Consider the following 72,089-nt stretch of genomic DNA (forward strand, 5'->3'; position numbering starts at 1 on the left):
GCACAGCTTCTTCCAATCTACCTCCAAAACTTTGTGCCAATATTTTCACATCACTATTAATTAGGGATCTCATGTCATGCTCTATCCAGAGTGGAAATAACTTGAAATTAAGGCCTCCCTCACGGTACAGGGAAAAAGTACCCTCCTGCAGGGATTTGTGGAATAGAGTAAGCAGATTGCCTGCAAGGGGTTCAGAAAATATTTATAAAAATTAACAGGGAAGCCATCTGGGTTGGGAGCCTTACCCACTTTCATGAATTTCAGGGCTTCAACAGTCTCAACTGATGATGTGGGTATCCAAGTTCCCCTGCTGGGCCACAGAGTTGGGGCATTTGTATTTTAGCAAAGAAAGTTTCCAGGGCCTCGTGTGAAGGGACAGAATCAGAATTGCATAGATTGTTGTAAAAATATTAAAGATGTGTTTATTTATATCATCGGGTGCAGAACATATTAAATTATGTTTACCTCAGGTTCCATTGATTACCACGGCTGTTCTTTGCTGTAGACAATATGCTAGCAGTCTACCTGCCTTCTTCTCCAATTGCCAGAAGTCTTGTCTTAACCAAAAAGGTTAAGACAAAAACTTATTGAGCTCATACCTGTTTCTAGTCAGAGTGTGTAGGAATTATGAGGAAGGATTCCTGGTCCAGTTCCTTGACTTTTCTTTCAAGGAACACCATGTTTTCCTTCTGTTCCCTTTTCTTTAGATTCAGTAAAGCTAATAATTCTGCTTCTAAGACAGGCCCTTAAAGTTTCCCCAAAAAAAGCTTGCTTGAGGGATTTGAGGGCTCATTGATATCCAGGAAGATGCTCATTTGCTTCTTCATACACATCTTGAAATGGAGGTCTAAAAGCAGTGAGGTATTAGAAGTAAATTGTAGGGCAATGGGAGCATGGTCAAAGATCACCATGCACCAGTTGAAGAGTTGCATACTGATTGGACTAGCTCCCCTGAGATTAGAAAAAAGTTAATCCATGAATATGTATTAAGGGCAGGGGAGAAAAATATGTAATGTCTTTCTATTGGGTTCACGAGCCACCACACATCACACACTTCTATATCCATTCTCCTGGATTCCAGTGCTCTTCTGGACCTGGTTTGCTTACAATTACTATGGGACGATCGACCTATTGGCTCTAGAACCTCATTAAAGTCACCTGCATTTATGATGGGGATGCATCTCTGTGCAGCATAGCAAAGAATATATGCAAAGTCTCAAACTCATCCATATAGCTGGCATTCCTGAAATTAACTACAAATCAAATTTTTACTTCTTATTTATTTATCTTAACTAACACCTTGCACCAGAAATATTTGCTTTCTTGAATCAGGACCTTAGTGACTAACATGGAGAAATGGTGTCTCCCACACATATAGCCTTGTTTTTTTAATCTCCCATCTACCCACCCATCTGTCTCTCTCTCCATCCATTTGTTTCCAGTGCACCCATCACCAAGGTATTTTAAGCAAGATGATCAGCTTAGGACTCACTGTACCTCTGGTCATCAAGGATAAAGCATCAAATATAATTCCAGCATACTAATTTCATATAAATTGTGCACTGTATAACCCACAAGAGGAAACTTAGGTGACTCTTCTTCCATCTTTCCCTTCCCCATATTATTGACAGAAAATGTTGTCTCTTCACAGACATTGTCTAAAATCCTCCTACTGTAACATTTACCATCATTCCAACATTTACCAGCGTACCAAGTTGATAGGGGTTTTTTTTAAATGGCTGAGGCAAATTTTCCCACATTGTACATGTTATGTTTCTAAGTGACACTTGACAATGCATATTACATGTTGCTGCTCCTTCTCTGAGCTGGCGACATTTTGTTTGCTACATTCCAGATGTCAATGTAGATGGATGTCATCCTGTAAGGATGTGCATTTGAACTAGAAGAGACCAAATGATTGGTAATATCTTATGCAGTGTTGTTGTAGCCATGTCAGTCCTAGGGTATTAGAGCAACAAGGAGGGCGAGGTAATATCTTTTATTAGACTAACTTCTGTTGGTGAGAGAGACAAGCTTTCAAATTTACACAGAAGTCTTCTCACCCACTTTGTCTCTCTGCTAATATCTTATTAATATCAAAACTTTGACAAGTTATTAGTTAAATAATAAGGTTAAATTTTTTGTCACAGTTATTTTTAGTAAAAGTCACAGACAGGTCACAGGCAATAAACAAAAATGCATGGAAGCCTGCGACCTATGTGTGACTTCTACTAAAAATAATGGGCAGGGTTGACGGGGGGAATGACTAAAGTCCAAGTGGGGGAAAAGAGAGCCTGAGCCTACAGAGCTCCAGGTCCCCATGGTAGCTAGGAGCTCTGGGGCCTCCACCACTTGTGGCAGGTGACATATCCAGGGTGCCTCCTCTGCCCATGGCGGCTGATGGCTCCGGGGTGCCCGTGGTGGCTCAGATGTCTGGGGTCGGCAGCTCAGAGCTCTGGGTCCCCTGCCACCTGCAGTGGTTGATGGCTCCTGAGTGAAAGTCATGGAATCCGTGACTTTCATGACCTGAGTGACATAATTTGATCCTTAGTTATTAGTTATAAAACAAGCTGGCACCTCCTTGACAGATTTTCTGAGGGCCTTCCAGAATTTTTTTAGCAGATTTGAATAACGGAGCCCATAAACTTTACATTAAAAAGGCATGTGTTTTCTGTCATAAACAAAGAGGGCAATTTCTGTCCCCAAGGAAGAGTTTTAAAATTCCCTCTTTGCTGTGTGACAAAATAGATCAGTAACTGTTCATAAAATGTAGGTGGATTCTGCAACTGGAAAATAAGTTGAAATAGTATGATCTTGCCATTTATAAATATGCTCTTGAGGGTATGCCTATGCTGCAGGCTAGCCACATGTTGTGCCATTATTGTTGCCCAATCCCCCTACTATCAACACTCAAAAACCTTATACACGTATAGCTATGGGTTGAACCCATGCTGGCATGCTTGGCTAGGGGTATGGGGCAAAGCATGTGTTGAGACTCCCTTGGGCTGCCCCTCCAACACACTTTGCAGTGTGAAGACAGCAAAAGCACGTGTATCTGGGTTTATGTTTAGATAGTCCTCCGATGCCATTCTCATAATTCCCTGTGCCTGAAAGCTACAGCTGTTCCATCTACTCACAGCTCTCCCTCCCACCATGGACTCAGTTTTACCTGATGGTTTATATACACACGCTCGGCATTTAACCCTTTATTTTCTAGTGGCCTTTTCTCATTTCTGTATAGCTTAGCTAAGCTCTGCCAAACCGCAAAGTGCCCTCCAGCCAGCATCCTGCAGCTGACTGGAGGAGCACTCCGGGGTGCTGGTTAACTTCTAGTGTGAGCACACCATGGAACAAGAATTTTGGGAGAAGCACCCAAAACATTCCTCTGCAGGCAGTACAGATGATCTGATATCTAGACTGGAGGAAGGGGGTGAAAGCGCTTGGGGAAGGCCACCAAAGGAGTTCCAGGAACAGAGAATGGAGCTGGAAGATGAGGATCAGCCAAGGCAGCCTGATGAGTTAGTGAGCATTGTAGATTGAGGTTTCCAAGAATCTGTCTGGGGAAGGGCCCATGGAGCAGCCCAGAGAGGGCATCCAAGGGCACACAAACTGGATCCACAGCCTGCTAAGTGCCACCTGCCATCTTTATTATTACCATGTGGGGAAACAGTAACATGAGAAGCAGGGTTTTTTTGGAGCTAGGGGGGATATTACTGAGACATTTTCTTGGGGAATCTCAAAAGTGTAGGTCACTGTGTAAATCCCCCCTCCCCCGGCTCAGTGCAAGAAAGATTTACTGGAGCTAAACTGGGTTGCAGCTCCCTGTCACGCCAATCTCTTAGCTACCCCAGACAAACTTCTCATGACTCTGCCAGCCTTTTACTTTGCCTTGCAGGTAACACTTGGTGCAACCAAGTTCCCAAGCTCTCTGGAAGAGTTCCCTTGGTGTATCAAGACCTTGTCACTGGACAGTCACAGAAATTACCAAGTTTGCTATATCCAAAGCGACCGTGTACACACACCAGTTTGTCTGGTTCAACTAGAGTACCCACGTTGCTTAATATTACAGCACTGAGATCAACTTATGATAAAACAAAGCTAGATAGAGAGTTAAGTGATACTGTGTAAAGATAGTGGAAACGGTATATGTTATACTTTTGTTTATTTGTAACCATATCCAAGAGACTATAACTTTAGCAAGCGACAATCCTTTGGCTAACATAGTTTTCTCACTTTCAAAGATTTTCTGTACAGCTTGCTGACTTTCAATCCAACCAGGAGTTGGATTTTCATGATTTCCCACATGCCCTATTTGTATTGTATTCTTCCCTTTTTTAAAGATGAGCACTATATTTGCCTTTTTCCAATCGTCCTGGACCTCCACTGATTGCCACAAGTTTTCAAAGCTAATGGTCAATGGCTCTGCAATCACATCAGCCAATTCCCTCAATACCCTCAGCTGAACTACATCTGGATCCATGGACTTGTGCATGTCCAGCTTTTCTAAATAGTCCTTAACCTGTTCTTTCACCACTGAGGGCTGCTCACCTCCTCCCCATAACTATGTGGCCCAGGAGAATAGTGTGGGAGCTAACCTTGTCAAGACCAAGGCAAAAAAAGCATTGAGTACTTCAGCTTTTTCCACATCATCTGTCACTAGGTTGCCTCCCCCATTCATTAAGGGTCTCACACTTTCCCTGACCTTTTTCTTGTTGCTAACATACCTGTAGAAACCTTTCTTGTTACCCTTCACATCCCTTGCTAGCTGCAACTAAAGTTGTGTTTTGGCCTTCCTGATTACATCCCTGCATGCTTGAGCAATATTTTTATACTTCTCCCTAGTAATCTGTCAAAGTTTCCACTTCTTGTAAGCTTCCTTTTTGTGTTTAAGCTCACCAAAGATTTCACTGTTAAGCCAAGCTGGTCGCCTGCCATATTTGCTATTCTTGCTGCACAATATTGGGCCCTGGTCTGACTATCCTAACTGCCACACCAAAAAAAACAGATCCCTCGCCTTTTTAATCTGAAATTATTACCAAGGTTTGTCTTTGATCTGGGCCTGTCGCTAGAAGGAACTTCTGCATACCCCAGTGCTTGAATATAATGAAAGTTTCAAACTGTAGCCTTATATCAATGAAGAAAAGTATATTTTTAAAAGGGAGGGGGAAGAATCCTCCCACCTTTTCCCCTGGGAGGCATGGAATAGGCTCCTTCATTCTCTTGGCAAGCACTTCCACCTCAGCTGCACCAACACTCCTTTCTCCCCCTCCATGTCCTCTTGGGGCTAGGATCCCCAATCAGCATGGGGAAAGGAGATGGGTCAGAGATTAGATGTTCAGGGACATAGGATGCAAATGGACAACCACCTACAGTACCCAAAAATGAAGGAGGAGTGAGACAAGGAGTGGGAGGTGTTTATGGTCTCAGATTTCCTCAAACATGACCAGAGAAATAGGAAGTAGGACAGGTCGCTGTTGGAGCAGCTGTTCACCTTGATTGCCACCCGGGGGCCAGCGCCAGCTCCACTAGCATCTAATATGCCACCACCAGTGCCTGAAGACTCTCCTTCTTGGTACCACATCCTGTAGCCACTTTTGGTCAGGGGAAAGGAGAACAGGAGGCATGCTGCTGACATCCTGTTCCACCACCAGTCAGACTGACTGTTGAGCTTGGACTTAAGTTAATTGCACTGTTGTTCACTGTCTTTTCACTCTTTTGTGCACACTTCCAGTTTACTTCACTTTGTACTTTTGTAAATAATGATATGTGGCCATGCCTGCAATGGGTTTATTAATACTTATTTTTCTGTTCATACTTTCAGTTTTGTTAATAAATTGGTTTTGTTGCATGGTACGTTGGTGTGTGAGCACCTGGAAAAGAAGGAAGAGTCAGGAAGTTGTGTCCATGGATATGGAAAAAGTATCTTATCATGTAATGCCAATAACAAACACTAATGAATCGGGTAATATGTATACAACAGTAAACACTCTTATAGCCCCCTATTGTAGCACCACATCTCCTTATTTATATCAGCCTGCGATGCTAGGACGGAGGTTCACAAGCCATCTCTTATTTCTTGTGCCTGCCTGGACACAGCCTCAGTGATAGGAGGCTCACTGTCTGGTTGTCTGCACTGGACCTGTAAACCAGCAGTATCCGGAGACCACTTCATGTGAAAAATTTTGCCTACAGCCCACAGGTGTTGCGCAGAACAATGCATGCCACGAGCATATGGATGGCATTAGCCGCTCTGGCCAAGGGTGGCAGATGAAGCTTCCCCTGGGGGAGCAACCCCTCTGCCCCACCTCTTGTGGCCAAGGCCCCGCCTCTGCTCTCTGCTCTCTGCTCTTGGCCCCTCCCCCACCATGGCCCTGGCAGGGGCGAGGGACTGAGAGCTCGGTTAGCGCCACGGGAGGAGGGGCTGAGAGTTCAGCTCCCTGCTGGGAGCATGGCAGTGCTCTCTTGGCCCTGGCTGGAGCCTGGAACCTCTTCTGCCTGCAACCGCACACCCATTCTGCCCATGGCCCTGGCCCCTTTCCACCCTGCCCTCACCCCCACTCCACCTCTTCCCCTCCCCCCGAGGCCCTGCCCCCCATCACTTCCCCCCCCCCAACGGGGCCAAAATCTGCCACCTCCACACACACACCCCACTGGCAGCGGCATGAAGTTTGGAGAGGCTTAGCCACCGCTGGCCTCCTTTACATGCTGCCTATGACTCAGGCATCCAGATTGTTTTGTAGGCATCTTGCCTTCAGCCTACAAATGTACTCTCCAGCACCATACCACAACTGCTGTGTGTAACTGAGCCTTCCTCTATCAGGTGCTCTGTGGTCAGTGTACTGTTCCATTAGCCATAGAGGGAGAGGGAGAGCAGGGTCCCCCAAAATAACAGTGGGTACAGACATCTCATCAATAACAATGTCTTTTGGAGAGAATAGGGTCTCTGCTTCTCCAAAGAGGGAAACCTTAGATCTTCTCAGCACCCTGGGCTCATGCACTTTGCCTGTACCTCCCATGCAGGGGCACCATTGTCAAGGGGAGGTGCCGTGCAGCAGTTTGGAGACACAAGCTGCTCCCAGCGGAGTGCTGCGTGTGTGTTGGGGGATGCCCAGATTTCTCTCTGTTTCTTCCCGGCGGAGGAACATGGCTGGGGAAGGCGAGCGGTGACACACAGATACTGCTCGCCAACCCCCGCATGGTCCTCTGTGCCCCCTCAGGGGTTGGAGAGGGAAGGGAGCAAGGAGCAACACCAAGTGCTCTGTACATCCTGGTCATTTTCCTCACCTGGGATGCTGCTCCCCTGCCCTCCCCTGATGTTGCTCCTCTCTCCCCCTTCCCTACGGGTGCATGGCGGGGGGAGAGGGAGTTGAGCAGCAATGCTAGCTGCTCCATGCATCCAGGTCAGGTTCCCCAGGTGGGCACAGGATGGGGTTAGGGATGCAGGAGGGGGTGCAAGGATTAGGGGCACAGAAGGGGGTGCAGGGGCTGGGGGAAGGAGGGTTGCAGTGTAGGCGCTAGGGATGCAGGAGGGAGGTGCAGGGGTTAGTGGAGCAGGGAGCACAATGCAGGGATTAGGATGCAGAAGAGGACAAAAGGGGTACAGTGCAGGGATTAGGGGCATAGGAGGGGCTGCAAGGATTAGGGTGCAGGAGGGGGTTGCAGGGGCAAAGGGGGCACAGTGCAGTGGTTAGAGGTGCAGGAGGGTCAGGGTTTGGGTGAAGGGGACACAGTGCATGGGTCGGGGTGCTGGAGGGAGGTGCAGGGGTTAGGGGCACAGGAGGGGTCGGGTTGGGGCAAAGGGGGCACAATGAAGGGGTTGGGGGTGCTGGAGGCACAATGCATGGGTTAGGGGTACAGGAGGGGTTGGGGAGCTCATGGGTGCCAGGGGCAATGGAGGGGCACTCACAGGGGCCAGGATTAATGGAGGGGGGTGCCACATCCATGGGGGTTACAGATGTGAAAAACCAAGTTCACCTAGGGCGCCATTTTCCCTGAAGCTGGCCCTGTCCCATGCTGGCATTCATAAACCTGCTGCCTAAGGCCTGGAGCAGTACCCTTTACAACAACACATTCACTTTGGGCAAAGAGTGCCATTGATGACCCCAGCACAGTTTGGGACTCTCGTTCCCTGAAAGCCAGCTATTATGTCAGGCCCATTGGTAAGGAATGGTATTAATCGCCTCACAAACCACCACGGCTGCAGCACTGGTTAGCTGTGGAGCGGTAGCCGTCTGGAGTATCCAGGCTCTAGATGGTAATTGTCTATCCTGCTGCATAAAAACTTTGGCCAAAAGTGGAACTAGCAGATACACACTGTCATGTAGACATACCCTAAAAGCCTTCTCATAAATTCTGTGTACCTGAACTAAAATGCTAAGGTGGCCCTGGCTTCCATTCCAAATTCAAAGGATTCAATTGTTTCAAGGTTTTGCAGCTTGGGGCAGTATTTGTTTCTATTTCTATCAGCAGCTTCATTCAGATAGATGCCCTACCCCCAGGGTACAATCTGGACTGTTGAACCGCTGTGTGCCCAGGGTGCCTTTTACACTACTTTGCTGGTGAAAAGCAGCCTCTCCAGGCTCTGCTTACACACCCATTAGCATGTAAAGGCACACCCAGCAAAGTTACATGAATGCTCTTTCAGCCACTCATGAACTATACACAGGATGACACCTGCATATTCTTGGCCTCAGCCTTGCACCCCAGAAATGTGCATCTTGCACTGTCCAGCACACTTCTACATAGAGCAATAGTTCATCATTAATAGTTCATCATTTTATCAAAGAAAATGAATATGCCCCAGCCTTTGTTATCCTGAAAGGGGATTCCCTAAACACTTCAATAAAAACACACTAGTTTAGATAAAAGAAGAAAACAAGTTTATTAACTATAGAATCATAGAATCATAGAATATCAGGGTTGGACGGGACCTCAGGAAGTCATCTAGTCCAACCCCCTGCTCAAAGCAGGACCAATCCCCAACTAAATCATCCCAGCCAGGGCTTTGTCAAGCCTGACCTTAAAAACCTCTAAGGAAGGAGCTTCCACCACCTCCCTAGGTAACCCATTCCAGTGCTTCACCACCCTCCTAGTGAAAAGGTTTTTCCTAATATCCCACCTAAACCTCCTCCACTGCAACTTGAGGCCATTACTCCTTGTTCTGTCATCTGCTACCACTAGATCTATCCTCTTTGGAACCCCCTTTCAGGTAGTTGAAAGCAACTATCAAATCCCCCCTCATTCTTCTCTGCTGCAAACTAAATAATCCCAGTTCCCTCAGCCTCTCCTCATAAGTCATTTTTGTTGCCCTCCGCTGGACTCTTTCCAATTTTTTCACATCCTTCTTGTAGTGTGGGGCCCAAAACTGGACATAGTACTCCAGATGAGGCCTCACCAATGCCGAATAGAGGGGAATGATCACGTCCCTCAATCTGCTGGCAATGCTCCTACTTATACAGCCCAAAATGCCGTTAGCTTCTTGGCAACAAAAGCTGTATAAGTAGGAGCATTGCCAGGGCAACAAGGGCAACTGTTGACTAATATCCAGCTTCTCGTCCACTGTAACTCCTAGGTCCTTTTCTGCAGAACTGCTGCCTAGCCATTCGGTCCCTAGTCTGTAGCAGTGCATGGGATTAAAAGGTAGATTTTAAGTGGTTATAAATGTTCAAGGCATAAAAGTCAGAATTGGTTACCAAAGAAATAAAGGACAAAACCACAATCTAATTCCTAAACTTTACCAAGCTAAATAGATTACAAAGTAAAGAAGTGTCTCTCACCCAAAAATTTTCAGCAGTCCATGCTAACTGGAAAGACCTCCCCCCCTACACACAGTTCAATAATGGTTCTTTGTCTTCCAAGTGATCTTGCAGCCATCAGTAGAGATGGGGAGGAGATGTAATGGGGAAGCCATTGTCTCTTATTTTATAACCGCCTCTTCTCCTTGAGGAATACCCCCCACTGGGGTGCAGACAATCAGTCTGTGGCATACCTGTGATTCAAAGCATCTTTCAAGTGAATTGTAAATTTCTTGTTCACACCTTCTATGTAAGTGAGGTTTGAGGCATCTTTGGGGATGACATGCAAATCTTTTGTTTATAGTATAGTTTTCGAACACCTGTGATCAGTGCTTTGTTGACACTGAGGCTCTATGTTTCAGTAGCAAACATAAAGCAAACTCTCATAACTACATATACAATGTTGATACACACATTTTAATGGAACAATGATGTTCAGCAGATTATGACATTTTAAATGATACCTCACAAGGCATATTTTGTACAAAATATATAATTAACATACAAAAGTGGTTAATGTGGGTTACAGGGTGTCATATGGGGTTCAGGGTATCACAATATATATTCAAAGAACATGTAAAAACCCCAGGACTCCAGTATGTCTGCTGTGATTTTTCCCAATGTTCTTCTTGTCAATGCCACTGCTTAAATTCTTTAAAAAGATACACCTCTCACCCACCTTTCTTGGACTTGATTATGAAGTTACCACAACCCCTGTGGAGGATCTAGTTGGGTTTCTCAAGGAGCAGACCAAAGACCAACCCATGACTCAGTGAACATTCAGTCCCTGGCTCTCCCCTTGCTGCAGGGCAAAGTAATCTGCACCATACCATTGCCCAGTGTAGATTATTTCCCTCTCTGAACTGACTCAACTATATTAGCTGATTGAGAGCTGTAGAGTCAAGCTGCACCCACCCCTGCGTATCCATACACCTGCACAGAAGCAAGAATAGCCCCACGGAGGCAGCTCTCCTGCTCATGCTGAAACTCATGATGCACTAGTCCACACAGGAAAAATAAATGGGTACCTGATGCCTCCTTTGCACAGTCACATAGGACAAGCCACAGTCTTGCCCTTGGGCCTGATCCTGTGACCATTACTTGGTCAAATCTCTCACTAAGGTCAGGATCAGCCCTATGTCCCCAATCCTGCAAAAACACACACATGTGCTTAACTTTGTTTGCTGAGAGCAGGTCCAGTGAAGTTAATGTGACTTCTCACAGCGCATAACGTTAAGCACATGAATGTTCTGCGTATTTCCAGGATGAGGGCCTTTTCCTGTAACCTAGCTGAAAATATATAACTAAGAGTAAATAACCTTTTGCCAAATGTGTTGTGGAACCTTCATTTCCTTATGTTGTATCTAGATTTGTAACAGATGACAAACAGCTTCCACATCACTTTGATCATTACAAAAATAAATGCATTGGTCCAAAACCTATTATAGGGCAATAAAAGAGTATTTAACATGTACTCCCTACCAAAATCTTATCATGCAGGAAAGTGGAATGGATCATTCACTGCATGTTCTTATTTTGCTATAAAATGTAATATTCATGGAGAGAAACTGCTTAAGAGAGCAAGTCTGAACATAAATTGACTAATTTAGCACCACTTTTTTCATATGCAATAAGGAACTCTTAATCTCCTGATCTAATAAGAAAGAAAATATTCTGTTTTCCTGGAAGAGGAACAATATAATTTAAGTGAAGAGAATACAAGTTAACTGTTTAAGAAAAAAATGGAAGAAAAGGGATTTACAAAACTGTGTAATTGTTGTTATAAATTAAATAGTTCAGTTTTTAAATATTTAGCTAATATACTCACAATTGTATGAAAAGTTCATGTAACTAATGAAATTTTAATTTCTCTAGGTGTTCTAGTCTAAATATTTATGAGAAGACATAGCTGTGTCCAAAATGCTGATTGGTTGCAGTCATTGTATTTTCAGTGTGATATCAGTGCTGATAGGTTGCTGATATACTATAGTTCTGACTACCTAAAGTTTGAATTTTGGGCACAAACTAGGGTAACTCACTGGTCAGTGCCTGTTTCATGTCCTCCGCCCATCCTGTCTTCAGAAGAGAGGAGGGTGTTAAAGCCAACAGCTAGAAAGCCTGCCTCCTTAGCTCAAGCTTGTTACGGTTTGATTCAATTTAATAAAAAAGATCTCAAATAGCTAGGATTAATCAACTTTATTAATCAAAGATTCTTAGTCAAAGATTAAGAGAGCCTAATATGGTATGTTTCCAATAAATCTGGAAGGCAGCAGTGCCGTGGTCAGACTGCCTCAAAATTTGAGCTTGACTTTAGTTCTATATATACTAGGCTTATTTACAACAGATGAGGGTTTCAGCATTTCTTTCCATTACTTTAAACCTAATATATCATTCTTCTTTATCTCCTTTTTACATGTTTTCGGAAACTTTTTGCTAGGCTTGGACAGACTATGCAGTAAACAGGACAGAGATTGTAACTAGTTTATTACCTTGTTTTGACCATAGCATTCCAAAATTCAGCAAAACTTTATAAACATCCTTCACCAGGTATAGCTTGGTACAGAGGGCATGTTAGCTAAGCATTAACAAAATTGTTTGTCTTGTCTTTTCCTCAGTACCTAACTCTGAAATTACACTAATGTACATCATCCCTTCGTTAAACAGCTTAACATAAGCAAAACACATTTTGGGAAAAGCAGAATATAAATAAAATTAATAGTTATATAAAAACACACATGATGTTATATATAATAGTCAAATAATATTGATTAACACTATAAGCCTTACAGACTTTCTCTTATCTGGCTCCATACATATTTTGTAAGACAGAGGGTCTGCAGTACAGCTAAGCATAGCAGGATATCAAGAGGCTGGCAGGCTGAGTGAATTTCTCAAGCCTTATATTCTCTTGCTGTGTACTGCAAGGATTGTGCAAAGGTTACTGCGCCCAACTATAATACAGTTTTAGAGTTATATAATTCAGTATTCTAAATATAACATACTATACTTATTCACTATTGGCTACTCTCTTATTTTGGTTACATAACATCTCCTTGTTTAATCACATATATAGCTACAGCAACAAACAGTCCATGATTTGATTAATACATTTTGCTTGTGAGTTGAATACATCTATTTTCTATTAGTTAGCAATAAACAAGGTACCTTCCCATTAAATAATTCTGTTAGTGAGACCTGTTTTCCCAAAATATTTTGTTTACAAGAGTCAGTTACACAAACCTTGACAAAGTCCATTCCTCATCTGATATCCATCTGCAGCCCTTAGCAAGGCATGTGATTAAAAATTTGCAAGCTGGGTTTTTCCATTTTGCCAGTGCCTTGGCTTAGTTCAGTCAGCAAACTGTAGAAAGTCAGAGGGGTTTTTTTTTGTTTTTTTTTTTTGCTAAGGAGATTCACCAATACAAGCCCTGGTGTCAGCTAACAAGGTGGCTTCCTGAAAGAGGATAATTACTGAGCGACCACTGAGTACCTTCATCTTTCACTACAGTCAGGTGGACACATGTCATCGCACATGAGATTGCCTTAGCACCAGATGACAGCTATCACCACAGGCTCACTGGTATTTTATGGGCCCTGCATCTTCTTGTTTTTTAAGACAGGCCCCTTGTTTATAACTTTGTAATAGCAATCTGCACTATAAATACAGCCTAGAACCATGCCAAGTTGTTTGATTTAATGGATTTTGCTCTGCTCTATGAAATAAGGCCACCTGCCACCTTTAAATATTGGGTGAAAAAAACAATTTCATAATCTGTGCTCATGACAGTAGACAATGAGAGAGACAATGAGTGAGACCTGAAGAAGAGCCCTGTGTAGCTCAAAAGCTTGTATCTACCACCAAGAGAATAAAAGAATAAAATGGTCCAATAAAAGATATTACCTCACCTACCTTCTCTCTCTCATATCCTGGGACCAACAGGTAATTGCAGGTGGCTACAACAACACTGCAAACAACAACGGAAGATATCAAATTTTGCAGTTTCAAATGGAAACTTCACAACATGAAAAACAAGGAAGCCAGACTAAACAGTGACGTCTACTTCCTGAGCAAATGCAAGAACAAGACCTAAAGCAGAGCTCTGTGTAGCTTGAAAGCTTCTGAGTTCCATCAACAGAAGCTGCTCCAATAAAAGATATCTCACCTACCTGGTCTCTCTCATACCCTCGGACCAACATGGCTAAAACAACACTGTAGAGAATGAGCAAGATTATAATATCATTAGCCTGTAAATGAGTTTAGCTGATGACTTATCTGCCAATTACTATTTTATATTGATATATTTAAGTTTAAATCCTGTTCCTTACCCTCCTGTGAGTGTGTAGGTCCCCAAATGTTGCAGACTAGCGAGGTTCTACTGCATAAAGGTGAGAACTGGGACAGGCACGTTTTGGAAATCCTCTGGAGAAACTGCACCTCCTATGCATCCAAAGCATAGCTCCGTGGAGGCTCCATCTGTGGTAGAGAGAAAGAGTCTTTTGGGGACAGGCCAAAGGCTGTGGCAGGGGCATGGTCAGTGGATCCATGACCACAAGGATAATCACTCCTCTAAAAAGGTGAGGAGCTCAGTTAGCTAAGGAGCTTAACAGAGCCCAAAGGCCGTTGTAGAGCCTCTGAATGTGGTTCTGCTGATGCTCTATAGCCTATCAAGGAGGATCCCATCTGCCAGTTCCCCACTGGCGCCACTGCACAAGCTCTATTTATTTAGGCTGTGCACTGGGACAAAGGATTTGGTCAAAAGCTGGAGTCGATGGTGAGGAGCTGTGATAAGAAATTAACTTGCACTCCAGCTCTTGTTTCTAAGGGAGAATTTTAAATGAATCATTTTAATGTGTTTTTCAGGCTTAATAGCTAATGTATTGTACTGTATTTGAATTTTATTAATGTTATTTAAATAACCACTGGAAGAGAATGCTTATAGCTTGCTATAAATATTGTTTTAAGAAATGCCTCTTTCTTAAACAAAAAGACATAAATCGTTGTGACACCTTCTGAGTCAATTCAGTAAGTAACAGTGCTTCCATCACAGCCTAGATGTTCGTTATTTGTAGAATGCAGCTTTTCCTTTCTTTGAGGTCCCCATTTCCACATCCTAAATCATAATCATCAAACACACATCAACAGCTTATTCTTTATATATACCCTTCATTCCTTTAATACTGAGAAAAAGAACATTGCTTCAAAGCTGAGCCAGAAAACAGAACTGCACATGTTCCAAATGTGAAGTGAGGGAAATAGATTCTTGTTCAGGAACTTGTCCAAGATGAATTGAACGTGGTACAGCTGCAACATAATAAAAAGAAATGCTGGAATCCATGGCCAGCCTTTCCTCTGTATCACAGCCTATGCCAGAGTTCTTAACTCTTCACATGCTCCTTGGGAGAGTCGGTAAACTTCCCATTCAGCCTGTGCACCTCAGAAACCAATAGAAGGAGGTTAACAGCTCCAAAAACACTGGACTAGATCCTCAGCTCCGTAGATCTGATGTAGCTCCACTGAATTCAAGCGTAGATCAATGAAGTCAGTGAAGGAACACCAAGTTATATCAACATAGGATATGTTGCTCTGTTTTTGGAGGATCTTCCATAGCACAAAAGTCAGACCCTCCCAGAAACAAACTTCAAGGATAGCAACAGACAGCAGTTTTGTGAGAGTTTCAGAATAATACAAAGTGACTGATTGACATCCCTGGTGACTGATTGATATCCCTGGGTATGGCACATGTTAAAACACAGGCAAAACATAAGGATAAGCTTCCTCACCTTGAGGACCCTTGGGTTTTATTTCCCACTTGGTACAACTTACCCTGAATCTGTTTACTATGCAGGGAATGCTGCAAAGCCCACCTACTTTCCTAGGCATTTGAGGAGGGTAAGAATGGAGAAAGAAAGAGAAAGGGCTTTGAGGTGGAATGGGGTGTTGGCTTCCTTGTTCTGTGCCTTTGGTTATACCAATTTAGCTAAGGCATCAGATGCTTTGGCTGGCTTCTCTGGAATGTGCAGTTATTATGGGAAAGCTAAGCCAAATACAGTTTTGTCTTTGTTCCCAAAGGTGATGAGGTGTGTGGTGCATCATTCTGATGCTGTCTCAGAGTGAGTTCCCCAGCTCTGTCCACCACACTTATGAGTCTCAGGGACAGACTAGAATGAAAAAAAATGCCTGCAGTTATGCAAAGGGTTATAAAGAGAGTGCAACTCTAGAATTAATTTCTTCTGTGGATAGGCCATTTCCTTAATTACATCCTGAAAATGTTTGCTAATCTCTATAAAATTTTTATCTACACTTGCAGTTTCTTGTTTTTCAGTTGTAATTAAGGGTACGATTTAGTCATGGATTCTGTGACTTCCAGTGACCTCCGTGACTTCAGCCTGCAGTGGTTGGGAGCTGCAGGGTCCCCCGCCGCCCACAGGGGCAAGGAGCTGTGAGGTACCCCCACCGCTTCTGGCAACTCCCAGAGCTACCCCCGAGCTTCCGGCCGATGCAGGCGGCAGGGGGAACCCCGGGAGTTCTCTGCCACTGTGGGTGGCGGGGGAACCCCCGAGCTTGGGGGCCCCTGGAGATGCCAGCAGCAGGGAACCTCACAGCTCCTGGCCCCCATGGGCAGCTGGGGGACACCCCCCCTGGGAGTTGCAGGCAGCAGGGGTATCGTGCAGCCCCCAGCTGCTGCAGGTGGCTCCTAGCACCTGCACAGCTGCCCCACTTCAGGCGGTGCAGAGATCCACACATCCCCATTTTGTCACAAATATTTTTAGTAAAAGTCACAGATGGGTCACGGCTTCTGTGAATTTTTCTTTTTTGCCCGTGACCTGTCCGTTACTTTTACTGAAAATATCCATGACAAAATCTTAGCCTTAATTATGACATTTTTGTGGCAATTCTTTAAATTTATGACACTAAGATGAAAGAGTTCTGTGGTAAGAAGTTCTTCTAATATTAGGCAGTTTCAGGCTGAAAATAACTAACATACCCATGGAAAAAAGTCTGCTCTCAGGAATGACTACAGTGATTTACAGCTATTATTATTATAGCAGCATCTAGATGCCCCAAACAGGGTTGGGGTCTCATTGCGTTAGGTTCTGCACCAACAAAGTAAGAGACAGTCATTACCCAGAAAAGCTTGCAGTCTAATTGGCACATGACCATGGGCAGGCTAAAAGGGAGCCTATTTCAATGAATGTTATAAAACAGTTGTATATAGCTCAGGAGATATGGAAACATTTTGAGCATAGGTTTGAGAAGTAGATAAGGTACCTCACTGAAAAGGCACCTCAAAGGTTATGGAACAGAAATCATGGGGCATAGGACTGGAAGAGGCCTCCTGGGTCATTGAGTCCAATCTGCTGATACTGCATGCAATCCCATCACATAATCCAGTTCTTAAATTTATCAAGCTTCATTTTAAAACCAGTTAGGTTGTTTGGCTTCACTACTCCTATTAGGAGGCTGTTCTACAACCTCATTCCACTAGCGGTTAGAAATCTTCTTCTAATTTCCAGCCCAAATGTATTCATGGCCCCTTCATATCCACTTGTTCTTGTATCAACATTGTGCTTTAGCTTAAATAGTTCTTCTCTCTCCCTGGTGTTTAACCCCTGGATGTATTTATAGAGAACAAGCAGATCCCCTCTCAGCCTTCAATTTGTTAGGCTACAAGCCATGCTCTCTCTTTCAATCTCCTTTTGTAAGATAAACTCTCCATTCCCTTGATCCTTCTAGCAGCTTTTCTCTGCACCGGTTCCAGTTTGAATTAATCTTTCTTTAACATAGCTGACTAGAATTGTACACAGTATTCTAGATGAGGTCTTACCAGAGCCCTGTATAATGGCATTCATAGTTCCTTATCTCTACTGGAAACACCTTACCTGATACATCCTAGGATCACATTTGCTTTTTTTACAGCCACATCATATTGGTGGCTCATAGTCATTCTGTGATCAACTAGTATACCCAGATCTTTTTCCTCCTTTTCCTCTTATTTCCAACTAGTGAGCTCCAAGTTTATAGCAAAAATTCTTGTTATTAATCTGTAGGTGCATGACTATTAAATTTCATCCCATTTCTACTACTCCAGTCCTCCAATTTTTCTTATATAATATTCCAGTTCTCCGGTGTATTGACAATGCCTTCCAACTTTGTATCATCAGCAAATATCATTAGCACATTCCCACTTTTTGTGCCAAAGTCATTAATGAGAATATTAAATAAATCCCAAGACAGATCCTTGAGGAACTAGTAACCTCCCTCCAGACTGATAGCTCTCTGTTCAGTACAACCCACGGCCATCTCCACTTTAGCCAGGTCCTTATCCCCCTTACGGTTCTTGTACTAATTCCCATTTGCTCCATCTTAACTAATAATTTTCCATGTGGTACCAATTCAAATACTTTACTGATGTTCAGATGGATTTGATCTACTGAATTTTCCTTGTCTAAGAAATAAGTTATCAGGCAAAGATATGTTTGTCTGGCATGATCTACCTTTGGTAAACCCATGTTGCATTTTCCATTTACCTCTATGTCATATTATTCTTTACTTCAACATTTGTTCTAAAGCCTTGCATACTCTTGAGGCCACACTAACGTGGCTGTGGTTGTGCAGTTCATTTCCCCCCTTCCCTTCCTTAAATATAGGTGTGCTCTTAGCTATCCTTCAGTCAGACTCTCTCAGCCCACCTCTGCTGATTTAATAGGTTTACTTAAAATCCTTGCTACTTGCCTTGCATTTTCAAATGCCAATTCTTTCAGTCTTCTGGGATGGAGATTATCCTGCCCCCCTGACTGGAGCGTATTACACTCTCGGAATATTGTTTCTCCCTCAGATGTGGTAATTTCCATTTCTATACACTCATTCCCATGAGCCATGCTGCCTTTGCTCCCATGTTCTGCATCATCATCCTTATTGAAACAGGCCAAGTATTCATTTAGTTTCAGGGACCATATCTAGATTAGCCATATAAACAAAAAGAGAACAAGAAGAGAAGAAGTGGGACCACTACGGAGCCAGGATGGGCTAGAGATTAAGGATAACAAACCTTTACCTATTGTTTTAATTTCCCTTGCAAGATATAACTCAGCCTGACTTTTGGCAGTTCTCACTTTATTCCTTCACTCTTTGACCTCCAAGAGGCAGCTTTCCATGATGATCAATCCCTGCATCCATTCCTTGTAGGCTCTCTGCTTTCTCCTAATATCCTTTCTGAGGTGGTTATTCATCCATTTAGGTCTAGAACCTTTCTCTACAATTTTCTCCCCTTGTTTGAGATGCAAATTCCAGATAGTTTTTGAAGTTTAAAGAAATCCCAAGCTTCTTCCATATTTAAGTCCCAGAGTTCTTCAGTTAGGCTGGTCAAAACATAGGCAAGCTTTGATCTTGACAACTCCTACGGAATAGGTGAATGAGGTTGAGGAGTACCACATTCTCCTCAGCTTTGGATAAATTTCCTTTGAGATCTCTAACCCTGCCTCATCCCTCAAGGTGGGGTTTTGGTGGAGAAACCAAGCTGCCATTGAAGAGGAAGTGTGCAGATAAATGCAGTCACAAGGCTGCATACACACTTCTCTGCTTCCAACCTTCCCAATCATGCAGGCATTCTCATTGTCTTGGACTTTCTACTGATTAGAGTGTGGGCTTCCAGTCTATCCTATAGGAGGAGACTGGACTCACCACCAAGTGAGATGAGAGTGTGCGTTGACTCTGTGAATGGAACCACAGAGAGTTCCCTAAACAATGAAACAGGAAAACTCACATACGTTACGTATCAGAGGGGTAGCCGTGTTAGTCTGAATCTGTAAAAGCAGCAAAGAGTCCTGTGGCACCTTATAGACTAACAGATGTATTGGAGCATGAGTTTTCATGGGTAAATACCCACTTCTTCGGATGCATGCGAAGAAGTGGGTATTCACCCACGAAAGCTCATGCTCCTTTACGTCTGTTAGTCTATAAGGTGCCACAGGACTCTTTGCTCACATACATTAGGATAATAACATGCAGCTGGACACCAGCAAAGGCTATAGCAGCCTATTTGACCTTTGGGTCATAAATATTATAACTGTTGTCCTGCATGTGCCTATTGCAATAAGCATATCAGGCATCAGCTTTATTATTATTTGTATTACTGAAGCACCCTGGGATTCCCAATTAAGCCTCATGTCCCCATTATACTGGGCAAGGTACAAAAAAGTGACTAAGAGAACAGCCTCTTCTCCAGAGAGTTTCTGATCTAGGGCCCAGATCCTACAATAAGATGTGTACAGGTGGATCGTTATGCCTGCATGAAGTCAGTGGGGTTTCATGTGAGTGCAAGGCTCAGGGCCTAGGTGAAAGAGTTTACCATGTAGGAACCTGATTCATGAAATCACTTAATTGCATGCTTACAATCCCTACTCTGGACAGCACTTAACTTTAAACACATTCTTGTGTGCTGTCTTGGATAGGGAAGCTTTCCTGAATGTGGTCAGATGATTTGTTTCTTTAGCATATAGATACAAAAAAAAAAAAAAAAAAAAACAGTCAAACACATTTCCAGTCAAACACATTACTCAATTCTATGCCAAAGCTTGACTTAGTATGTTACACTGGAAGCTGACAGGAGTAAACTGACACCAACTTTCAGCAATATTGTGCAAAGGCTCCGTTACAACATTCAGCAACTTCTATAAAACATGAAACTTCATTTATTTCAAATGTTTTCCATAAGAATTCTTTTAACAAACTAAATATCTCCCTGAGTAGCCACTTGATTTTTTTATTTGACCCTCTTTACTCATATAAACAATTTGTCCTCAAAGCTGCCTTTGTTTTGATTTTCTAAATTATATTTTAAAATCAAATGTAAAATAAAAACTTGTGTGCGGATGACAACAAATCAATAACAAATAGCTTCCATTAAGCAAAAAAAAAGTATGGTGCAAATTTCATATGCCACAGAATTAACCCCTTTTTTACTGCACCCTTTCGTTAGGAAAAATGGTCAAACCATCCAAAAGGTAAAGTCTTGTGGGGATTACAGGAACATGTTAAGGCCGAGAGCAGCAACAGAGGGTTAATGTCTGTAAAGGTGCAAATGATCTTTTTATCCTAGATAATTACCTCTTAAAACGTTTGATTGTGACTATTCAATAGCTCTGCTTGCCAAAAATTTGAACTCCTGGCAAACAGATATCCTCCAGGAACGCCGTGTGTGTGTGTGTGTGTGTGTGTGTGTGTGTGTGTGTGTTTTAATTAAAAAATATACATCTTAGTCAATTTAAAATGATGTAAACAAATGTTATCAAATTTCTCATGCCCTTGTCCTTATTGTGGCCTATCCACATGCCACGCCTGAAGCTAGACTCTTTAACGGGTTTCTTGTAGATTTTTTTAATGGTTTATTCCCTCTCGTGTTCAAAAACTTTTGACTGCAACTTTTATGCAGAGATGCTGCTCATAAAGATCTGAACTCTTGGCAAACAGAGTTCTTCCAAGAATGCATACTCACTGCCATTTGTCCATTAGGCTCGCGAGAAGGACTGAGCAAATATCGTGCCACTAAATCGATGGGCCAATAGAATCTTTCATACTGTTCCAACTGCAAGAGCTAATTGAGCTGTTGAAAGCATAAGGTAACACTAGAATTGAAATAACTACATTATATGACCTCATGCCGAATGTGGGTGTTTGATTTATTTAGTTTTGGGGGGAGGGCTGGAATGTGTTTAAGCCAAGGCTTGATTATCAAGGACAAAGGTGGGGGAAGGGTTGGGGGTAGCATGGATAGAGCCCCAAAGGAGTATGTTTAAATAGAGATGAGTCAAGATCAAATATTTCACATGCCTTTTCTTTTCCCTAGGGAATCAAGAAGGCTGAAAGCGGAAGTGGGGGAGGATGGAAAGATCACGCCCTCAAAAAAGTAGATTTCAGTCTTATTTCTCCTGAGTAGTATGGAGAAAGAGGGTGAAGTCTCCATTGACTTTATTCAGGCTCTCCCTTGGCTTGTAAGGTTGGCAACTTCTTCTATTTTTAAAAATCAGACTGCTTTTCAGGCAAGTTTTCTCAACGTTTTCTTGTTTTATGTGTTTTGGAGAAAGATCCTGGCTAGAGACGTCCAGAAGAAAGTGTTTGCAGTCTTTGGAGGTTAATAATTCCTGGAAAAAACTTCTGGCAAACTCCACCTCACCAAAATTTCACAGAAAATGTTTGTTTGAATTTGACCAGTTTAAATGAGTTTCTTGTGTTGGTGTCTTTACCTAGTGGAAGTATGAATTGTGTGTTAGTTTTTACACATAAAGTCAGGCAACATTGCCAACACATACAGCACTCTTCTTTTTGAAATATTTTATTTATTTACTCTGGAGTTTGAAGACAGCTTAGAGACATGTCTCTTGCCAGTGTATTTTGCAATGGTATTTGCAGAGTTGTCCTCTCATTTCAGACTGGGTTTGTATTTATTTCCTAGACTCACACAGAGATGTAATTTTCAGTAATACCTCTCTTAAACATATTTTATATTGCTGCCGTTCTTCGGCATGGTAACCAACCTGGCTAGCAATCTTCAATGGAAGAGGCCTTGCAAGACTTCAATGTATGGCAAGCCTAAACACCTACAAATTTAAACAGGAATTTACTGCTATAAAAAAATCTTTGGTTAAAAATATAGAGCAACAATCTACTGCTTCACTTGTGGCAAGCTGGCTTCCAGCAGTGACACATTCATTTTCTGCCATGTTCAGTTTCTGAAAAGGCAATTAACAGTAAGTGAGAGTACCCAACATGATACGTGTATGATGTGTAGAAAGGGTCCGAAGAACATCCAGATCCACATTTGAACCTGATCATTAGTTACTTAGCTTGTTAACTCTTTGGGGTCGGGACTGTGATTTTATTCTGTTTGTGTACAGCACCTAGCACAATGAAGTTCTGGTCCATGACTGGGGCTCCTAGGTGCAGCTGCAATACAAATAAATAAGGAATAATAATAGATTCAGGATTTGGTACTGAAGTAAGGTCCCACCATCAAATTCAGCCCAGATTTCAACTTCTTCTATATTCTGGGGCATCCACTCTGGAGTACTGATGCAGATACGTCTCTAGTGTGAATGTATTTCATATGCAATATAGAATTATAGAAATGTAGGACCGAAAGCAACCTCGATAGGTCATTTGGTCCAGTCCCCATCACTGAGACAGGATTAAGTATTATCTCATCCATCCCTGACAAGTGTTTGTCTAACTTGTTCTTAAAAACCTCCAATGATGGAGATTCCACACCCTTCCTAGGTAATTTGTTCCATTGCTTAACGACTTTACAGTTAGAAAGTTTTTTCCTAATGTCTAAGCAAAATCTTCCTTGGTCCAATATAAGCCCATTATTTCTTGTCCTGTCCTCAGTGATAAAGAGAACAATTTATGACCCTGCTCTATAACAACATTTAACAAACTTGAAGACTGTTATCATCTCCCCCTCAGTCTTCTCTTCTCCAGACTAAACAAAGCCAATTTTTAAACTCTTTCCTCATAAGTCATGTTTTCTAGATCTTTAATCATTTTTGTTGCTGTCCCCTAGACTTTCTCCAATTTGTCCGCATCTTTCCCGAAGTGTGCTGCCCAGAACTGAATACAGTACTCCATCTGATGCCTTATCAGTGAGGAGTTGAATGGTAGAATTACTTCTTGTATCTTGCTTAAAACACAATATATATGTATACAACTTCCAGTAAGCTACAGTTTGACTGACTGGTAAGTTTTAGTTTTGGAAAGACAATAAACCTACAGTGGTAGGGTTTCACTGAAAAAAATGGAATTACATCAGCAATGCTTTCTTTTCCCAAAATGTATTATAAAAGTATGCTAACTGCCATATACCACTCATAAAAAAGACATGGGTTCAAAACAAAAAAAGAAAACCCAAACATACTATCTTGACACATCTACTTCACACTGTATCAGTTAGTTGTTTGGAAAACACAACATCACTCTATAATTTACGCTCACTTAACACTTTAAGAAATGGTTGCAATTATGGCTGTCAATTAATGGCAGCTAACGCACCCGATTAACTCAAAATTAATTGCACTGTTAAACAATAGAATACGAACTGAAAATTATTAAATATTTTTGGATATTTTCTACATTTGCAAATATATTGATTTCAATTACAACACAGAATACAAAGTGTACAGTGCTCACTTTATATTTATTTTTGATTGCAAGTATTTGCATTGTAAAAAAACAAAAGAAATACCCGGTAGTATTTTTCAATTCACCTAATACAAGTGCTGCAGTGCAATCTCATTATCATGAAAGTTTAACTTACAAATGTAGAACTATGTACAAAAAAACCCCCGGCATTCAAAAATAAAACAATGTAAAACTTTAGAGCCTACAAATCCACTCAATCCTACTTCAGCCAATTGCTCAGACAAATAAGTTTGGTTATAATTTGCAGGAGATAATACTGCCTGCTTCTTGTTTACAAAGTCACCTGAAAGTGAGAACAGGTGTTCGCATGGAACTTTTGTAGCCGGCATTGCAAGGTATTTACGTGTCAGATGTGCCAAATATTCGTATGCCCCTTCATTTTTTGGCCACCATTCTAGAGAACATAGTTCCATGCTGATGATGCTCATTAAAAAAATAATAGTTAATTAAATTTGTAACTGAACTCCTTGGGGGAGAATCGTATGTCTCCTGTTCTGTTTTACCTGCATTGTGCCATATATTTCATGTCATAGCAGTCTCGGATGATGACCCAGCACATGTTTGTTTTAAGAACACTTTCACAGAAGATTTGACAAAATGCAAAGAAGGTACCAGTGTGAGCAGGGCCGGCTCCAGGCACCAGCCCACCAAGCATCTGCTTGGGGCGGCGCCTGGAGGGGGGCAGCGCGGTGGGGCGCTCCGGCCCGAAAGCGGGGCCGCAACTGGGCTCACCGCCCTCCCCGCGGCATTCCCGCCGCCAGGGAGAGCGGAGCTGCAGCGGGTTCGTCGCCCACCCCCCAGCGCTCCGACCGGTCGGGGAGAGCGGGGCCCTGGCAGGGCTCGCCGCCCTCCCCCCGGCGCTCCGGCCGGTCGGGGAGAGCTGCGGCGGGCTCGCCGCCCTACCCCCAGCGCTCTGGCCACCGGGGGCTCTCTGCCCTCCCCCTGGCAGTCTGGCCGCCAGGGAGAGCAGAGAGCCCCGGCCGGGCTCTCTGCCCTGCTCCCGGTGCTCTGGCCGCCGGGGAGAGCGGAGAGCCCTGGCCGGGCTCTCCGCCCTCCTCCCGGTGCTCTGGCTGCCAGGGAGAGCGGTGCTCCGACCGGTCAGGGATTGCGGGCCGCAGCTGGACTCGGCGCCCTCCCTGCTGCGCTGGGGGAAGTGGGGGGGGGACGGCGGGTGGCTTTTTTGCCTAGGGCGGCAAAAAAGCCGGAGCCAGCCCTGAGTGTGAGATTTCTAAAAACAGCTACAGCACTCGACCCAAGGTTTAAGAATCTGAAGTGCCATCCAAAATCTGAGAGGGATGAGGTGTGGAGCATGCTTTCAGAAGACTTAAAAGAGCAACACTCAGATACAGAAACTACAGAACCCGAACCACCAAAAAAGAAAATCAACTTCTGCTGGTGGCATCTCACTCAGATGATGAAAATGAACATGCATCAGTCTGCTCTGCTTTGAATCGTTATCGAGCAGAACCCGTCATCAGCATGGACTCATGTCCTCTGGAATGGTGGTTGAAGCATGAAGGGACATAGAATCATAGAAATGGAAGGGACCTTGAGAGGTCATCTAGTCCAGTCTCCTGCACTCAAGGAAGGACTATTTATTATCTAGACCATCCCTGACAGGTGTTTGTCCAACCTGCTCTTAAAAATCCCCAATGATGGAGATTCCACAACCTCCCTAGGCAATTTATTCCAGTGCGTAACCACTATGACATATGAATCTTTAGCGCATCTGGCATGTAAATATCTTGCAGCACCAGCTACAACAGTGCCATGTGAATGCCTGTTCTCACTTTCAGGTGACATTGTAAACAAGAAGTGGGCAGCATTATCTTCTGCAAATATAAACAAACTTATTTGTCTGAGTGATTGGCTGAAGTAGGACTGAATGGACTTGCAGGCTCTAACATTTTACATTGTTTTATTTTTGAATGCAGGTTTTTTTGTACATAATTCTACATTTGTAAGTTCAACTTTCATGATAAAGAGATTGCACTACAGTACTTGAATTAGGTGAATTGAAAAATACTATTTCTTTTGTTTTTTTACAGTGCAAATACTTGTAATCAAAAATAAATATAAAGTGAGCACTGTACCCTTTGTATTCTGTGTTGTAATTGAAATCAATATATTTGCAAATGTAGAAAACATCCACAAATATTTTAATAAATGGCGTTCTATTATTAACAGTGCGATTAATCGCGTGATTAATTTTTTTATTTGATTGACAGCCCTAGTTGTAATCAGTTCCAAGTAAGAGTCAGTGTAACTGAGCCAATTTACACCAGCTGAGGATCTGACCCTACATTGCTCAACCAGGACATTTTTTTGAAAGCGAGTGTGATCTCATAAGACAGTAGCTCAGCACCAGAAGAATGAATCGTACCAACAACAAAAATAAAAAGGAAAAAAATCCAACTTTACAAGGAGAAAATGAGACATTCCTAAAGCATTTCAGGATAACCACTCACCAAGTGAAAAAGAAGCCACTTCAGAGAGTACACCCGACACAAAGGATAATACTACTCAGCAGAACACTAGTTCCATCCCCTTATATTAAAAACAACCCACCAATCAATCAACACAACTTAAACTACACTAAGTATTTTCCCATCATTTACCAAGTTTTTCAAAACTTCAACACATATTACAAGCCAAATAGAAAATCAAATATGTTATGTGAATGTTATATATACACACAAACACACACACACATCTGACAGCATTTCATAGTAACATGCTAACGTTTTCCCTTTTGAGACAAATAAAGCTCACAAGTTTGAACACCGGCCCTATGACTACTTCTATCCTATTTCTATCTATCTATTAATCACAATACTGTCTTATTTTTAACCTTCAGCAGAAAGCTATGGCATATGTGCCTTTTACTTTTTTCCCTTTCATGCTTCTTACTATCTCTACATATCAAAATGTGATTGGTTCAGATATTTATAAAATCTTCTGAATTAACAACAGCATATTCTGGCTAGCACATAATCATATCTACAGTGAGAATGATGACCCTGATACCATGTTCATTTCAGATTAAACCTCTTAGATACATGCAAGACCATTTTGCAGCATGGGGGGAAAAAGTCTAAAAGAGAGAACACTGCAAATTATGAAGTCACAAAGATTTTAGTCTGAAAGCAAAGGTATATTGCAGCATGTTTATATATGGCTTTATGCCATTTCTTAGCAATTGAGTTGTTTTGTGATTTATGATATCTTTAGCCCCCTGAATGCAATTGAAGATATCTCCAGTTGTTTTTACAACAATATTTTTCCTGGTTTAAGTACTGAATGTTAATGTGCTTTAATGTTGTTCTTTTACTTTTAATTGCCGCTAAATCAGCGTACTCAACCAGAGGTAGGTAGACCGCTGTACTCATGGTCAGAATAGTGGACATTAATAATCTGATATTTTTAAACCATAGCACCTTTTAGGATGAAATGCAGAAGCTCTTTAATGGTACCTGGATTAAAACAGAAAGTGAAGAACAACTTTTCCAATTTTACTTCAGGGGAAATCTAGGTAGACAAAATGTAACTACTTGAGATGAAATATGGACAGGAGAACAGGGTGAAAAACTCCGTATTTATGGAGGCTGCCATAGAATCTTTTAGTGACCACTGATGTTCAGTACCTCAGCTTTGTGACTTCTGCAAAAGGCTCACTCTGGTGGTGCAATGCAGCCACAAAGCCAGCTTAATTAGTTACCCAAGTTTTTCCCCAGTATGGGGTTCTGTCCCAAAATTTCCAGTGGCACCATGGAAGATCAAGAAAGACATTTCTGGCATCTCACTGCAGCCCATGGAAATTGAAATGCAATTCATGCCATAGCTCTCTACAGTTCATGAAATACTCTGCAGCAGTTTAAAAGATATATCTTCTGGGTATGAACATAATGTAGCTTGGTCTGTGTTTTACTATTTAACAGTGTATATTTTGTTGTTTACCTCCAATTCCATAATGTAAGCTGGCCTGCCTGGGAGCTAGATTCCAAATCAGACAGCCAGTCTTTACAGGCACTATGCAAGGAAAGAGTTGCCCTAGCAACAGAAATCACATGAGGCTCTGAGATCAGATTCCCCACCCTCCGCACCACCTTAAGAGTCCTTTCTTCCCAGGCTCATAGGGAGAACTGGACATCTAGTGTCTGGTTTGAATTTATGGAAAGAATTGAAGTGAGGACAACGCAGCAAGGCTTGTCCTGCTGCTCACTAGCCAGTGAGCATCCCAAACTTTCTTCTCTCCGAAAGGCTTTGGGAATCATTTGGCACTCATCTAGTTCTGGCTTTATCTTCAGCAGTTTGTGTAGCTAAAGGCATTCATTTCATAGACAATTAGCCTCCTAAAATTCACAAACATTTAAAATTGATGTTGGCTCCACTGTACTTGAGGGATTATCAGATGTGTGGACACTATTTAACTATGCCCTTTGGATGCATCTGTCACATATGCTTCACAGTATTAGCATAGAATATCTTTTCCTGAATTTTCCAATATGTGGCAATTGTTTTCTTTGCAGAACAAAACAAACTTGGGACCAAATCTTTAGCTGGTATACCTTGGCCTAGGTCCATCAATATCAGCGTAGCTATGCTGATCTACACCAACTGAGTAGCTAGGCCATTCAATCCACAATTTGCTGCTCTTCCCTGAGACAAATCATTAGAAGATGACACGAATAAAAAAATACTTTTAATATCCCCAAATATGAGAAAAGCTCCTTCCCGCTGGACTAGAGATGAGCCCTGAAATCCTTACTCAGTTCTTGATTTCAGTTGGAGTTTTGTAGGGTTAATTTTTAGACATTTGCTTTAGCCATAGTCACCATTCTCCAGCAAGGCTTCCAGTGCTGGAGGCCAAGAGGGAACTGTCATACTATAGTGATATTGCAGCTGATATATCACCCAGGGATTCCCTCCCTATGCTGAGGGAATCCTCAGGAGCTGGTTAAGGAAACTTCTCAGGCCCATTGTTCCACCCAAGCGGCTTTCTTTTGTCTTGGTTATATTACCTAACAATACAGTTCATTCATTACAAATATGATCTTGTTTATTTTCCTTTGCAACCATGAGTCAAATTCTGCTCCCTTTTATGTTAATAAGAATTTTTACCTTGACTTTGGTGGGAGCATGCACAGGTTGCTAGGCCCTTTGGACAGCATACATGGGCCCAGTGCAATTAGATTAAATGGCAGAATTTCAATTGACATCAACAGAAGCAAGATCAGGCCCAGTGTAACCAGGAGACAATTTTAGTTGAGCATATTTCTTTAAACACCTCAAGCTTCCCTAGTCAACAGCTCAGGGCTTTATCTATCTGCCAGACACCTCAAGAGATCATAGGCCAAAGCCTCTGCTGGTGTACCTTAGTGCAGTTCTCCTGACTTCAATGGAGCTGTGCTACTTTACAACAGCAGAGAATTTGGCCTCATATTTATAACAAAAAACTAGCTTTCATCTCTACAAGGCAGCTTCAGAGAAGTCTTTACTCACTTCCCAGGCCCCAATCCTGTAAATATTTAAGCAGGTGAGTAGTGCCACTGAAATGCTGAAATATTTGGAATCTCAGGACCATATTTAGGAAATTGCAAATGGATTCTTGAGTCATTTAGGGAAAACAGAAGAGATAAAAGTCTAAGAGGATAAAAATGTTTTATTAAAATATCCACCTTTTTAATCTCTGTATTTTCCTTGGTAGCAAACTAAATGAATCACTAATGACATGTGAGAAACTCCACCAAACAAAGAACATTATTCTTATCTTTATTTGTATTATCACAGCACGGTCATGGACCAGGACCTCATTGTTCCAGGTGCTGTCCAAACACTGGAATAAAAAAAAGATAGTTGCTTTCCCAAACATCTTACACTCTGAGTAAGTTTCAGATTATTATTTTTTCCTTCCTTCCCATAAACTGCATGTATCTGTAATTTCTTCTATTCTATTGCAATGATGTACATGGGGATTTTAGATATGTTATAAAAAAAGGTCTCCATTTCAAGAGTTATTTATAAAAGTTAACATCTACACACAAACACATGCAGTGATTTTGGAATAACTAACATGTCGTAGGAGTGGGTGAAACCAAATCTGAATTAATGTACAACTATAAGTAGCAAAAGAATGTTTTTTGTCTAGAGATGTTTTTTGTCTAGAGATGGGCCTGAGTCAGTTATGAGCAGATTCAAACAGGAACCTAAATCTATACTTCCCCAAAGTTTGTGCATGTTTTGACTGATTCATTATCTCAGTTCAGAATCATGAAATTTGAACTTGGAGCTGTGCCCCAAATAAACTACTTCAAGGTACTCTGGTTTGAGCCCATCTTTTGCTTTTACCAATGTGCAGAAGCACGTTCTGGGTGTTTCAGTTCCATTTGCTATAAAGACCTTCTTTAGTTGGTACAATTTTATTTTTCTCAGAGAATAAATAGTTGGCTAAGGGAGTGGTGCTATAAGGAGGGCTTTGGGATGTATGGCCACTGGGAGGCTTTCGGGGACAGACACCTGTTCTCGCGGGATGGGCTTCACCTGAGTAGGGAAGGAAATAGACTTCTGGGAGGGAGGCTGGCTCATCTAATCAAAAGAGCTTTAAACTAGGAAGTTTGGGGAGACGGTTGGGAGATGCACAGTTAATCTCCACGCCAGATTCCAGTATGGAAAAGGTGAGTAAAAGGAGAGGAGACATAGCCGGGGAGATGAGATTGGACATAGGAAGGACAGGGGGGACGGACACAAGGAGGCCCGCAACATATAGTGCTGCTAATGGGAGACGGGCTAAACGACATACATTAGGGTGTTTATACACCAATGCCAGAAGCCTAGGTAACAAAATGGAGGAATTGGAGCTCTTGGTCCAGGAACTGAAACCGGATATCGTAGGAATAACGGAAACGTGGTGGAATGGCAGTCACGACTGGAACACAGGTATGGAGGGGTATGCGCTGTTTAGGAAAGACCGGAACAAGGGTAAAGGTGGGGGGGTGGCCTTGTATGTTAATAGTGAAATAAACTGTAAAGAAATAATAGTGGATGGATTAGATAACACAGAGTCTGTCTGGGCAATACTCACACTGGGTAATAGGACTACTAGAGCCTCTCCGGGGATAGTGCTTGGAGTGTGCTATAGACCGCTGGGATCGACCCAGGATATGGATAAGGAACTATTTAATGTGTTTAGAGAAGTAATTACTAACAGAAACTGTGTAATTATGGGGGACTTTAACTTCCCGGATATAGATTGGGGAACAAACGCTAGTAGCAATAACAGGGCTCAGATGTTCCTAGAAGTGCTTGCTGATCAATTCCTCCATCAAGTGGTAACTGAACCGACGAGGGGGGAGGCCATTTTAGATTTGATTCTAGCAAGTAGTGAGGACCTTGTTGAGGAAGTGGCAGTAGGGGACAATTTGGGCTCCAGTGATCATGAGCTAATTCGGTTTAAAATACATGGAAGGAGTAACAGAATTAAATCAAAGACTAGGGTTTATAATTTTAAAAAGGCCAATTTTAACAAACTAAGGGGACTGGTAAGGGAAGTGGATTGGGCAAACGTATTAATGGATTTAAAAGCAGAAGAAGCCTGGGATTACTTTAAGTTAAAGATGCATGAGCTGTCGGAGGCCTGTATTCCAAAAAAGGGAAAAAGATTACTAAGCAAGAGATTTAGACCGAGCTGGATGAGCGACCGACTCAAAGGGGCGATTAGGAAAAAACAGAAAGCGTTTAAAGAGTGGAAGAGGGGAGGGATCAGTAAGGAAATGTACCTAAGTGAAGTCAGAGAATGTAGAGATAGAGTGAGAAAGGCCAAAGGCCGTGTAGAGTTGGACCTAGCGAGGGGAATTAAAAGCAATAGTAAGAGGTTTTACAGCCACATAAATAGGAAGAAAGCAAAGAAAGAAGAAGTGGGACCACTGAAGTCTATTGCCGGAGAGGAGATTAAAGACAATCTAGGCATGGCACAATATCTTAATGAATATTTTGCATCGGTGTTTAATGAGGCCAATGAAGGTATTAGGGATACTAGCACCACTATAGAGGGGCACTCGGGATGGGGGATTACCGTATCCGAGGTAGAAACAAAACTTGAACGCCTTAATGGGGCTAAGTCGGGAGGACCGGACGATCTACATCCGAGAATATTGAAGGAATTGGCGCGGGAAATAGCAGGCCCGTTAGAGATAATATTTAATGAATCTGTAAACTCGGGGGTGGTCCCGTTAGACTGGAGAATAGCTAATGTGGTTCCTATTTTCAAGAAAGGGAAAAAAAGTGATCCGGGTAACTACAGGCCTGTTAGTCTAACATCTGTAGTGTGCAAGGTGTTAGAGAAAATTCTGAAAGAGAAACTAGTGGAGGACCTGGAGGGTAGTGGCAATTGCGATAAATTACAACATGGTTTTACGAAGGGCAGATCGTGCCAAACGAATCTGATCTCCTTCTTTGAGAAAGTAACGGATTTATTAGATAAGGGAAATGCGGTGGACCTAATATACCTGGATTTCAGTAAAGCGTTTGATACTGTACCCCATGAGGAATTATTGGTTAAACTGAAAAACATGGGGATCGATATGAAAATCCAGAAGTGGATAAGGAATTGGTTACTGGGGAGAATGCAGCGGGTTGTATTAAAGGGTGAACTGTCAGGTTGGAGGGAGGTTACTAGTGGAGTGCCTCAAGGTTCGGTTTTGGGACCCATTTTATTTAATCTATTTATAACTGACCTCGGAACCGATTGCAGGAGTGGGCTGATAAAATTTGCGGATGATACGAAGGTGGGAGGCGTTGTAAATTCGGAGGAGGACAGGGATATCCTGCAGGGAGACTTGAATGAGCTTGTGAATTGGAGTATCAGAAATAAGATGAAATTTAATAGTGAAAAGTGTAAGGTGATGCATTTGGGGATGACTAATAACAATTTTAGTTACAAGATGGGGACGCATTGGTTAGAAGTTACGGAAGAGGAGAAGGACCTAGGGGTTCTTGTAGACCGCAGGATGACTATGAGTCGACAATGTGACGTGGCGGTGAAAAAAGCCAATGCGGTCTTGGGATGCATTAGGCGAGGTATATCTAGTAGGGATAAGGAGGTCCTGCTTCCGTTGTACAAGGCGCTGGTGAGACCTCATTTGGAGTACTGTGTGCAGTTCTGGTCTCCCATGTTTAAAAAAGATGAACTCAAACTGGAACGGGTGCAGAGAAGGGCCACTAGGATGATCAGAGGAATGGAAAAGCTGTCGTACGAAAGGAGACTAGAGGAGCTTGGGTTGTTTAGTCTGACAAAGCGAAGGCTGAGAGGGGATATGATTGCTATCTTTAAATATATTGGAGGGATTAATACAAGGGAGGGAGAAGAATTATTCCAGCTTAGTACTAACGTGGATACCAGAACGAATGGATACAAACTGGCCGTGGGGAAGTTCAGACTTGAAATTAGACGAAGGTTTCTGACCGTCAGAGGGGTGAAATATTGGAACGGCCTACCGAGGGAAACGGTGGGGGCGACGGACCTGTCTGGTTTTAAGATAAAGTTAGATAAGTTTATGGAGGGAATGGTTTAATGGTAAAACATAGTAGTCAAGGAAAGCCAAGCAATGGTGGATAAATAGTATAATGGCTAACGGGGTTGGGCTGGAGACTCTTGCCTATATGCTCGGGGTCTTACTGATCGCCACATTTGGGTTCGGGAAGGAATTTTCCTCCAGGGCAGATTGGCTGAGCCTCTGGAGGTTTTTCGCCTTCCTCCGCAGCATGGGGCAGGGATCTCTAGCAGGAGGGTCTCTGCCGATTGAAGTCACTAAAAACAGGATTGGGGACTTCAACAGCAGAGTCCAGGGAAGGGGTAGGGACGGTTTTATGGCCTGCAGCATGCAGGGGGTCAGACCAGATGATCATAATGGTCCCTTCTGACCTTAAAGTCTATGAGTCTATGAGTCTATGAAAGAAAAATTCCAGGCAACAAAACCGTCTAGTTGTTTTTTTCCATCACCAAAATAAAAGTTTAAAAAGGGTAAATAAACAAATCATAGAATTACAGAATCATCATCATCATGTTCCAATTACGCCTCTGGTGTTTAGGGCAGTGACGCAGCTCCTCCACTCCTGTCTGTTTCTGGCAAGTCTTTCAATAGTTTCCCAGCTGTGCCCCAGGTTTTTCAGCTCGGCTTCCACAGCTCTTCGCCATGTTGTTTTCGGGCGGCCTCATTTTCGTTTGCCTTCAGGTGTCCATATTATTGCTACTCTGGTGATGGAATCCGTTTCCATCCATAGCACATGACTGATCCATCTCCAACGCCTCCTGGCAATGCTGGTGCTCAGATCCTCTTGGCTGCACTGTGTCAATAGATCTTGATTTGAGACTATTCTGGGCCAAAAGATACGAAGAATTTTTCTGAGGCAGGTTGTATGGAATGAAGACAGTTTAGACATGTCATGCTTTCTCATTCCCCAGCATTCTGCACTATAGTGTTGAAAGTATGCAGCTCTGATAAAGAATTTAGAACAGATAAAGAACAAAAGGCATTTATTTATTTATTAGGAGGGGCAAGGTTGGAAGAGCATTCTCAGCTAACCAGCAACCTAGAAAGCAATAAGAATGCAAAAATCCCTGTATGTTTATAAAACCTGGTTCTAACTGGTTGCAATGAACCATGGGGGAAAAAAATATCTCACCACAATATGGCTACTATCTTTGATTTAATTAGCAAAGAAAGGGAATCCAGGCCACCATTTTAGAAATAGAATTCCCACCACCACCATGGACATTGGAGGTAGAGGATACGGACAGCCCATATGCCCCTCACTAATGAAAGGTCAGCTGTTTTCCTCACATCCGCAACCATGTCTACCATCATGACATTATCGTGGAGATTATTCTTGCCCTTGGGCAGGTGTGCAGTGAGAGAGGATCCACATTCTTCACCATCAGCCTATCTCAGCTTTTCTCCAATGGAAGCCTTGTACCTTTGTTCAGTTGCACTTCTTTTTAGTCATCTTTTTCTTACAACTTAAAATCAAGTGCAATAAAACACAAATTAAAGACAACTAAATGTTATACTACACTCTTTGCCTGGCAGATCATCTAAAAGAAATATTTGAAAGTTTACCAAATAGATCAAGCAATGATATTTTCCAGACTCTGGTTTTATCATGTTGCTTAAGCAATGATATATGGACTTTGACCATTATTGGTGAGATAATAACCAGTGAGAGGACGTAAAGATTGTTGGTTTTGTTGTTGTTGTGGTTGCATTTTTTTTTCTCATTCTGTCCATGTCTGTCAAGATGGTTTTCAGTTGTTGAAAAATTGCTCAGTTTCACTTCCTTCTGTTTCCTAAAAACAGATGGGTCCAATTCTTCTTTCAGACACAAAGGAATTGAAGCCTGTATGTGAGGGCAAAATTAGGCCCATTTGACTTTACCAACTGGTTTATACATTCTTTGATGTTTTAGAATAAACATATATTAACATTTTATTTTTTTCTCATAACAAACATTCAAAAAACATGTTAAGTTACAGACATGCCCAAAAAAAGAGGCTAGGACTTTGTGTGTGACCTTCACAGATACATACCTTATGGGTCCCCTTTGAAATCTTGCCGGTTTTACATTATAAAGTGAAATAACATATGATGGTGCTTAATATTTTAACAGCTGTTACTGATATTTGACAATCATCTACAATACACATACATGTCATTATCTTTTCATAAATTTGAATATTCAGACTGCAGCTATTTTAGTAAATTATTTATACTGAAGAACAAGATGATGGTAGTAAATAAGTTCTATCTTGCTCCAAAGAGAATAAGCCCGCTGGATATGTGTCAAAACATACTTCTCACTTGGGGTCTTCTTTTATTAACTTAAATAACAACTAAACTAGGATAACCAGATGTCCTGATTTTACAGGGAGAGTCCCAATATTCGGGGCCACCCCCGATTTTTCTCACTTGCTATCTGGTCACCCTAAACTAAACATCAACCCTAGTCTACACTTTTTTCAGAGTATGGCTGTTCCTCAGTTTTCCCTGAGGGCCCTTTCTGACCTTTCTCCTAGCTCCCTGGCCCTAAGAGACATTCAAACCCTTTTATATACCTGGTTTGCAGCAAACAGGACTCTGACATCTGGCAAAATCAGGAGTTAATTTTGACTACACACTCTGATGTCAGAGTCCTATTTGCTATGAGTTTCAAGCAAACTCCTTCAGGACAAGCTCCATTTAGAGAACACAGTTTCTAAATAGGACTCTGGAACCTGCCTCCTGTTACAGTACATCACAAAGGAGCCTTTGCTTGTAAGGCAATGGGTGTCATAAATTCTGTACCAAGAGCAAAATGTGCTATTCATTTTCTGCCTGAATCCTAAAATGATTGCATTATGTGATATTTCAACACTGTAAAATGTAAGCTCAAACTCCATCCCTGATTTGGCTTCAGACCAGCTTAAATCTATTCCAGAATGAAACACTGCCTCGTCATCCATTTCTAATAACTATAGAAAGTGACTGTTGAGAATACCACATTACCAGAGCAAGGAGAAGCCATCCATCATAAAACCAACCAGGATCCCTCAGAGCTCTTGTATGTCCAAGGAGTAATTTGCTTTTCTCTCACGTCTCCATTTGTTGGCGGGAGCACCTCTCATGATCTATGCATAAGACCCCAATGAGCTGTCATGAGGTGGAATGAATATGATGTCATTGTATTTCCAAGAATCCACTTAGAGGAGCTTGTCTTGAAGGAGCTATTATTTGGAATCTTAGGGAGCCAAAAATAATTAAACTACAACACTGCTTTACTGTTCAAATGTTTATCGATCCAAGCTCATTTTTATAGGATGTCAATTTTTTACCTTGCCTTGTAATGCCTCTCCCCAGAAGTGTTCATTTCCCCTGACTAAGTAAATCTTGTGCAATATAAAACCTCTTGGAAGAGATACTCAGCTGCAAATTTAGGATGGAAAAAGGCCATAAGGCTAAACCATCACTGGATTACCATCTCTAATGACTGACTAATAATAGACATAAGAAATTATTCTCTTCTGGATTGAACTGTTATGATTGCTGGAATAAATGAGGCTTTACACTAGAGACCAGAATGGCATCTTTGGTTTTTATCATCCAGGAGAAGCCTGGGTGTCTTTAAAAACAAAAGAACAGAACAGCTAAGGTTCGTAATACTCTTAAAAAAAAAAAAAAAAAAAAAAAACACCTCCTGTCTAAATATATTATATGTGCCTGCATTTACTGTCACTTAGATGTCTGAACCTGACTTGTAGTTGCAGGTAAGTATTAAGCTGTCCAAATAACCTAAACTGCTGAGCCAAAATTGAACTTCACATATATAAAACAGGAAGCTGGGTAGAAAGTTTGGATCATAATACTGTACATATTTGAAAAGCAGATATGGTTTATTTGGAGATGTGACAGATTTATCTTTGTTCTGTTATTTTAGGTAGGTTTAAAAGTTACAGTGTGGAAAATGAACTGTAAAAACATTATTTAAAGAATTTAAAATAATAATACTTTGCACTTACATTTTTACATTTTGTTACATCTCTTTAGTACTACATAGAAGAGGTTCTTATTGGGGCCCCATTAAATCACGGCGCAATCAGGAATCATTTTATTGGCCCATAGAGCCGAGTGCTGAATTTGATGGAAGTTTTGCCTGAGTGAGTACTGAGGTACCAATCCTGCATCAGAATCTGCCAGTGCAGACCTCAGCGCTCATTCGGATCAGGCACAGACGTCATAGCTAGCAGATCCCAGGACAGGATCAGGGCTTCAGTAAACTCTTCACATTTGGAATGAATCCTCACAAGTTCCACCCTCACAATCCTTATTAGGTGCTGTAGGTGAGGACTACGCCACAGGGAGGTTATGTTATTTGCATAATGCCACACAGGATGTCATTGATAGAGTGGGGCTAGAACTCTGGAGATCCTGGCTACCAACCCTATGTCAGACCACTAGAATGCACAGCTTCTGAAGTGGTTAGGAAATAAGCCAACAAAAAGCCAAGATGTTTTAGGATAAATTGGCACCATGATTCCCATGAAGTTTTTTACAATTATTTTATTATGTTTTGAGTGGTGTACCAGAATAGCCTCCTATCTTGGAAGGATATAAAGTAGCCACATACATTCACATGTATTTTTACAGCTCTGACTAACAGTCTGAAAAATTGGCAGTTAAAAGAAACTTTTAAAACTTTCACAAAGTAAATTAAAGTTTTTAAAACATAATTTTTAAAATTCCATATTCCACACCAAACAACATGTTATTATGTTAATATGTTTCATATTACACACTCACTCTCTCTCTCTCTCTGCATATTGACACCATATATACGCTCAACAATAAATTTGGCTAAACAAACGGTAGCAGATACCATTGATTCTGCTGTCCAAGCTATTTTTAAAAGTCCCACAAAAGAAGGGAAATGACGCTAAAATTTTTCACATGGTCATCAACTCTTAGGACAAAAACAGTTCACTGATATCTATTCCACGTGTTATTCTATGGCCTTCAGGGAGGCAATATGTCTGTGAAGCATGAAAAAAAACAGGATAAAAAAAATTTGCTTGAAAAAAAAAATCCCAGGAAAATCTATTTCATGCTGACAATATTAAGTCCTGGGTAGAGTTTTGTGGCCTGGGACTCTTGGAGAACTGTGCAAAAGCTTGAAATGGGGACTCTGGCTCCCTAGTGGCAGAGTTAGTATAATGTTATAGGAATGTTGGTGTTTTCTGAACAAAAGATTTCAGTGGCTGATCATTGTTCCCTTTCCCTCCCCATTGTTCTTTATTCTGCAAAAATGTCATTTACTTAATCAGAATTAATAGGCTACATCAAGCATTTGACCCAAAAATGCTACATAACTATATTTGGATATGCTCTCAAGCACAAACTCAGCATGCCCATGCTTAGAAAATATTGACTTTGGAACATTGGACTGTTGGGATCCCAAGCACTGCTGGGGCATTTGGGGCAGGACGGACTGGGATGAGTAGAAGTGTGCTGACAAAAGCCAGCAACTAAACACTGTGCTCCAAAGCACAACACCTGCACAAAGAATAGGGGGAGCATAAGGTCAGAAAAGTGTCCCTGCACGAAATAGCTGGCAAGAACTCAGTGAGGGAAAGATATAAACAATGGGTAGCTAAGGCAGCAGACAGGTATACCCAAAAAGGAGAGTCAAAGAGAGTTGAACAACTCCTAGGAGGATGGACACAACTTTATTTTATTCTCCAGGGTCGAGATTTTCCAAAATAATTTTGACTGCGTCGATTTTTTGGGTGTCCAAACTGATACATCTTAAAGGGGTCTGAGATTCAAAAGTGCTGAACACTTTAAGAGCCTCTTTTAAAATCTGGCCTCTTTAAGATGTCTCAAATTAAGCCCCAAAATGGGGGCATCCAGAATTACTAGTCAGCTTTGATGCTCTTCGCCTAAATGTCACAGGACCAACCACACCAAAGAGATCCAGATCCCAAACTGGATTGCTCCACCTTCAGGCAGGCTCTCTGTCCTGGGAAGGATCTTTTACGCTAAGGCTGAGCTAAAGGAATACCTAATATGTCAGTTGATTGTAGTTACTATTAATAATTTCACATTATTGGCTATCAACCTTTGATATTTCTTATGTGGAAAGAGGAAAAACAAACTTGTAAGCCATAAAGAAAGGGTAAAAGCCAGTGCTTTGGCTCCTCAAGCAAATGGGAAACCTAATTTTGGCAAATTTTGAACCAACTCTGAAATCAGGAGCTAGAACAGAACTTAAACCAATAGAGGCTCAGGTTCCTTTGCCTGAAGTAAAATATGAGTTCTAGGCTGTAGCAGGTTTTTTTAGTTTTGTTTTGTTATAACTGTAATCCCAGAAGCAAGGCAAGAATTAATTTCAGACAAGGATCATTATTGTTTGCATAGCTCTGTCTTCTACTTAGTTAGAAAAACATGTTTGTTGTTTTTTACATTTAATATTCCTTGAGAAATGATGGTTTAAATTAAGGGGAAATGTTTTGCAAAACTGAAAAGTTTTGTGAAACCGTAAACTTTTAATTTTTTTTTATTTTATTTGTATGTCTTTATTTTTTAAAATATTTCTTAAATACTATGAGGTTTTTCCATTTTTTGAAAATAAAAAAGTTCGAGGACCTAAATCAAACATGGTAGGTAGCTATGTTCAGAAGAGTCCAGTTATCATTCTGGGCTAGATCTACAAACAGACATAGGTGTCTGACTGCCATTTTAGGTGCCTAAATGTAGGATTTAGGCACCTACAGAATTAGGCAGCAGCTGATTGGGGGTTTCGAGAATCTCAGTGGTGCCTAAATCCTACATTTAGGCACCACTGAGATTCTCAAAACCCCCAATCAGCTGCTGCCTAATTCTGTAGGCACCTAAATTTCTTAGGCACCTAAGGGTATGTCTACACTGCAATTAGGCACAAGCAGCTGGACTGTGCCAGCTGACTCAGGCCCATGGGGCTTGGGCTGAGGGGCTGTTTGTGGTGTAGATGTTCAAGCATGGGCTACCGTTCGAGCTCTGTGATCCTCCCACCTTGCAGGATACTAGCACCCAGGCCCTTGCACCAAAATTAAACAGTCCCACCAGTCCAAGCCCCACCAGCCTGAGTCAACTGGCACGGGCCAGCCAAGGGTTTTTAATTGCAGTTCATGCATAATCTACAGTTCTGCTGTGCGCATGGACCAAACCACCTAAACTCTGATACTGCCAAGCAGCACTGTTACCCTAGCTCACAACTAAGCCATGCCAGGATTCTTGCCTCGCTTGCAGGTCCTGATCCACTAGGCATTCTCAGAACACACCTACCTGATCAGGCCTTGCACAAAAGACAGCTGGGGGGCAACCAGATCAGGAATCTTGGGGGCTGGGCTGGTGTGTGCAGTGCTGCTGGAACAATTTTTATAGTGGGGGTACTGAAGGTGAAAACAACATATTTGGGTTGTTATTCAAGCCACGGAGTGTGGCAGCACCTCCAGCACCACTAGTTCCAGGACCTATGGGTGAATCTCCCCCTGAATACCCAATAACCCAGTTGTTAGGGCACTCACTTGGAACACTGGAGACTGGTTTTCAAATCCAAACTCTTCCTGACTAGGAGCAGAGACTTGAACCCACTTTGGAAGTGGATTAAATTAATCCATAAGAGGCACTCGTATTCGAGAATAAGAGTATCTATACATGGAGATAAAAAGGAATAGTTAATCCTCACTAACGTCACACCTTCCCTTATTCCAAATTATCATTCATGTGTCAACAAACTGTAAGGAAACTACTAATTGTTTCTTTTTAACATTTAAACAAAACCATTTTCTTATGACCAAAGAAAAAGACAACAATTGTCAAAAAAACAATTGTTGTATGAAGCTGCACTTTACTGGAAATGGTTTGTTCCTGAAGAGAATACTGATAGACTATACAGAGCTCAATTTATATAATTAGATGGGGGTGGTGGTGGAAAAGGAAGATAATGTAGATGTGAGTGCCCTCAGGAAATTTCTTGGAAATACCTTCCGTTAGGTGCAATCAGTTCCATTCCAATGTTTGGTTTTCAAAAGAAATTTTCTGAGCCCCAAGGATAAATCTTCTCTGGCCAGGATGAATCAGCAGAATCCAAAGAGCAAGGTGGCTCTGTCAGAGACAAGAAAACCACCACAGTTTTGTACGGTTCTGGCAGTCTCTGATAGCCCTCTTGAGAACCTGCTGACACCTATAATACCATTGGTTTAGAAGACAAACCACACATCACAAGTAAGGAGCAACAGATACCTGAAACAAGCAGTTAGTGAATAATCCATAATCTGAAAATTATTTGCTAAAACTACTTACAGTTAACACATACTCAAGGGCAATCACTAGCACTTCACAAATAACTTAACTAACCACAAAAGAGACTACATTTGTAACAGATAATGGCCTGGAACTGCATCGATTGATGTCTGCTCTTGTGTGGATCCCTGTGGACTTCATAATCTATGGTGTGAATTTAAGGCCCCTTTACTCATTTCAGTCATAATGCAGGTCTTATATACATAATATTTTAAAGATATAGAACGAAAGCAAATCTTGGAGGAACCCAGGACAGTGAATCTGATGTAGTCAAATTTGAGGATACTTTAGATGAAACATCTGAAAACAACAGTATCCCAGCAATTGTGTAGTCACATATTCTCAAAGGTATTGATTTCAGTGAAAGTTAGACCTTAAATATGTGTAAAGATCTGTGCTTTAGTGCTCGAAGACAAAGCTTCAAGGGGTGAAATCCTGGCTCCACTGAAGTCAATGGGATTTTTGCCATTGACTTCAGTGGGGCCTGGATTTCAGCCTAGGTGTATTTGCTTTTTTAGGAGCATGTTTCATATGGAATAAATTGCACTGATGAATGGTGGTGCTTCTGGAGTGGACTCACTGTTTGTTTGTTGCTCCATCTGAGAAGTTTCTCATGTATTGTAGCTTTGAGAGGGTGCCAAATAGAAAGTGCCTGATATGAACTCAATGGAAAGACTCACATTGACTTCAAGAGGATTTGGAATAGGTCCAGAGCTGGGCGATTAATGAAATAAATGATTGTTCAACCCTTTTATTCAAAAATATGTGTGAAATTCATCAAATAATTTTTGATGAGTAACTTTGTTAGAACTGGGCAAACACTATCACAAGCACCTGTTTGACTTTAAAAGGAAAATTCAAACATTTTTGTGATGAAAATGGAAAAAAATATTCATCACATATTTTACTTGAAAATTTTCACAGAATTCAGCTGATCAATTCACAAATTATTTACTCAGTTTTAATATTGGTGAATTATTCACCCCACCTAACTTAAGTGGGAGAATAATTGTGGAGGTGAGGAATAAGCAAATAATTTACTCACATACCATATCTCAAATAGATCACACTGTTGGTTGAATAAATATTTTGATAAATATCATTTGCCCAGCTCTAGTGCAGAGCCAGTACTTGGGCCCAGTTCTGCTAGGTACTTCAGCACATGCCTGCCTTTAAGGGCATGAGTGGTCCTATTAACATCAATGGATCTATTTATGTGTACTTAAAGTTAGACACATGCTTAAGTAAAAAGAACAGGAGTACTTGTGGCACCTTAGAGACTAACAAATTTATTTGAGCATAAGCTTTCATGGGCAAGAGCCCACTTCATCAGATGCATAGAATGGAACATATAGTATGGAGATATATATATATACACATACAGAGAACATGAAAAGGTGGGAGTTGCTTAAGTAAGTTCCTTGCTGAATCTGGGCTTTAGGGACTGAGCATAAACACAAAGAAGTGCTGTGACTCATGGTTGGAATGATAAACATTTGATACTAAGCTCCTACATAGCACTCTATATTAGCAGCTCTTAAAGCACTTTGCAAAGGAGGGCAGGATCATTATCCCTATTCTAGAGATGGGGAAACAGCGGCACAGTGACTTGCCCAAGGTCACCATGCACATCCTTCATTCTCGTCTATCTCCTCAAGGGGCTATGTCAGTGACTCCTCGAACTTCCCCTCCATTGGAGCCCTAGGATGACCTAAATTAAATATGATGTACTACAGGGAAAACATTCCCTCCACTTGGTCCTCCCCCATTCCTCACTTTTAATTTATTGGCCACCCACCCCTCTTTTTTCTTTTTGTTGTTGTCCAAATTTTCCCATTTCCATCATGTTTTCAGATTAAAAAACACTTATTTGGCAGAGAGTATAAACACTGTACCTCAACAGATGTTTTGACTGTCAGTGCAAGAAACGGCCACACGCTGATGCGGTTCTGCTTGGCACCATTTCTCGTCTGGCGAGACTGACGCTGCATGAATATATTCATTTGACTGCTGATTGTTGTTTTTTTGGTCATGGTTTTTCTTTTCTTCAATCCCCACTCATGACACTGGTAATTTTGTACAACTCACCCTTTTTTTGCTTATGACTCTGTTTTTATGACTCCCCTTGGGCTCATTTTGACGACTCAGTTGACTTGACTTTACCTTACAGCTCCTCTCCCTACACACTAGATTCCAATGTACTGTTTACCAGGAATGCATTCCCAGGATCATTCTAGCATTTACCAACTCTTTCCATGTGTCTCAATATCACTATCTCTCTCCAAAATGTATTGCGATGCAGGCATATGTATCAAAATAGTTTAGGGCCTCAATGAGTAATATGCACAAGCTCAACAGTTTTTCTATTTACTCAGCTGGTCATGCTCTTGTATGAGGGTTTTTTTTTTTTTTTGAGTGGTGCTTGAAACAGGGAACAGGTTATATAATGGTAAAATAAAAACATGCCTTTTGTGAAGGCACACAGGCTTGATCCTGAAGAACCTCCCTTTTCAAATTGCCTCACTTCTCCGCACATCTCAGATTCCATAATCTGAACAGATTCTTCTGGTTTTCAGTTGGCAGGTGGTCCCCCAGGTAATCATGCCAGAGAGAAGCTGTGTGAGGCTAGGGAAACCTAGCACTAGAAGGGAGCAGAGAAACTGCAAGTTAACTGCTGGTGGTCTTCAGTGCTTGCCCATTACAAAAATCACCATTGGTTAACAGTTATCAAATGGTGGTCTCTGAGATTCCACAGCATTTCCCCAGGCTGGCATCAGGAAATTACTGTGGTGCTCTGGATACTGTGATACTTTTTAACTGGCAATCGCCGTACGTGATGGATTGTTGGGGGATTTTCATTTTTATTTACCTCAAAACAGAACATATTTATGTGAGCTGCACAAGGGGGAAAGCGAAGAATCCGGCAAATCTCTGTCTTGGACAAGCAAGTTACATTTGGGCTGATTTTCAGAGCAGTTGAGCACCTGCAGCTCCCATGGAGTGTGAGAGCTCAGCGGCTCTGAAAAACCAGCCCCACCGTTTCTTGAACAGAGACTTTTGCCCTTATCTCCGCCCTCACTGTAAGCCAAAGAGGGGACCAAATCAAAGTGCAATGAGACAAAAAATCCTCTCAAGACAGTAGAAAATCTCGAAGGGAACAAACACCACATACTTCCTAGCACAAGAATGCAACGGGGACCCAGGCCCTCACCCTTACCCATAGACAAGGAGGAAAAGGTGGGGTCTGGGTCGCTCCAGTGGGAGCAAAGTGGGAGAGGGGTCCTGGCAGATCTCTCTCACCCAGAGACAGTCTACTTACCAGAGCCAGCTCCGCACTTCCCAGAATCCTGAGTGCCATAGATAGCTGCTGGCTAAGGCTAGAGATGGCTTAGCATCCTCCCCCCAAAAAATCTATTTTCTGAGCAATCCCACCACCTGTACCCATGCCCAACTTGGCAGGCAAAGCCCCACGTCAGGTGGCACCAGGGCCAGGAAGGAGGGGGGGTGGATTATTATGGGGAGAGGGCCCTGCCTGAATGCTGTATTCCTGGCAGTGGAGCTAGATTCCTCAGTTCCAGCAGGGGGCGCTGGCTACTGAGCATGGTTTCCTGGCAAGGTTCACTGGGAGTCTTGGGGAAAGTGGGGAGATCCTAAGAGGATTAGAGGGGGGGAGAAGGGGAGTCTCAGGAGAGGTAATCTCGGCCCCCTAATTAGTAAAATTCTGGTTGCACCCCTTTCCCCTTGGAATTTAGGGGTGTCAGTCAGTGTTAACTCTGCTCCTACAGGACTCCATGGCTTGCCTGGAGGGGTTCCAGCAGGGGAAGAAAGAGGTAAAGCTGAGAATGTGTTACCTCAATACCAGTAGCTAAACCAGAAGGTAATGCTGCCTAGAGATGCCTTGCCACCTTCCTATGGTTGGGCTGGTTAATGAAAGTATGGCTTTTTGGGAGCAACACTGCCAAGCCACAGGGGATAAAGCAGAGAACATCTCAGAGGGGCAGCCTGTGGGGAGTCAGAGTTCTGTGAGGTTTATAGGCTGTACCTCTGCCTCCTCAGTGGGACCCTAAGCCCATCCTTACTGAGGGGAGCACTTTGGGAATCTCTGGGCTGTGACTTTCATGGAGTTTCTTGGGCCTCTTCTCCACCTCCCTCAGATTTTTGCTGTCTGAGGGCACAATATGGCCTTAGTCGTTATTTACAAGCCTGGGGTGTAAAAGTACAGGCTGACCTGTGTTGCATTGTGAAGTGAGGCTTATCTCCAATGTAACAGGCACAAACATGCTATCCTTCACTGTCAAGCATACATGTCTTTGTTCCAGCTGTTTTTCTCTCAAACAAATATTTATTTTGGAGAAAGCCAGGAAAACCCAATTCTCCACTTGTGGTTTTGTTTCCTTTTGTCTGTTTCCTGTTCTGCTAGGAAAGTGATGCACTGCAGCTTCTTTTTCAACCCCATGGCTGGCTCATTGGGAAGGTGGGTAAAGAGGCCGTTGGAAGTCACCAAAAACAACTGATAATGTTTAATATCCTTCTGTCCTCTAGCTATTGAAATACATTTCCTCTTATTTCTGGTGGTCAGATTCTAGGAGTTGTTGAGCACAGCAAATCAAGGAGAGCACTTCTCAGTATTTAGTTTCGGAAAGGATCCAGAGTCTCTCTCTTGCCCATCCCCCAAAAGGCTGCAGTAACACTGCCCCCAGAGAACGGTGAGGCAACTGTCCCAAGGGCATTAGAAAGAAGCCGCATCAGGGCCATTAACATGAGCAATAATTCTCCCACACTAACAGCCATACCTGATCCCTGAGCAACGCCCAAGTAAACAGAATCTCCATGGAGGACCTATGCCAAGGAGTCAGACTGTTCCTCCACACCCTAATGATAAAATGAAGAGCCCCAGCACAACTGTCTTGTGGTCAATATTACAGTTGTCAGCATGTAGCAGCACTGGCACACAATCTCATCCATTAGCGGCTTTTGACCATTGGTCCCATATAGATGTGGAGCCACAGGCAATATTGTGAATTTCCATGAAGTATGCCACAACAAATTTCCCCTCAGCATCATGCAGGGGCAGCAGAGTCAGCTGCATTCTCACTTCGATAACAATCCCGCCACTGATATTCTAGCTTTTGTAGGAGAGGATGGCAAAGAACAAGTGACTGACAAAACAAATAAACAAATCATTGTCAGTCTGGAAGGAGGAGGATGTGATCAAGGACAACAGATCTCCAGACTCTCACGAATGGCAGCTGGCTATCGACTGATGTCAAACAACATACATGCAAATTTATTATTAATGTAGAAGCTTTTCATGGTGTAGTTAGATGCCCAGCTCCCATGAATTTCAGTGGTTGCTCTAACACTATCCTAGCACCCCCAGCTGCCAATCAGACTCAAGGCATCATTATGCTGGGTATGACATGGACTTATATAAAGACAGAGTTCCTTCCCCAAATTGGCCAATAACTGAACGTCAGGGTGTATCCAATTTAAGTGGGTCAATATCAGGTTTAATTATCATGTAGTTTAATGTAGTGAGATCTATTTGAATGAATTAATCGCACTGATTTATTAAAAATAAAGTTAAGAAATTTTACTTATTACTAACATGTCAGAGACAACAGTATAAAAATCAAATGTACTAACAGTACAGCCTATTAGGAAAGCAAAACAAAGCTAAGCAAATGTTGGAAAACAGGTATGCTTGCACTTACTAAGAAGGTTCTTGTGGTTATGTCTCTGCTGAAGATTTCCAAATACTGTCATTTTAAAAAAAAAATGCCTCTTATGAATGCAAATATTAAATATGTTGATTGTTACATCCAGTGTCAGAGGCTTTTCATTTAACTCATTTTCAAAAAGCATCTTCCAGTAGAAATGTGCTATTTTTGGCAATAAGTTCAAGTCCAGGTAAATGCATATATAAAATAAATATTTTATTGGGGTCAGAAATGAATAATAAAATATTTTCAGATAAGTACATTATTTGCCAAGGCAAATATTAAGTCTCATGGGTTAGGAATATTGTAACAGTTTACATACATAACAAGCAGAAATGAAACAATTAGGACAAACAATAAAACTTCAGTAAGGAGAAAATTTGGTGGTTTGCTAATCCAGCATCTTTTCTCAGTTTAAGTAATGAAGGGTAGCCAAATGTCCAAGTACTTGTATGTGTCATTTTTAAGGCTAGTCATTATTTCCATGGCTAAACTGTTCCAAAGTTTGGTAAGAAATTTGTCCAGTGTCTCAGTACTCAGCTCTAATAGCATCTGTAGAGCTCAAACATTTTACAAAGAAGGATAAGTATCATTAACCCATTTTATATAATCTGTATTTTCTGAATAGGGATTTCAAGATAACAATCTGGAGTGGAGTGAACAAGTACTTTCTCTTTACACTGGTGTAAACAAAAATCAGAATCTGGCCTCCGTCTTTAAACTTAACAGATAGCCTACAATATCCATGTCTCTTAAAAGAGCAAACAATGGCTATATACATCCTAAAAGAACCTGGGATGTTTTATATTACTGTAGCTTGGAAACCAAGTTACATTTTATGATTTTATGTAAGAGGTCAGGATCCCGACAAATATTGAAGCACTTGTTTATAGCTTGGTCTTTATTAACTTAGTGCATTTGATACTTTCTGCTCCAAGTTTGCCAGTCCTTGAATCTGGACTGAAAGCTCTGTAGCGTGCTGCTCTGGAAAAATGCTGTCCAACTTCTAATGACAGCTGAAATGTCTTTATATTTTTAAAACATTAATAATCTGCAAGATTGGAAATATACTGTAAAGAGGTGATTAATTGTTATGTATTATCACCCTGAAGCAAACCCTTGGCAAAGCATTGATTACAATAGTCAAATTAATGCCAGATTTGTGTTTTAGATTTACTTAGCCCTTTATTTGCATTTATTCCAGAATTATGGAATGCACCCCTCAAAGGACTGCCAGGCACATATACAAAAATGTCAAGTCATGTCCAGAACTCATTGACAAGTGTCAACCCAAATAGATTATGTTGTGCTAATAGGCTGTGGCCAGCGTTTCCATCACTGGGTGTCCTAATGTTAGTATCACTTCACTATATTCACATTTAGCCTTCCCAGATCACTTGTTTAGATGTTTTCATTTAAGTAACTAAATTTCGGCACCCAGTTTAAAATGCTTGCCACGCATATTTACTAAATAACAGAGGCCTCTTCCTTAAAAAGAGCCTACTGAATCCAGTGAGAATTTAGCCATTAAATTCCACGGGGTCAGGACTGGGCCCAAAGAATAGATGGGGCAGCAGCTTTTGTTCTGAGGTTGGGTTCTTTTTGTCAGTAAAAAACTGAAAACAAAAGTTAATAAATTCTCCTCTGATCAAGACATTTGCCCAAATTAGAACAACTAATGTTGGGGCCAAAGCAAGCTGAAAAGAAACACAAATATAACTAGAAAAGAAACAAAGACAAAGCAAGATATGGAAAACCAGATGGATTCTGTCTCTCGTCAATTTGTCTCCTTTACTCTTTAACTAAGACAAGTCAGCTCTTCCTCAAGAAGGAAATCAGAAGGAGATACCTCCCGTTATAACCCCTGTGATTAAAGCACTCAACCAGGCTCTGATAAATACAGATTCAAATCCCCTGTGCCTGCTGTGGAGCAGGGATTTGAACCTAGTCTCCTACATCACTGATGAATGCCCCAACCACTGGGCTATTGGGACAAAGCTTTCTCAAGGTACCCTGTTGAAGCTCTTCTGCTTTGTATTAAATACTTAAATAGCCACGGGAGCAGCAACTGGAATCTTGGTGTTCCAGGTGAGTAAGTCCTACTAGCCTATAGAGTTATTCTTGCACTCTCTGTGCCCAATGACTGTTGAAGAATGTTATATAAAGTGAAACAGCTTTAACAGATGAAACTGAGAGAGCCCCACCTCAGAATAGTCCAGTGATTAGGGCACTTGTCTAGGAGGTGGAAGACCTGGATTCAAGTTTTTACTCTGAATAAGACAGAGGAGGGATTTGAACCCAGCTCTTCTGCATGCGTGTTATAACCAGTATAGGAAAGACACACAAGGAGAAAACACAAACACCACAACAACTTTTGTGGAGGTTTGTTATGCTCTGACCACAGATTGGCCCCTATCAGTGAGATAAATGGCGGAACACCTAGTTTGTGGCTCTCACCAGGGCTGAGGTGTGAGGAGGTTCGGATTTACACCTTATACGCCCCTCTGCACAACATCTGCAGCACCACCCCCGCCTACAACTGACCTTCATGTTGCACGCAGTTTTAGAGAGGTAAGGCGCCCTGAGAATGCCAGTGCCCCCCTAGGCATGTGCCTACTGTGCCTAATTGGAAATCCGGCCCTGGGTGTGAGATAGGCACAAAAATATTTGGAGCTACACAGGACTTACGTGGCTGTACGCATGCTCACCAGCAGAACTTTAGGCATCTACAGAATTAGCCAGTAGCTGAGCAGTGGTTTTGTGAATGCCAGTGGTGCCTAAGTGTTGGAATTAGGTGCCTAAAATGGCAGGTAGGTGCCTACATTTCTCGTCTTAATCTAGCCCCTATGCTTCATTTCTGGGTAGTGGCGATTGTTACCCATGAGATTCTGCACCTTTGAAATAAAGGGAACTTTGCCATTAACTTTAAGGGGGGCAGAATCAGGGCCTATTTTTGGTGATTCCATGACTGTTTGACTGACCACTGTAATGCACAAAGCATACACTTGACTTCTGATGCATCATAAATTAGAATAATGGCATAATAAACAGTGTCTTAGAAGAGCCCATCCCTTTTACATATAATGTATTATGTTTTCAAATTGCAAATGCAAGTGCAACTACACAACTTTCTTTGGAATAGACAGAATTAAAGGTGAAAATTAACTTTGCTTTCTTCAGTATTTCAAATGGAAGCCACCTAAAAACTAGCAAAGGCATCCAGGATAAACAAGCGCTGGCTTGCGAAGTTGGGCAGCTTGTGAAAAGCCATGCAGAGTGTTATGCTTCTTTGAGAATGTTTTCAAAAAATCATCTAAGGATAACAAATATTTAGCATCATCAATGTTCCAACTCATTTTTAAAGAAAAAAGGCACAAAACGTTACTCACTCCAGGCTTGTCTCTGAATAAAATCAAAACTGCTGTTTTTGTCACTGTCTGAGAAAAATATAGCCTCTGTAGACAATGCAAAAAGAATTAAAGTTTTTATATTACTGTTTTTCATTTCCACTTTTCCGTCTCCCCTCCAGGTGCCAATAACTAAAAATGTATCCAATGATTGTAAAACACAATGTATTCTAAAACACATGGGGGTGAGTGACAACAAGAAAGCCTTTGTTAGCTTATGCATTTTTCCATACACTAATCATTATCCTATGGTGCAATGTACATAATTTAGATATATAATAATCTAGCTATGAGCATGTGATTGCCCCAATCACTGTCTAATTGGACACATCAGGCTCTTTGCGTTTGTCTACTCACTATTTAAACTGTATGTTATAAACACAGAACACTTGTGCGTAAATAACAATTTTGGAAAAAGAAATGTTAACATAATTGGATCCATTCTCACCATTCCCAGCCCCCTTCCCTACTTCTGTCTCAATAACTCCTTGCAGACCTTAGATTAATTAAAATAGGAAATATCATAGCTTTAGCTCGTTTGCTGCCACACATACAACGTGTGGCAATCAACTATAATTATATACCATATGTATTGGCCCAAATCTTGTCCTCAGTTCTGTTTTTCCCATCATCATTAGGACCATGCAGCATTGCCTTCAGAAACACATGTGCTTTTTGGATAAAGTCTTGCTTTTCTCAAAGTTAGGCCCCAGTCTTGCAAATGGTTCCGCATGGTCGGGGGAGCCTCATGATAGCATATAAGTCAATGGGGCTCCACTTGGCCATAGATATCCATCCACATGGAACAGATTACAGGATTGGAGCATTAGGCCAACATTTTCAAAAGTAACTAGTGATTTTGGGTGCCTCACTTTCTGAGTGGCTGGACTGAGACACCTTAAATGGGGACTGATTTTCGGAAATGCTGAGCACCCATCTGGTGAAACATAAGGCCCCTTCAAGGTCCAGCAGGTTGGCACCCAAATATAATGTTACCTAAACAGAGTAGTTCCTAAAATTACTTGCCAGTTTTGAAAAGTTGGCCTTAGTCTCTATCATTAGAAGGCTCAAGCCACCCGGGCAAAATAATTTAAGGCAGCATGCGTATGTTGTTATAAATACATACAATGATTAAAACACACACATATACACACAGAGTGGTATGGTGTGGCATGGCATAAGGGTTTTATCAGCATGAGTTTCAGATAATCGGATTATTCATAAGTGGTGGGTAAAGCCACAAGTGAGTTAAGGAGGTCATCCCAAACAATTGCTGATATGAGCTCACACCATCATGTAATCCACATATGCCACCTATGTTACAGGGGAAATAATTTGGATAGATTTGATCTAGTTGTAAAATAATGCCCTAGAGTTATTTTTGTACCCTTCCACAGGTATCTTCACTACTGTGTTTGAGATGATGCCTCCAAAAATCATCTTAAATAGCTTTACATCATCAGTATAAGCAGCATAACGTCAGATACATGCACAGTGTGACCCCTGTTAATCTCCCACTGTCACTAATCATGGGAGAGACCAAATATGACAATACACATCGAGACCACAATAGAAGACATAGACATAGGTGTCAACATAAAAGGCCCCTTTTAGGGCCTTAGCCAAAGATGGCACTCAAAATTATCAGTTTCAACGCAGTGGAATTTTCTGCAGAGAAAGCTGACATTTTATATGGCATGAAAGCAGATGTGTGTTTACAAGAGACACAGAGAGAGAGAACAGCACCAAATATCCCAGCAAATTGCTGTTAACGTTGTAAGTAACTTCTATGCAGCATGATACTTGCACATGACAAAAGACTAGTGAAAAACACTGCCAGGAAACACCATGCTGCAATGGAACTTATCATGGTTGAACTCAATCAACTAGAGTTTCGGTTGACAAATCACCAGGTAAAAAGTTTGCCTGGCCAACCAACTTTGCTCTCCCAGAAAAAACATGTCTTGTCAGAGGTGACTTCAACAGTCACACCACCATCTGGGATACCCCAACAATAGGGAAGAAATTGAAAAGCAGGTTGCAACAAATAATTTGCCCCGCTCTACAACTTCAAGGATTAATGTACCTTCCAAAGTGCCTGATGAAACTAGGAGTTCAACCCCAACCTAAACTTTGCCACCTCTGGAAATGCAGGCAATTTCAGAGGGGAGGCCATGGCAGCAATCTCAAACCACAGCATAGACCAGTGCAAGTGATAATAAGGGCTGCAGTACAACTCAAGAAAACAAAGTACTTGACTGAGATTCAACTTCAGAAAGGCTGTCTGGAAAGAATTTGATTCATCCATCTGTAATGTTACTGTGACACACAAGCACTGTGGAGAATTTGTCTTCCTGGTATGGAAGACTGCCCAAAAGCACAACCCCAGGGGATGTCAGACATTAAATGTACCTGGACTTTCAGAACAGACAAGCCAACAATATAAGCAATATTCAGAACAATTTGACTTGATCCCTTTGGTGAAGAAACCATTGGGTTTGGGGAAATGCTTTTGAGAGAAATTGGAAAGAAGCACAATTGTTGAGGGAGCTGATTGAAATAACAAATCTATGCCATAATAACAAAAAAAGCATTGGCCTCCATTCACAAGCTGAACCCTGATGGACAACAACCAAAGTGCATTGCCCCAGTCTCTCTCAACCAAGTCACACACCAACTCATTCTAAATGATAAACCAGCCCAAAAAGCATAGTGCAGAACAAACCAAGTTAGGCAGTCACTCCTTAGAGATAGCAAAGTCCACAATGAGCAGCTCAACCGGAACTGACAATAGCCATGAGAATTCTGAAATGTGGGCATGCAGCTGGACTTGATGCCATATCTAATGAACTATTACTACCTTTCAGAATGTGAGCAAAGAAGTGGCTGCTTGACATCCTTAATTCTTGCATGGAGACAATGCAGATACCCAGGCTGTGCAGACAGGCCGAAGTGGATGCACTACTCAAACCACGTAAAAGGCTAATACTGCAAAGAGTTACCACCCAACATCCTTACTCTGCTCAACTTACTAGCTATATGAGTGGATGATAATGGGTAGAATAGTGCTAATAGTAGAAGGGCTGCTGACTGATGACCAACACCCAGGACATTCAGATTGGGGCAAGTTGTAAACCTAACTCAATACATCAAAGATGACTTCAAAACCTGCAAAATTACAGGGGCTGTGTTTGTTGATCTGTTGGCTGCATATGACATTGTGAACCATCATGCCCTTCTACTGAAATTGGCAAGATGGTCCAGGTCATCTCCCTGCTTCAGAACTGATGTTTCTTCGCTGAGATGGATGGGCAAAAAAGTCAATGGCATAATGAATAGTGCCAAGTTTCAGTGCTATCACACTTGCTGCTTAATGTCTAACGAAATGATCGACCAGAATTTTCCAACATGCACAGATTCATTTATGCAGATGATCTTTGCATTGTCACCTGATCAAAAAGATTTGAGGACACTGAGTGCATTCTACCTGGTTCCCTGAGTGCATCTGGAAAATACTATTGCACATGGTTTTTGAATGCTTATGCTAGCAAGACAGAAGCATGCATCTTCCACCTGAAATGGCATTAAGTCCAATCAAAAATTCCAAATATCTTGGGATAGTACAACCCTTGAGCACTATGAACCTCTGTTGCTCCTTGTGGTCATATTAGACTGAAATCTGACATTCAAAGAGCACCTCAAGAAGTTGAAAAAGAAAGTGAACTTCAGTAATTGTGTACTCCAGAAGCAGGCCAATAAAAATGGGGCGATGACTCTAATATACTCAGAGCAACTAGTCTCGCACTGTTATTTAATTGCAGAGTACTGTGCCCCACTATGGTCCCACTTGAACCATGCACACAAAATTGATATTGGACTATGTCAATCCTCAAGGATCGTCAGAAGGACTTTGAAACTGACTCTCATGCAGCGTGAGGGAGACCCTGGCGCACGTATAGCTGGAGTGCGCCAGGTTGCAACCCCTATTCCGGCTCCTCTTGGATACATTATTGCATCTTTGGTTGCACTTTTCCCCTCTTCTGTTCATATACGCACTTCCTATTCATGGCCCCACAAATTTGCGGGACCTTCTTGTCAACCTCCTCTTAGCCCTGGCCAAAATGGCCATCTACAAAACCAGGGAGAGGAGGTTGGCCGATGGGGTCTCCTGTGACTGTGGGGTCTATTTCCACTCTTCAGTCCATTCACACATCCGGGCAGAGTTCCTCTGGGCAGTGTCCACTGGCTACCTTGACACCTTCGAGGAGCAGTGAGCACTGTCCAGGGTTCTCTGCTCGGTGTACCCATCCTGTTCCCCTTCATTTAGCCCTATGCCTCACTCCTGTTCCTGTTTTATCTTTAGTTGTCCCTTGTTCTAACTTGGTATCCCGGACCTGTGGATCCTCCCCTTAGGCTGGGGGAACGTCCTTTAGTAGTGAAACCCGCCCACTTCCTGGATCCCAATAGGATACTGTTGTTATATGGCCTTGTAGGTCCTGCACTGCCATTAGAGAGGCAGGATGCCTGCAGTAAAAAAGAGACAAAATCAGGTCCATGATACAAGACATCCACTGTCTGTACAGATTCCACCACCTATGAGGCTGAAGTCGAAAGAGAGCTTTCCTCTGAAAATCCCTTACCTCAAAATACCACTGTGGAAGGCTACAGAGTGCAAAATGTCAGGAAATGTAGATAATTCTGGAGAATTTAGCTTCCTTCAGAGCAATGCCCTCCAGGCACTGACTTCAAATAAAAACAGTGCTGTACACTAAACGGAGTGAGAGGGAGGTGATAATATGACCAAGTGCAAGCTCAGGAATAACCCCAAATATGAATGTGGAGAGCCTAGACAAACATTTGAACATTGCCTGATGCAGTGCCTGTTGCCAACATCCTGTACTCCCTAGGAACTATTTGAGATAAGTGATAACACCAGATCTTGGTTGTGGTTTTGGAGTGACAAGCTACCATGATGATGATTTTAAGGTCCAGCATCTCATATTTTAGGGAATCCTCAGGATAGTTCAAATTTGCACTAGCTTATAATAGCCCCATGGTACTGTTATGCCAGTGAGCACAGTGATCTCCAACCATGCCCCCTTTCATCTCTGGAATGGTTTAATCAGTATCTTTTTATACCCGTTACCCTGATTCCCTTCCTTAACCTTATAACCCACTTCCATAGGCAGCAAAACCTCTGCCTTTTATATACTTGGCCTATTAGTATTTTAACAAAACTCTTAGATTTCACAGCTGAATTAGAATGCTAATAAACTTGCCAAGGGCCGCCCAGAAGGGGGGGCAAATGGGGCAATTTGCCCCAGGTCCCACAGGGGCCCCCACGAGAATACAGTATTCTATAGTATTGCAACTTTTTTTTTATGGAAGGGGCCCCCAAAATTACTTTGTCCATGCCCCCTGAATCCTCTGGGTGGCCCTGAACTTGCCCCTTTTCTGGCACAAACTAGTTCTTAATTCAATATAATTTATCCTTAAGGAAGAAAGTAGAAAATTGGAAAACAATCTGAAATAGATGAATTACATCTGACTCGTTATTTTGTATAGTTCTTAATACATTTTTTAGCTCAGTACTTGTGGATATTATTTTTTCCCTGTGTAAAATTTGGATGGATCAGGATATAACTGGATGTATATGACAGAAATGTCAATACTGAAAAGGTCTCATGCAGTATTTGTTTGAATTGAACAATTCAACAATTGCAATCAGTTTTTTTTTCCTCTGGTAAAAAATATAGGTTTTCATGTTTGAAACCCCATTACAAGAATGCACCAGCCTTTAATAAGGCTGAGAAAGAGATATAAATGACTATGATAAATATGACAAAATGATTCTTTTAATTGTTACCAATGGTATTTGGAACAGCACAAGTGAAGACTATGTTTCCATGCAGAACTATGTAGTGGCAATGATGTGTCAGGTAAACCGAACTGGGGGAAATTATACCCTGAAGCATTAGATCAAAGCAAAAGAACTCAAAATATGTTTGCATCTCTGATATCAAATTGTGTCAGGTTGCAGTTTTTACACCAATCAGTGACCAATCACAAACCATATTCCAAGAATAAGTTGCTGCAAACAAGGTAAGGTAATCCTTAAGTGGGTGGACAAATTTGTAAAGGCCACAGTCTTTCAAATAGTTCTAGAGCCAGATGATGCCATTTATATCAACCATAGGAAGCTGCCTTCAAATATGTGTAGCTTCTAGACCATATGAGCCAGCCACATCCCCTGCAACAGACAATCTAGCTTTACACATTCTAGGTGAGAATACTGAGCCAGTATATTACTAACAATGCACTTTGACAGGGTGTACTGTAGTAACATACAAAGAAAGTACAAAGGGATCACTATAAATGAAGGCATACATGTTTGTGCACAGCTGTTCTGCATTTAATGTTTACATCCATATTGCTGGTATCTCCTTATTTATAAGGGAGTACGTGCCACTCACTAAACTGCAGTCTGACTAAAAACCTTGCTGCTGCAGCTGGTTTGAAGCATCCAAGAGCCTGGGAACTGCAGGCAAGTTATATTAAAAAGACAGTAATCATAGCATCCTGTACAGTTTAATTGGCAAAAGTAATTTCATGATTGCAGTTAGCTTGAGTGAGGCACATTGCTCCAATTATGTGTATCATCAGTGCACACGCAAAGATGAAAAACTACCTATATAATCAGGACAACTTAAAATATTCCTGACTTCCATGATTACAATTAGTCTGTGGGAATTATTTGCCAATCATAAGATTACCTAACATCATAAAGTAGGGAACAGCTATTTTAAAGGTGAAATAGGTTCATCGATTTTATGGCCATTGTGATCATCCGGCCTCACCTCCTCTATAATACAAGCCATAAGAATCAAAGGAATGATGGATGATGACCATATATGTGGAGGGATTTATGTTCTGCTTCAATGAAATTTTGTTTTTTAAATACTGCCCAGCTACAGCTGCATCATCATAATTTTTATTGTTCAGTGTGTCATTGATTGGGATGCTACACATGTTACTGGTTGGGACATATTCACTCTGGAAAGGTCACTGAACAATTATGTTAATCTGAGCATATAAAGGCTGTGAATTAGTTGTAAATATAGTTTTAAAATAAATTGTTTGAGTTACAATTTTCCATGCTTCATCTCAGTCCAGTACCATCTTTTGTTAATTAAAATTTGGGCAAAATCGGTTATGTCCTCCGAATTATGAGAAAAAATGCAATTTCCTCACATATTCCTAAATGCTAAAATACCTCAAAAAAAAAAAAGGCTAAAGCTAAAAACTTCAAATTTTAATTGCCCTCAACAAGGATGGGGGAAACAATTCAGGTTTAAAACCAAGTACACACACACACACACACCCCTGGATTATTTGAAGATAAGGACATGTTTGTTAAAGAAGCCTCACTTAAGGTTCTTTCTATTGAGGACAACTAACATTAAGTATATCTCAGTTAAAGATGTCCATATTTCTCTCTCTCTCTCTCTTTTTCTTTAAAAAAAAAACGGGGAAATTAAGAACCTGATTCTGCAACGCACTGAGCAGCCCCTGGAATGATGAAGTCAATGGGGACTGAAGGTACTCTGTGTCTTGTAGAATTAGGCCCAGTGGGAAATCAAGAACATAAAAATAAGTAGATCATCTGCCTGTCTGGAAACACCTCTTTGCTTGTAACACTTTGAGCTAAGCTCACAAAGTGAATAGCTAATGAAATAGCTTCTTTTCACTTGTGCAAATAGTATAATATTGAACTTGAATGAATGTTAAGAAGCATCTCAAAACTCTGAAATAGTTTGGATCTGAAGTCAAACAATGCAACTGGCCTATCTTTGGGAAACTTCAGATCTGGAACCATATTCAGATCTGGCTCCAGACTTTGTAACTCCATCTTTACCTTCTGTAAATTGTCTCTTCCACCCTATTAGGTGTTTGTTTACATATTCCTGCCAGTAATATCATTTAAAGAATTTCACAATTTATACCAGAATTCTATGATTGACTATTGATAGGCAGAGTATGTTCTCCACAGAATTTGCTTTCTGTACCTTTAAAAAAATCTATATCTGTGGTGTTGTTGTATTTCCAAGCTTTTCTTTCAGCTCACACAGGCATTTCAAATTTCAATGAAGAAAATATTTCTTAGAACAACAAACTATATTAATTTTGGTGTGCTTTGTTTGCATCTGTTCAGGTGGCTGCTTAGCCAAATACTTTATAAAAGTATTAGTCTTAATTTACAAAGAGCTTTATTCAATGAAACAGCAGAGTGCCCTGTTGGCCTGCTCAGCTGTATACATAACAGACATCTGGAAAAATGCTCTAATTCAATACTTCAAAATAGCCTAGGAAAATCAGAAGTTCTTTTCTCTGTAGGCAGTTATAATCCAGAGTGACACCATTCAGTAGATCGTTGATGCAGGCTTAATTACTTTTTCTGTTTACTGTTGAAGAGCTCCTTTTCTCACTTCCACCTGGCATCTCCATGTTGTTATAGTAAGAGTTCCAGCAAGTACTCCCCTCTAAATCCAGGAAGTGTCTCTTAGGTCAACTTCCAGTTGTTCATGCTGTATGTCTTTATTTTATTTACTGACACAAAAAATAGATTCATTGTGGGTTTGTTTCCTCTCATGCTGTCTTGTGCTGAATTTTTTCCCTATCATGGGGCCACCTCGTCCTTATTTAACATGATTATATTTAAATTTAACTTTTGCCATTGTTTTTTCTTAATAGAAAAAAGATGCTGCACTATTACTGCAGCTTAATTTTCCATTGAACCCACTCTAATTTAGTGTGGCTCAATAGTTAATATGCTTGAGATTGCCCAAGATATTTTTCCCCTGACAAACCAAAGAGAAAAACACTGATAAAATATGAAGCATAAAGATTTTTTACTGTCAATATTTGACTCTGTATATAAAGTTGGCAGTTGTTTAACAGTTATTCCACTTTATGATTACCACTGGAAATGTAATATTTTTTCTCTCCCTGCCTTTCCCAAATATCCTCCATATGTAACTAACAATTCCATATGTTTATCTCATACACTCAGATTTCTTGCAGCCCCCCTTCCTCTGTGTAAGAGTGGGGTCTCTACAGCTCAAAGGACCTGGTGATTTCTGAATTTTATACATGCTCGCAGTTACAGCCATTCAGCAACACTGAAATCACTAATTCTGAAGAAATTCAGGCTTTCATTTGGATCACATATTGCAGACCAGACCGCAGAATATATTTATAATAACAATAGTTTAATGTTTCTTATATTCATCAACAGATGGTAAAACAGCATAAAAAAAACACTTAGAAGAAGGAAGAACAGTTTTGCACAGAAAAAATGTCTACATTTAATTTATGCCATCACTAAATCTAAAGTCAGGAAAGTACATGATTTTCAAAAGTTACAGAAATATATTTTGTTTTGATTAATCATGCTAGAGATCAGATACTTCCTCTCTTGTGTTTCTCTCTCTCAGAGCTGAAAAGTAGATTTTTGATTAATCTCTCCCTCACCTTACCAATGCCCCTCTATCATTGGTGTCAGATGCCACTGTGGTAGGAATGAATATGTAGACAGATTGAAGCAGCGCATTTTCTTGTCAGAGCAGTTTCCTTGGATCAGCCCTGCCCTGGTCCTGGGTCTCTATGGCCATAGGAGCAAATACCAGAGCAGGCGGTGTCTGCCAATTATTTATTCTCCTATTGGTGTCTCCCTCAGGACTAAGCATTCACACTCCTGGTCCCCCACCTCCCCAAATGCCATTGTACCACCACCTCGGCAAACATATTTTTTCTCACTTCCTGGGTAGGCTGGTTGATATTTGGTTGTCCTCTCCAAGTACATCAGTGCTCATCATCTGCTTCAAAACACATTTACTCTCAGCTGCAAACTTCACTATCTGACTGATCAAATTTTGCCCTCAGTAACATCTACATACCTTTTTGGACATACATTGAATAACATTAATTTCATTTACCCCAAAGTACTACACAGCAACCCTACCCACAGACTCAAATTTTGTGGATCCTTCTTGGCAGAAAGCAGTATTTTTGGTAATGCAAATGTCCTTGATTTCAGGCACAGCTACTTTCCAGCAGGGTAGATATATTTTCTGTCATCCTACTGTAAACAAAATAAAGGAATAACTCAAATTGGTCTTCCCAATCATTTATTTCATCTGGAAAGGGTTGTCTGCCAGAAATCCTACTTTATATTGCATGATCCAGTTTAAAGAATATTTTCTTCTATGAAGTATGGCACCATGGGACCAAGAATTGATAAGAGCTCGAAAATCCATTGACTAGGGAACTCAGCTTGTGTTGAAATGTACTGTGTATAAATTATATCCCTGTCAGCTACTTCTTGGAAAACCATCAGAACAAGTATCAGAGGGGTAGCCGTGTTAGTCTGGATCTGTAAAAAGCAACAGAGAGTCCTGTGGCACCTTTAAGACTAACAGATGTATTGGAGCATAAGCTTTCGTGGGTGAATGCCCACTTCGTCGGATGCATGTAATGTGATTACATGCATCTGACGAAGTGGGCATTCACCCACGAAAGCTTATGCTCCAATACATCAGAACAAGGCTCTCTAAATTGCATTGTTAACCATTTTACCCTCTCACAACTTGGTACCCATTTATGGGATCATGGCCAGGTATAAGAGAAATTAGCATATTGAGAAGGTGCTGAGAACACAAAGAAATGGGAAGATTTGGGTAAGGAAATCAAGTTGTATGTGTTTTGATCTCTCAACCTCAGTGCATAAAATCAAGTTGTTTGTAATCAGCAGTAAGGGTTACACTAATCTTTTTCATGACTCATAGCCTCATCTATCGACCCCAGCCATGTTATGTAAAGACAATTCTCTTCATCTTACTGCATGTTCCTTGGGACAATTTACTACAGATGTGGAAGGAAACCTCAGCCCAGCATGAAAACAAAGACTTGTTTAATAATTATTTTAAGCATTCATATGAAATTACAAAGCATATATGTGGTCTGTTTCTGAACTATTTCATGTCTATCATAAATCTTAAACTCATCAAAAGCTAAATAGGAAGAAAGGCTTCACAAATGAAGAGTAGGGTGACTAAAAATGTAGAACCTCTTTTGTTGTGACACTATCTGCAAAATGACAGGTTTCAGAATATCAGCCGTGTTAGTCTGTATCCGCAAAAAGAACAGGAGTACTTGTGGCATCTTAGAGACTAACAAATTTATTAGAGCATAAGCTTTCGTGGACTACAGCCCACTTCTTTGGATGCATATAGAGTGGAACATATATTGAGGAGATATATATACACACATACATATCTCCTCAATATATGTTCCACTCTATATGCATCCGAAGAAGTGGGCTGTAGTCCACGAAAGCTTATGCTCTAATAAATTTGTTAGTCTCTAAGGTGCCACAAGTACTCCTGTTCTATCTGCAAAATGTAAAATTAAATTGAAGAGATGGGCCAAAATCAAAACCTTTTCTTTGGACCAACTCTGAACTACTGGAGTGTCCAAAATCCAAACATGAGCTTGCAACCCGTTTGTCTGCCTTGTCTATTTAGATTGTAAACTCTTCAGGTGAGGAAGAATCTCTTATATGTACATCACTTATCACAACGGGATCTTAATCTGGGTTGGGGCTTCTAGACAACAACTTTTCCACCACTCGCAACATTTTTTTCCTACCATCATTATGTTGATTAGCAACCATTAACTGGAGTTGTTTAATGTTAATATATGCAGCAATGCATATTTTTATCCTGCATTCTAAAAGGAGAATCTATTGGTAACCAGACCGCCCAACAGACCTGGGATGTGACTGTCCCGCTTTGATCCCATCCCCAACATCCTTGTCCCAGATGAAGCAGACCATTTCCCAAATTCAGAGCCATCAAAAGTGGTGGCGGGGGACAGAAGGGGAAATTTGCTCTGGGATCCCAAACCCAGTTCTGTTGTCATCTGGTGCACGGGGTCACAATGCTACTCAGGGTTTGCCCAGCTACCCCTCTGTTTCTGTCTATCAAGGGGCAGCCCAACCAAATTTTAGTGGAATTCAGACCTCGTGTACTAGGTTGCAATGCCAATCAAATTTGGCCCATCCGCCCTTCCATCTCCATCTATGGAGATGCAGATGGACCAAATCTGACATGCAGATGGACCAAATCTGAGTGGCGCTGCATCCCGCTTTAGCTGCTTGAGCTGTTGGGAGCTATGGGTCACTGCATAGAAAAGGTTACTGACAGTTAAGAGTTTGACAGTCGTGTGCTGTAACACAAGTGTATGTATAATCATAGCTCACTCTAGAAGCTTGCCCACATTCAGAGTAAGAGCCTGCTATCAGTACCACCTATAGAGTTACACCTTTAGCTCAAGGGGTAGAAAGAAGTGGTTTGGGGGCTGAAGATTTTATCACTGCAGCTGACTCATGGTGGAGAGTTGTTACAAATCAACCCCAGCAGAGAAAGAAACAATAGCCCTAGTGAAGTAGTCCCCCACGACAAAAGTTTATCCCTTGTGATTCACTACAAAGGAGTATTGCTAAAAGAAGTTCCATATTAGACTGTAAGCTCTTTGGGCAGGAACTGTTTTTTTGTTTTGTGTTTGCATAGCACATGGGGTTGCTGGTCCAAAATTGAGTCTGCTAGGCATTACTGCAATGCCAATAATAAATAATAAATTAATAATCTGGTAGAAATCAGAAATAAACTTCAGGGAAAATGAACTGCAATTCCATCCACTTAGCGAAGTCCACGCAATTCCCATTTCAAGGAAGATAAAATAATAATCACACAGAGCAGAGAATTTACTGGAGTGTTTTTCCTAAGAACAGCCCATCTAGAAGAGGCATAGGCTCTTGTCAACTTTGTTGCTAGCTGGTTGCACTAAAAAAAAATCACAGTTGTTTGGAAACGAGGAGAGGAATATTCAAGTGTGAAATGGACAAGATGCAGCAATAGCACCCTTATCTGCGGTGAAATAATGTGAGCAAACTTGTATCACAAAATCAGTTTATCAGCGTGATAGTAGTGGCTATTTATAATATTTACACTGCTGTTCTCGTTCCAAAAAAATTCCACCAAGCTCAATAGAAAGACATTAAGAGTTATATTTTGCCTATTTTCTTTTGCACATCTGTTATCTTCCTGTAGCCAATTTTCCTTGAAAAACTGATGTTTTGTTGAAGCACATCCAGTAGCTGCACAGCTGTGCTGCTGTGCAGATTAGCAATCTATTACTCAACATTCAGAGTACAGTATAACCCTTGGGAAAGAGGCTGGATCGTGCCTCCAAATATCAAGAGCATCTGAACAAACCCACTATCCCAAACTCAGAGCAGAAAGACAGAAACTCACCCACTTTTCATAGTGCAGCGATACAATAATATACATTCCCTTCTCACTAGTTTTGGTTTACCCTCCCAGACAATCCACAGAGGCTAACTACATTAACATTCAGAAATGATCCCTTTTCAAGGGATAACATTGCCACAAATGATTGTCTATAATTGTGCATTTTGTTAACTTGAGCTAACACATATTAAGGTTAATGATATTAATATCCAAAACACAATTTTAGCTAACTCCCATATAATTAAATCTAAGATGATCTTGCCAGATAATAGCCCTTGCGATGGGAGTAAAATCTATTGCAGAGTTAATTCCTTATCGTTGGTTTCAGAGTAGCAGCCGTGTTAGTCTGTATCCGCAAAAAGAACAGGAGTACTTGTGGCACCTTAGAAACTAACAAAATTTATTAGAGCATAAGCTTTCGTGGGCTACTGCAGCCGAAGAAGTGGGCAGTAGCCCACAAAAGCTTATGCTCTAATAAATTTGTTAGTCTCTAAGGTGCCACAAGTACTCCTGTTCTTTTTCCTTATCGTTGTTCTTTCCATTTAATCACCATTTTGTTTCTGCTGGACAGCCTCTGCTACTTTATTTTCCCATATCCTACTCCAGGCCTCAGGTGAACCAAAATGGGTGCTGTGATGTTATTGACATGAACTGTGACCATTCATGCTCATTGTTACAACCAAGGTCCTATAGTCACACCAAATCTTGTACAAAAGAGATCAAGCCAGGTGTCTACAGAAAGATTGTAATTTGCTAGTTATGATTATGCTGTCTGTATGTGTGTATCATTTTTTATTTGAAGTTATGAATATTGACTATGTACTTGTATCTCAATGTGTTTGATTCTAAGTAGCCTCAGTGAAGCATTTGGTCAGCTTCTTGAGAAAGGACTATTCTCAGTAAGTGCCCAGTCAAGAAACACTTAATTGACAATGGATATTGGGAGACACAAATCCACATCTGAGCTTTCCTGGGAACGTTCAAACTAACGTAAATAATGGCATTGGCCTGCAAAAAGCTGAATCATTCATGGACGTGTGACTTGCCCAGGTGGCTACAAACTCCATCTTGTTGCTGTGACTTTACACAGAAGAACAAAGGGGTTTCCGCCAACAAGAGAGAGAATATAAAAGGCCCTGGAAGCCTTTCCATTTTGTCTTCAGCTGGCTCAGAAGATAGCCTCTCCACCCCTAAGAAATGCCTGAAAGAAACTGGAACAAAGATCTGTAACTACGGCGGTGTGAGTGATTGCTGGACCCAGGCCATAAGCCACAATGTTGGTCTGAAAAGGATTGGGCCCAGATTAGAAAGGAGTCTAGTCTGTGAAAAAAGCTTATTGGAACATCTCTGTGGGTGAGATTTTCCTGTATTTGGTTTCTTAAATGTATTAGACTTAAACTTGCAAACTTGCATGTTTTGTTTTATTTTGCTTGGTAACTGACTTTGTTCTGTCAGTTATTACTTGGAACCACTTAAATCCTACTTTTTATAGTTAATAAAATCACTTTTCCTTATTAATTGACCCAGAGTAAGTAATTCATACCTGGGGGAGCAAACAGCTGTGCATATCTCTCTATCAGTGTTATAGAGGGCAGACAATTTATGAGTTTACTCTGTATAAGCTTTATACAGAGTAAAATGGATTTATTTGGGGTTTGGATCCCATTGGGAGCTGGGTGTCTGGGTGCTAGAGACAGGGGCACTTGCTAAGCCGTTTCCAGTTAAGTCGGCAGCTTTGGGGGCGTGGGTCAGACCCTGGGTCTGTGTTGCAGCAGATTAGCGTATCTGGCTCAACAAGACAGGGTTCTGGAGTCCCAAGCTGGCAGGGAAAATGGGCTCAGAGGTAGTTTCAGCACATCAGGTGACAGTCCCAAGAGGGTCTCTGTGACCGAAACTGTCATAGAATCATAGAATATCAGGGTTGGAAGGGACCTCAGGAGGTCATCTAGTCCAACCCCCTGCTCAAAGAAGGGACAATCCCCAATTAAATCCCCAAGTGGCTCCCTCAAGGACTGAAGTCACAACCCTGGGTTTAGCAGGCCAATGCTCAAACCACTGAGCTATCCCTTCCCCCACAGGTGCATTCTTTGGAAGTGGACATGGAAATTGCTGTACTATTTGTGTAAAATTTTCCTTCACTCTTCTAGAGGGAAAAGTTCACCCTAAAGATTTACACTGGAAATAAGAACAGCTTATTGCTGCTGTTCAGAAAGTTCTGGAATAGAATCTAGGCACAGAATAATAGAAATGTGAGCTGGAAGGGACCTCAAGAAGTCATCAAGTCCAGCCCCCTGTGTGGAGGCAGGATCCATTAAAACTAGACCATCCCTGACAAGTGTTTGTCCAACCTGTTTTTAAAAACCTGCAATGATGGATATTCCACAACCTCCCTTGGAAGCCAATTCCAGAGCTTGTTATAAAGTTCTCCTAATATCCAACCTAAATCTCCCTTGCTGTGGATTAGGTCCATTACTTCTTGCCCTACCTTTGGTGGGCATAGAGAACAATTGATCACAGCCCCTTCTATAACAGCCCTTCATATATTTGAAAACTATTAACAGATCCCCTCTCAGTCTTCTTTTCTCAACATGCCCAGGTTTTTTTTAGTCTTTCCTCATAGGTCAAGTTTTCTAAACCTTTCATCATTTTTTTGCTCTCCCCTAGAATTTCTCCATTCTCTACTGACTGTGAGTAGCCCATGTTCCTGCTATTCTGCAGCTGCTGCCTCAAGAACTCCACAACTCATGCACTTCCCTTGCATCTGTCCCTTCCCGCCATTCCACCACCAATTTCTGAAAAGGTGGACTCTTTGCCAGACCTTTCATGTTTGTCTAGCCTTCACCTCCACCACACAATCCTTTCGCCAGACATTTTCTGTGCTCACTCTTCTGGTCCGGAGCACACTCTCTTTGCAAGAAATTTCCCTGAAACTGACCTTCCCCACTGGCTTAGGATATAGGGATAAGGTTCCAGTATGTTTATTCCCTCTTATAGTTGTATTGGTGACATATGCATATTTCCCATCACAGGACATGTGCTGCATACCTCAGATTCACCTCCCTGACTTAGCACACTATCACAGATTTCAAGAAGGAACTGAAAATCTGTTTCAGATAGTTTTTAATGAATCATCTAGTGTATGTATGTGTAGCACAGCCCTCTACTGCATGGAATGCCAGTGCATGCGACCTATACGTCCTCTTTAGCAGCTGGCCCACCAAGGAGTATCTGTTATATATAGTTTTGGGTGGGGGGCGTATATTCTCTGTAGGTCAGCCATTTGAATGAGACATAGTCACAAACACATGAGCAGTTCTGATACTCCGTCCAGTAAAGGGTAGCAATGCATGCCCACAGATTGGCCAATACAAGTTCCACTCCAAATTATCACTGATTGGAGGAGGAGGGGGGAAAGGAAAAGAAAAGATGACTTAGGCCAGCATTTTCTAAAGTGGCCACTAATTCTGAATGACCGGTTTGGAAGTGCCCAATTTGAGACATTTTAACGGTGTGCCAAGTTGGGCATCCAAAAATGGAGACACAAATTTGGAGGTTGCGTATGAAAATTTTGGATAGAGTGTATTAGCAATATGAGGTTATGGCAGCAGTTCAATTTGGAAGTGACACAGAATCGTTTTGCTTTGTTGTGTCATTTGATGCAATGCTGATATGATGTGTATGCACATTACACCAAATTCCTCTGCAAATGACGCTGTTGACATTAACATCAGAAAAAATGCATATATGCATATGTGCAGTATATATAGTAGCTGTGGACTGTCTAAATATAATTCAGGAAGGTTTTATATTCTCTTTGGGAAAAATGCTGATGACCAGTAGCATGCTACAGACTAGGGACTGAATGGCTAGGCAGCAGTGCTGCAGAAAAGGACCTAGGGGTTACAGTGGACGAGAAACTGGACATGAGTCAACAGTGTGCCCTTGTTGCCAAGAAGGCTAACGGCATTTTGGGCTGTATAAGTAGGGGCATTGCCAGCAGATTGAGGGATGTGCTCATTTCCCTCTATTTGACATTGGTGAGGCCTCATCTGGAGTAATGTGTCCAGTTTTGGGCCCCACACTACAAGAAGGATGTGGAAAAATTGGAAAGAGTCCAGGGCAGGACAACAGAACTGATTAGGGGGCTGGAGCATGAGTCCACATGACTTATGAGGAGAGGCTGAAGGAACTGGGATTGTTTAGTCTGCAGAAGAGAAGAATGAGGGGGGATTTGATAGCTGCTTTCAACTACCTGAAAAGGGTTCCAAAGAGGGTGGATCTAGACTGTTCTCAGTGGTACCAGATGACAGAACAAGGAGTAATGGTCTCAAGTTGCAGTGGGGAAGGTTTAGGTTGGATATTAGGAAAACCTTTTTCACTAGGAAGGTGGTGAAGCACTGGAATGGGTTACCTAGGGAGGTGGTGGAATCTCCTTCCTTAGAGGTTTTTAAGGTCAGGCTTGACAAAGCCCTGACTGGGATGATTTAGTTGGAAATTGGTCCTGCTTTGAGCAGGGGCTTGGACTAGATGACCTCCTGAGGTCCCTTCCAACCCTGATATTCTATGATTCTATGATCTTAGAGGTTGTTAAATTGATGGCAGTAGTAAAATCATAGTTGGAAGACTCGTAATTTATCCTAATAATAATAAAAACATTAAGACTAACCTTAGTAGTATTCTGGACTGAAAAGTCTTATTAAGAACATATTATGTGTTATAAAGGAAGCTACTTAAATCTGTCCTAGTTAGTTTACATATATGACCAGACAGATAGAATCACAAAGGAACTTAGTTGTGGTGAGGCTCAGCATTGCCACACCTAACTTTTAGGCACTGGAGCCGCAAAAGGATGTAGGTGCCTAACTGCTACTTTTGGTACCTAAATCCCAGAATCAGGCACCACTGGGATTCACAAAACCCCTGCTCAGTGCTTCAAACTGCTTGGCATCTAAATTTTTGCAGTAAAAGTTCCCTAGGCGCCTATGTTTTGGCTAGGAGCACACACATGCCACCCCATGCCAGGTACCTGGATGCCTAAGCCCACTGTGATGCTGGGGGAAGATATGTGTTCCTCTGCCTAAATTACCTGCAAGTCCTGATTTGATAAGCATGCTCAGACCACACCTGCTTGACTGGGCCCCTATAGGCAAGCTTACACAGAGCAGCCAAGAGGGAGGAAGCCCTCCCTCATAATTTTTATCCCAGCGGTTACGGTACCCATCTCAAATGTGGGAAACCCCCGGTTCAAGTTCCCTCATCCACCTGAGGTGAAGGAGGGATTTGAACAGGGACCTGCATCTCTGAAGTGAGTGCCATAACCACTGGGTTATGGGACATTCTGATGTGGGGTCTCTTGGTCTCTCCTGTTGAAGTTGTTCTACTATGGATAGTAAATCAAAAATGTCTGTGGAGCAGGAGGACTGGATCCTGGCTTTCCTTCTCCCATGTGAGTGCTCATGCATGTTTGTGTTCTCTCTCTCTCAATCTCTCTCTCTCCCCTCTCTCCGCTCCACTACTCCCTCCAATTATTTTCAAAGGCACAAATATCAGTTAGGCACCTAACTCTCATTTTTGTCTCCCACTTGTGTCCCTGTATCTCATTTCCTTATCTGTGAAATTAGGATAATAATATTTCCTTTCTCCCTTCCTTTGTCTGTCTTGTCTATATAGACTTTAAGTTCCTCAGGGCAGGGACTGCCTGTTACAATATTGTGTTGCTGTATTGTATTATATAGGTGTTAGAGCACCTAGCACAATGGGGCCCCAATCTCAGTTAGGATCATGATATAAATGATAAATACTCATCATAACTTGAATGAAAACATTATGCAAACTCTTAGCAGTGGTGGAGATCTGTATCAGAAGTATTCTAATTACAGCAGAGGAAAGCCCTAGGACTGATCTGGCCCAGAAGGGAGAGCCACATCACAGGACGAGGCAATTGCTGCCCTGAGAGAGAGGAAGCTACCATGCAACATGCAGCTGCCAGAAGGTACCTTGTGGTGAGCAGATACCCTGCATGCTGCCTTAACCTACAGGGTAATCTTGGGACAATTGCAGGAGGGGATAGGAAGTGGCCCGGGGAAGGCATCCTTAAGCACCCCTGGCTGTCAGATTACTGATAGTCCTCAAAGGACCCTAGTTTGGAGCCTGGTGGACTGGGAGGGTCCGGGCTCCCCTACCAACCACTACCCCTGCAAGTCATGGGCCTAAACCCCTGCCCAGTAGGTGATGCTCCCCTATCAACCACCCTCTGAGCGAGGACTGTGACACCATCATATTCCTTTATCTACTACACCTGTGTTTGTAAATATCATTAAAATAAAGGAAAAGTACACCTATAGTAAATGAGACAAAAATCTTTATAAATTAGCTACAAGGTTCCTGGGCCACCAGGTTTAATGCTGTAACAATAGCAGCATGTCAGAAGTTCTATAAAAGTATTCTAATTACAGAAGAAACCCAAGGAAATCATTCAGATCCTATCTGTGTTCCTCTAATAGTCTTCTTGTGTTTTTAATTTTAAAAAAAGCCTTTTTTAAAAGGCATTTCCTGTGTTATCAGTTTTGTGCAGCTCCCTCTCCTGTTCAGGCTGCATAATTGACAAGATGTAATAGGAGGAAAGAAATTTTGTGTAAATTATTTTTTACATTTTAAAATAACACAGTAGGGAGATAAAAACTGGATGCCTTTCTGATTTGCTTTACCTTACAAAAGCAGAACAAGCCTAAAGTTTCCAATCTGTAATACTCCATGTTTTTAAAATTACAGGCCTGAGAGGTTTGTTTGGCATGAAATGAAAACCACTAACAAATTGCTAGTGGTAAAACATTGCATGAACATTGTTTCTTGCAAAATATTGGAAATAACTATTGTAGCATTACTCAACAGTTAAGCAACCTCTGTTTACTGTAAGTATTAGCTGCTTGAACAACGTGTACTACATACGTATATTCACTCCCTTTGGATCCAAACTCCTAAATGGTCACATGGACCATAAAAGCAAAACAAAAACTCAGCAAACAAGTCCTTTTTCTAACTGGCCTGATGTCTGTAGCTGGAAGGCACTGCTAACTTCCAAAGTCACTAAACAGAACCATGTTTATTTTTTAAAGTATACAAACAGTTCTAAAGGATACATCTCATTTAGAGGAAAAATATGATTTGGTTATGCTTGCTATTTGAGGCGTTCAGCCAAATTGTGCATGATGGTATGTACAAAGCCATCATGCATTTATTTAGGTCCTCACAGGAACAGTTAGACCTACTCCTCGTGGAATGGTCCTACAACTCCTTGTGTGAGAATGCCACACATTTGAGGTTGGAAAAACATGTATGACCTCTCTTCCCTCAGGGCATAAAGTGAAGAATTTAAAGAAATTGAAGAATTCCCCCATGAATGAAAGAATTCAGTGCAGTTCAGTGCAATGATAGAAGATAAACTCACTTGGCCTTTTACCCATTTACTTTATATAGGGCCTGATCTTGCAAGGTTCTGAGTGCTTCCAGTTCCCACTGGCTTCAGTGGGAGTTCGGGATCCTCAGGGCTTCTCAGGAAGTGTTCAGAACTTACCAGGACTGGTTCCATATTTTCTCTGGTATACTTCTATAGGAGCACATGGTAATTGGAAAGGGACGTGATTTGTATCCACAAGTCCAAACTCCTCTAGATTTTCTTTTATTTATTCTTTATTTTTGGAGGGGGTCGGCATGGAGGTGGGGAAGGTTTTCAAATTT

The 72,089-nt window shown here is 41.5% G+C and overlaps 1 long non-coding RNA gene across 1 annotated transcript; it reads right to left on the reverse strand.

The window, feature by feature from the left end:
- Window positions 1–12,261: 12,261 nt before the first annotated feature.
- On the reverse strand, window positions 12,262–41,166 carry LOC128836703 (uncharacterized). The gene is made up of 4 exons (XR_008444828.1): window positions 41,078–41,166; window positions 14,121–14,268; window positions 13,705–13,759; window positions 12,262–13,155 (listed from the first exon to the last, which is right to left on the reverse strand). It is a non-coding gene; the product is annotated as an uncharacterized LOC128836703 (long non-coding RNA).
- Between the last annotated feature and the right edge of the window lie 30,923 nt (window positions 41,167–72,089).

This window comes from Malaclemys terrapin, chromosome 4 (assembly GCF_027887155.1).
Source record: "Malaclemys terrapin pileata isolate rMalTer1 chromosome 4, rMalTer1.hap1, whole genome shotgun sequence".
Classification (NCBI taxonomy): Eukaryota; Metazoa; Chordata; order Testudines; family Emydidae; genus Malaclemys; species Malaclemys terrapin.